Here is a 70,284-nt window from a genome sequence, read left to right as displayed (position 1 = left end):
TAACCCAGGCCTTTAACCCTTAATACACCATGACTGCAGCAGTCATACACACACTAACCCATATCTTTAACCCTTACTGCACCATGACTGCAGCAGTCACACACACACTAACCCAGGCCTTTAACCCTTACTGCACCAAATACCTATAATACAATCTATCTGAAATCCCTCCATTCATCACAGGCCCATTGTCCCAAATGTCTAATTGTCGTATAGAAATCCTGTAGAGTTCTCACTGGGACAGGCACCTATCAATATGTTTTGAAAAATAAACTGCTGGTTTATGATTTTTATAGTGGCTGCAAAAGCTTTGAACACAGTTAATGAAAAGGATACAACGTGACACACAGCCTTAAACTAATACAGAAATTACAAAGTCATTTCAGACTTAAAACTTATACCAAGTGTGTGTAAAATCAGTGCTTAAAGGTGATCAGGGTGTAAATGTTGGGAGAACAAAATACAGCATGATATATTCAATTAATATATGTTGGTAAGCAGTAGGAGTTAAAATAACTAAAGAACTATGAAAACTAACTGGAGGGAATTATTTAAGTTCACATGCCAAAGGTGGTTCGATACTGTTACAGAAAGTGACTGCTTATTTCCAGAAACTGCAAGTTAAAGATTACACTAATTTCAGACACAAGGTTGAAGGTTTGAAACCTCAGTTTTCTTCACAGAACAGGGCCTCAAACCGAAGTATAACAGTTAATTATCAATGGCTGGAGTGTTTTTTTATAAATATTTTTATTCTCCTTTTTTCACATTTTCTCCCAAATTTACACTCACCAACAATAATCAACAATCAGTAACGAATGCAATGTCAATCCCCATATCAATAACAACAATCCCATCCTCCCACTAAGCCCCCAAACATTAGCCTGCATGTTAACATAAACAAATGATAAAAAGGAATCAGGAATCACTCAGTCACCATTATAACATAAAGGCCCCTCCCCCAACACTCCCAGCAGCCCGCCCCCTAATGTTCGATGTAATCCAATTCTCAAAAGTGTACAATGAATAACGCCCATGAATTGCAGAACCCCTCCATCCTTCTCTTCAGTTCAAATTTGACCTTCTCAAGAGTCAAGAATTCCAGCAGGTCCCCCCACCACGCCAGGGCACAGGGTGGGGAGGTTGGTCTCCGCCCTAACAGTATCCGCCTTCGGGCTCTCAACGAGGCGAAGGCTACAACATCTGCCTCCGCACCAGTTTCCAACCCCGGCTGGTCCGATACCCCGAATATGGCCTCCTGAGGGCCTGGGTCCAGTTTCACGTGCACCACTTTAGTGATTACCCTAAAAACCTCCTTCCAGTAATGCTCCATTTTTGGACAGAATCAAAACATATGAACGTGATTTGCGCCCCCCCCCCCCCAACAACGTTCACATACATCTTCTACCCCCTCAAAAAGCCGGCTCATCCTCGCCCATGTGAGGTGCGCTCCACCTTCAGCTCTATCAGCCCCAACCTCGTGCACGAGGTGGAGGAATTCACCCTCCGGAGCACCTCACACCAGAACCCCTCCTTCATACCCTCTCCCAACTCTTCATCCCACTTTACCTTGATCCCATCCAGCGGTGCCTTCTCCTCTTCCAAAATAGCCACGTAAACCGCCGACACTACTCCCTGCTCTAGTCCCCCTGTTGTCAGCACCTCCTCCATCAATGTGGAAGTCGGCTCTATCGGAAAGCTCTGTATCTCCTTTCTGGCAAGGTCTCAAACCTGCATATCTTTCAGTGTCCTAATTCCTTTCTCCTCCCATCTCCGAAAATTTCCATCCCTCTTCCCTGGCTCAAATCTATGGTTCCCCCAAATCGGCCTTTCCCTTGCCCCTGCCCCCAACCAGAAATGCTGGTGAAACTTCCTCCAAATTCGCAAGGAAACTATTACTACCGGACTCCCTGAGTATTTCCCTGGGGCTGTCAGGAGCGGCGCTGTTGCTAACGCCTTCAATCCCGACCCCCTACACAAACTCTCCTCCATTCTGACCCACTGGGAGTCAACCAATGGCTGGGGAGCTAACGGTTCCAGACCGTAGCTCACCCAACCTTTATGGGATTCGCAGCAGTTGTCCTGTAATTAAACCATTAAAGTGTAACTTTGTCCTGGCCTCGGGACATGGGATGTATTTCACTTGTTCACTTTGGCAGGAAGAATAGAAAAAACAATATTCTTGTGATCTTATGAAACAAAGTCCCATCTTCACACTGAGGATACCCTCCATTGTCCTGTGTGACACTATCACTGTGCTAAATGGGGTAGATTCAGAACACATCTCGATAAAAACAGGGTATCCAAGAGGTGCTGTGGGCCATCAGCAGCTTAATATTCAATTACAATCAAACCTCATAGGCCGGTATATCCCTCACTCTGCCATTACCATCAAGCCAAGGGACCAACTCTGGTTCAACATGGAGCGGAGGAGAACATGTCAGGAGCAGCACCAGGTTTCCCTAAAGCACATTCCAATCTGTGACCCTATAACATGGGACAATTAGCAAAATAAGCAGATAAACAGCTTGCTCGAGGCAGGAGTAAGCAATCCCAAAAACAATGGATCAGATCAAAGCTGCAGTCATTGAATCCCTACAGTATAGGAGGCTTTTCAATTCATCAAGTCTCCACTGACCCTCTGAAAGAGCACTCCATCTAAGCCCAAACCCCACCCTATCCCCTAACCCCACCGAAGAGCAATTTACCTAACCTGCACATCTTTGGACTGTGGGAGGAAACCGGAGCACCCGGAGGAAACCCACGCAGACACGGGGAGAATGTGCAAGCTCCACACAGACAGTAACCCAAGGTCAGAATTAGACCCTGGTGCCTGGCGCTGTGAGGCAGCAGTGCTAACCACTGTGCCATTGTGCAGCCCGGCTACATCCAGTCGTAAATGGTGGTGAACAATTAAATAAATCAGAGGAGCAGGACGTTACACAAACAACAACATTGTCAATAATTGGGGAGACAATGTGTTGCCCTCTCCCTAGCGGGCAGGGTCCAGTCGGTCAAAATGACGGTGCTCACGAGGTTTCTGTTCCTCTTCCAGTGTCTACCTATCATGATCCCGAAGGCTTTTTTCAGGAGGGTCAGGAGGAGCATTACGGGGTTTGTGTGGGCGCAGAAGACCCCGAGGGTGAGGAGGGTATTCCTGGAGCGGGGTAGGGAAGTGGGGGGGGGGGGGGGGGGTGTTGGCGCTGCCCAACCTGTGTAGGTACTGCTGGGCTGCGAACATGGGGATGATACGTAGGTGGGTGATGGAGGGGGAGGGGGCGGCATGGAAGAGGTTGGAGGCGGCGTCTGTGTGGGCACGAGCCTAGAGGCGCTGGTGACGGCGCCGCTGCCGCTCCCCCCAGCAAGGTATTCTACGAGTCCGGTGGTGGTGGCTACCCTCAAAAGATGGGGGTAGTGGAGGCGGCATAGGAGGGAGGTGAAGGCTTCACTTTGGTCCCCGCTACGGGGGAACCACTGGTTTGTACCAGGGAGGATGGATGGAGGGTTTTTGAGCTGGCACAGGGCAGGTATCAGGCGGATGGGGGACCTCCTTCTCGGTGGGACGTTTGCAACCTTAGAGGAGTTGGAGGGGAGGTGGGGTCTACCCCCAGGGAATATCTTCAGGTATATGCAGATTAGGGTGTTTGTTAGGCGGCAGGTGGCGGAGTTTCCACTGTTGTCGCCAAGGGGGGTTCAGGACAGGGTGCTCTCGGGGACGTGGGTTGGAGAGGGGAGGATCTCGGCAATCTACCAAGTGATGCAGGAAGGGGAGGAGGCCTCGGTGGAAGAGCTGAAAGATGTGGGAGGAGGAGCTGGGAGAGGAGATTGACGAGGGGATGTGGGTGGATGCTTTGGGGAGGTTGAATTCCTCCTCCTCTTGCGCGTGGCTTAGTTTAATCCAACTAAAGGTGCTGCATAGGGCGCATATGACTGGGACAAGGCTGAGCCAGTTCTTTGGGGGAGAGGACAGGTGTGGCAGGTGTTTGGGGAGCCCAGCAAACCACACCCACATGTTCTCGGCGTGTCCTGCATTGGAGGGGTGTTGCGGGGACGTTGTCAAGGGTGGTTGGCTCCAGGGTGGAGCCGGGCTGGGGGCTTGCAATTTTCAGGGTAGCATTGGAGCCGGGAACACAGGAGGTGAAAGAGGCCGGTATTCTGGCCATTGCGCCCCTGGTAGCCCGGCGCAAGATTCTTTTACAGTGGAAGGATGTGAAGCCCCCAAGCGCGGAATCCTGGATCAACGACATGGCCGGGTTCATCAAACTGGTTACTGTTTTTCTTTGTTTTGTTGGTTAAAATTTGAATAAAAATTACTTTTAAAAACAAAAAATAATTGGGGAGACAAGCACATCAGTGCAAATGACTCTGTTTTATGTTTAGTGATCCCTCCGCCTACTCACTGTCACATCACAATAACGTCCCTGAATCCCAAGACTAAGAGAGACACTCTGGGAGGAATGCAGAGCTGGGACTAGTCCATGGAGTAACTCAAGGTGTCAGAACTGAAATAACCCGGAGTTAGAAAGGAGAAAAGTTCCCAAAATGCAGCAGTCTGTATCAGAACATCAATTAATCTTCTCTTATCCTGAAGAAATGAAGGTCTCGACTGTGTGTATGAAACAATATTAGTTCACTTGACATTTATCCAGAGGATTTTCAACCCCAACCCAGTAATAGGGATTATCAGAAATAAACTCCCAACAATCAGAATGCAGAAGGTTCAGTCCGGGATGTGATTAACAGCAGCAATAACTGCAGAATCCAACCCCTGCGGTCTCCCCTTGCTGCGGCTGCGTTGGTGAGCCAGCAGGTGGAATGAGCGAGTGAATCTCTTCCCACACTCCGAGCAGGTGAACGGCCTCTCCCCAGTGTGAACACGCTGGTGTGTCAGTAAATTAGATCTACAAGTGAATCCATTTCCACAGTCAGAGCAGATAAATGGTTTATCCCCAGTGTGAACTTGCTGGTGTGACAGCAGGTGGGATGACTGAGTGAATCCCTTCCCACACTTGGAGCAGGTAAATGGTTTCTCCCCTGTGTGAACCCGCTGGTGAGCCAGCAGGTGAAATGAGCGAGTGAATCCCTTCCCACAGTCAGAGCAGGAGAATGGTTTCTCCCCTGTGTGAACCCGCTGGTGAGCCAGCAGGTGGAATGAGCGAGTGAATCCCTTCCCACAGTCAGAGCAGGTGAACGGCCTCTCCCCAGTGTGAATCCGCTGGTGACTCAGTAAGTAGGCTATACAAACAAATCCCTTCCCACATTTGGAGCAAATGAAGGGTTTATCCACAGTGTGAGTGCACTGGTGTGTCAGCAGGTTGGATGAGACACTGAATCCCTTCCCACACTTTGAGCAGGTGAACGGTTTCTCCCCAGTGTGAACTCGCTGGTGCATCACCAGGTGGGATGAGCAAGTGAATCCCTTCCCACAGTCAGAGCAGGTGAACGGCCTCTCCCCAGTGTGAATCTGCTGGTGTCTCAGCAGATCATTTGTGAATTTAAAGCTCTTCCCACATTCAGAGCATTGGAAAGGTTTCTTATCCGAGTGAACAAGTTGGTGTGATCTGAGGCTGGTTAAATAAATGAATCCTTTTCCACATAAGGAGCAGGTGAATGGCCTCTCCCCAGTGTGAACTCGCTGGTGTTTCTGGAGGCTGGAAGACTGAGTGAACCCCTTTCCACACACAGATCAGGTGAATGGCCTCTCCCCAGTGTGAGTATGTTCATGTTCAATGAGTGTCTGTGATCGTTTAAACAGCTTCCCACAGTGAGAGCAGCTGAAATGTCTCTCAGTGCGAACAACCTGGTGCTTGACCAGGTCCTCGGAGCTTTTATTGTTATCACAGTCTGACTGGTTAAACAGCCCCTCATCAATGTGAACTTGCTGGTGGGTCCGCAGGTGAGATGACTGAATGAATCCCTTCCCACACACAGAGCAGGCGAACGGCTTCTCTCCAGTGTGACTGTGTCGATGCATTTCCAGCAGGGATGGGTAATTGAATCCCTTCCCACAGTCCCCACATTTCCACGGTTTTTCCATGGTGTTCATGTCCTTGTCTCTCCAGGTTGGATGATCAGTTGAAGCTTCGTCCACACACAGAACACGTGTACGGTTTCTCTCCGCTGTGAATGGCGTGATGTTTTTTCAGGCTGTGTAACTGGTTAAAGCTCTTTCCACAGTCAGTTCACTGGAACACTCTCTCAGGTGTGTAGATCTCTGCTTTTTCAGTCACACTGATAGAACATAGAACAGTACAGCACAGAACAGGCCCTTCGGCCCTCGATGTTGTGCCGAGCAATGATCACCCTACTTAAACCCACGTAACCCGTATACCCGTAACCCAACAATCCCCCCATTAACCTTACACTACGGGCAATTTAGCATGGCCAATCCACCTAACCCGCACATCTTTGGACTGTGGGAGGAAACCGGAGCACCCGGAGGAAACCCACGCACACACGGGGAGGACGTGCAGACTCCACACAGACAGTGACCCAGCCGGAAATCGAACCTGGGACCCTGGAGCTGTGAAGCATTGATGCTAACCACCATGCTACCGTGAGGCTTTCCCACAGACAGAACCAACAAATGCCATGCTGAAGGGCAGCATGGTAGCATAGTGGTTAGCATCAATGCTTCACAGCTCCAGGGTCCCAGGTTCAATTCCCGGCTGGGTCACTGTCTGTGCGGAGTCTGCACGTCCTCCCCGTGTGTGCGTGGGTTTCCTCCGGGTGCTCCGGTTTCCTCCCACAGTCCAAAGATGTGCGGGTTAGGTGGATTGGCCATGCTAAATTGCCCGTAGTGTCCTAAAAAGTAAGGTTAAGGGGGGAGTTGTTGGGTTACGGGTATAGGGTAGATACGTGAGTTTGAGTAGGGTGATCATTGCTCGGCACAACATCGAGGGCTGAAGGGCCTGTTCTGTGCTGTACTGTTCTAAATTCTAAATTCTAAAAACATTTCTCCTTCCACATTCAAAGACCGACGGTATTCAGGTTCTGATAAATTGAGTGACTCTGTCAGATCTTAATGTGATGTTTGGTTTGAGTTTCCCATCTGCAAATCAACGTCCTCTTGAACCTTGTAAAAGACATTGACAGTGTCAGTATTACCATTAGTACAGGATAGAAATTTAGAACTGACAATTCCAGTTTCTATGGTTTTTGTCTCTCTCGTTTCCTAAACTTGTGCTTCTCAACTAAACCAGAAAGTTGGGCAGCATGGTGGCACAGTGGGTTAGCCCTGCTGCCTCACGGCGCCGGGGTTCCAGATTCGATCCCAGCTCTGGGTCACTGTCCGTGTGGAGTTTGCACATTCTCCCCGTGTTTGCATGGGTTTCGTGCAACACAACCCAAAGATGTGCAGGGTAGCTAGATTGGCCACGCTAAATTGCCTCTTAATTGGAAAAAATGAATTGGGTACACTAAATTTATTTTAAAAACTAAACCAGAATGTTGTTTTCAGTGTCTATGAGACATTCTGCAGGTATCCACCAGTGTGGAAGGTCTCAAGTGTTCCAGGACCACACGGGCACAGAAAAGGGGCCGACAGCCAGAGTTACCCCCTGCCACTCTGTAAATTGCTGTTTTAACCAGGCCCAAGAGCAGGTCCAGGAGCAGATTCTCTGACTTACCCAGTCCCCTCCACACAGGGCAGGCAGTGATTCGGAGTGTGGGGTCGAAGTGCAAACAAGGTGGAGAAGTAGTTCCTTCAGGTGACTATACGGAGACTCTAACCTCTCACTGAATATAAATATATGGCCCAAAGACTCCTGGAGGCCCCGGACATCATGCTCAGCCTGAGAGCTGTTTAAAAACTTGTTCCCTCATTGTTAAACCTGCCGGACAATAGGACCCGGTGATAACTGAAACCCTGAAGCTCCGCCTACTTACTGTGACGTCATGCGGCGAATGCGCTCTACGCTGACCCAAAATTATGACCTTTAGCCGGAACCTGGGTCTGGGGGAAAAAGACCCGGAGTTGGAAACGCGGGACCTGCAGAGTCTCATTCGGGGTTTGAGGCCCTCACCAGGTGTTTAGAAACCCTCCCTATCCAGATCCGGCTCCGTCAGAGTTTCCGAATCCTTCCCTGATGCAGAGATGACAAAACAACACCACCCCCTCTTGACCATTACTCACAGTGCGCATGCTCCCATACTGGGCGCTACTGCGCCTGCGCTTGTTGTCCTCTGGTGTCAATAGGGGACATTCACTGCTGGGGGGAATGCTGGGTAAATACACCAACATCGAATACCCTAATTAGAGACTCGTAATCTTTTTCCTGCGATGTGGATATTGGGGGAGAATCGAGAAATTAATAAAACTAGGAACCAGGTTATAATGTGCACAGACCCTTCATGGGCAGCACAAGTGAATAGCACTGTGGCTTCACAGCGCCAGGGTTCCAGGTTCAATTCCCTGCTGGGTCACTGTCTGTGCGGAGTCTGCACGTTCTCCCTGTGTCTGCGTGGGTTTCCTCCGGGTGCTCCAGTTTCCTCCCACAGTCCAAAGACGTGCAAGTTAGATTGATTGGCCATGATAAATTTCCCTTAGTGACCAAAAAGGTTGGGAGGGGTTATTGGGTTATAGTAATAGGGGGGAAGTTGGTCGGTGCAGACTCAATGGGCCGAATGGCCTCCTATGATTATCCATCAGAAAGATGGAGTAGGAATTGGTGGAGAATTTCAAATTCCCAAACGCTTTCCAGACAGCAGCTCCAGTCAAATGTAAACTCAGAGGGTGGGGTGACTGAGTTAAGTATTTGAGTTAAATATTTCAGTGAAGCATTTTGGTGCTGCAGTGGTTAGCATTGTTGCCTCAGCGGTTAGCATTGTTGCCTCACAGTGGTTTGCATTGTTGCCTCACAGTGATTAGCACTGTTGCCTCACAGTGCCAGTGCCTCAAATTCAATTCCGGCCTTGGTTGAGTGTGTGGAGATCGCACTTTCTCCCCATATCTGTGTTTTTCCTCTGGGTGCTCCGGTTTGCTCCCACAGTCCAAAGATGTGCAGGTTAGGTGGATTGGCAATGCTAAATTGCCCCTTAATATCCACAGATGTTGGGTGGCACAGTGCTTAGCACTATTGCCTCACAGCGGCAGAGACTCGAGTTCAATTCTGGCCTTAGGTGACTGTGGAGATCGCACTTTCTCTCTGTGTCTGCGAGGGTTTCCTCTGGGTGCTCCGGTTTTCTCCCACCAATGCAGGTTCGGTGGATTGGCTATGCTAAATTGCCCTTTAGTGTCCTGTCTTCTCCCCATTATCCCTGAACCCTTATTAATCAAGAAATCCACTTTTCGGGTGACATGGTGTCGCAGTGGCATCACAGCGCCAAGGAGTCAGGTTCGATCACAGCCCCAGGTCACTGTCCATGTGGAGTTTGCACAATCTCCCCATGTCTGCGCGGGTTTCACCCCTACAACCCAATGATGTGCAGGGTTGGTCATGCTAAATTTCCCCTTAATTGGAGAACATTAGGAAAAAGAGATATCCTCTTCCAAATAAAGAAAACCAGTTTTGTGCTTGAGGTGCTGTTACCTACAGGGCTACAGTTCTTTCCTAGAACATGAGAACCAGGAGTAGGCAATTTAGCCTCTTGAGCCGGCTCCCTCATTCAATACGATCATGGCTGATCTTATCATGGCCTCATCTCCATCTCCACTGTCCTCCCTTTCACCATAACCCGTCAATCCATCTCCACTGTCCTGCCCTTTCACCGTAACCCGTCAATCCATCTCCACTGTCCTCCCTTTCACCATAACCCGTCAATCCATCTCCACTGTCCTCCCTTTCACCATAACCCGTCAATCCATCTCCACTGTCCTGCCCTTTCACCATAACCCGTCAATCCATCTCCACTGTCCTCCCCTTTCACCATAACCCGTCAATCCATGTCCACTGTCCTGCCCTTTCACCATAACCCGTCAATCCATCTCCACTGTCCTCCCTTTCACCATAACCCGTCAATCCATCTCCACTGTCCTGCCCTTTCACCATAACCCGTCAATCCATCTCCACTGTCCTCCCTTTCACCATAACCCATCAATCCATCTCCACTGTCCTCCCTTTCACCATAGCCCGTCAATCCATCTCCACTGTCCTCCCTTTCACCATAACCCATCAATCCATCTCCACTGTCCTCCCTTTCACCATAACCCGTCAATCCATCTCCACTGTCCTGCCCTTTCACCATAACCCGTCAACCCATCTCCACTGTCCTGCCCTTTCACCATAACCCGTCAATCCATCTCCACTGTCCTGCCTGTTCACCATAACCCATCAATCCATCTCCACTGTCCTGCACTTTCACCATAACCCATCAATCCATCTCCACTGTCCTCCCTTTCACCATAACCCATCAATCCATCTCCACTGTCCTCCCTTTCACCATAACCCGTCAATCCATCTCCACTGTCCTGCCCTTTCACCATAACCCGTCAACCCATCTCCACTGTCCTGCCCTTTCACCATAACCCGTCAATCCATCTCCACTGTCCTGCCTGTTCACCATAACCCATCAATCCATCTCCACTGTCCTGCCCTTTCACCATAACCCGTCAATCCATCTCCACTGTCCTTCCCTTTCACCATAACCCGTCAATCCATCTCCACTGTCCTCTCTTTCACCATAACCCGTCAATCCATCTCCACTGTCCTCTCTTTCACCATAACCCATCAATCCATCTCCACTGTCCTGCCCTTTCACCGTAACCCGTCAATCCATTACTGATTAAAAATCTGGAGGGCGACACGGCGGTGTAGTGGTTATCACTGCTGCTTCACGGCGCTGAGGACCCAGGTTTCGTCCCAGCCTAGGGTCACTATCCATGGGGATTTTGCACATTCTCCCCATGTCTGTGTGGGTTTCACCCCCACAGGGTAGGTGCACTGGTCATGGTAAATTGCCCCTTAATTGGTAATTTAAAAAAAAATCTGTCCACCTCCTCCTTAAATTTATTGACTGTCCCAGCACCCACCACACTCTTCAGTAGCGAAGTCCACAGATTTATGACGACCCTTTGAGAAGTAGTTTCTCCTCATTTGGGCAGTACGGTAGCATTGTGGATAGCGCAATTGCTTCACAGCTCCAGGGTCCCAGGTTCGATTCCGGCTTGGGTCACTGTCTGTGCGGAGTCTGCACATCCTCCCCGTGTGTACGTGGGTTTCTTCCGGGTGCTCTGGTTTCCTCCCACAGTCCAAAGATGTGCAGGTTAGGTGGATTGGCCATGATAAATTGCCCTCAGTGTCCAAAATTGTTCTTAGTTTTGGGTGGGGTTACTGGGTTATGGGGATAGGGTGGAGGTCCTTGGGTAGGGTGCTCTCTCCAGGAGCCGGTGCAGACTCAATGGGCCGAATAGCCTCCTTCTGCACTGTAAATTCTATCTCTATTTGAAATTTGCTATCCCTATCTTGAGACAATGACCTCGCGTTCTACAATGACCCACAAGAGGAAGCATCCGCTCCACGTCTAATTTATCCATACCTTTTATCAGGTACCTGCTGCTATTGTCTCTCTTGATGGTGGAAGTCATGGGTTTGGAAGGTGCTAAGGAGCTTTGGTGAATTACTATAGTGCAACTTGTAGACAGTACATGAAGTTAAAACTCACCACTATTCTTAGAATTCCCCCTATACAAAAAAAAAGGTCGATATTCTAGATGGTGAACAGGGATTCTCACTCCCTGACTCCAATGCAGGCTTCTGTGGGTGCTATTCAGGTCAAACTATCTTTTCAAGTTATCCCCCGGTATAACCCATACCTTCACCGAAGAATTTTACCTACTTACCCCTTAATAGCATTGATGTCCTGGGTCGTGCGTTATTAAGGAAGTGAAGTAAGCTAATAACCACTTTTTCAGGTTAAGTTATTTTTATTATTATATATTTTCTTTTAAAAGCTGCAAACACTTTCTTTACAGAAAGGAAAAAAGATCTTGCTTCTGGCTGCTGCTGGTTGGTTGTACAGACCTTCAGTCCCACCTTGTCAATCGATCTTCTTAAAATCTGGTCTTCTTGAGTTGTATTCGCTGGTGAACTCGGTTGCTGTGTCCGGTCCTTCCCATGCACCGAGCTGTGAGAGTTGGCTCTGGCTCTTGTTTAAATTCTAGTCTTCCTTAGATGTATAACTGTTTAAACTCGGCTGCTTGCCTTGTCTTTCCCATGACCGAGCTCTCTCTCTCTCTCTCTCTCTGAGTTCTCCTCCCCTTCTCTCCTGTTGTTGGTTTCCTCTGTCCTGTCCTCTGCTGCTCCCTGGGTTTATATTCTCTTTCTGAGAGTTATTAAGTTTTAACGACTTTATTGTAAATGAGCTTGTTTCACTTTGATAGTTTAAAAGTATCTTTGATGTAAACATTTTACTACAACTAATTATTCATTTTGGGCATATCGTCTCCTCTCAGATCTGATTAAACAATGCTTTGGTTTCAATAGTTAACTTTTATTTCTGTGATTTCGAATCGTTTAATTTTCCAATTGTCCCCAGCTCATAACTTTGCCTTTGATTTTGACTTAAATGATGTTTCTCGTAGACAGGTCGTCTCCAATTTATTTTAATTGACTTGATGTTCGTAGAATTTTACACTTTAAAATTGACACCAAATTCGACTGGGCATCTTCCATCCTTTCCAGCTGTTTACTAAGAGAGTTTATTTCAATTAAGGTGTGAAACTTTGCTTTTAGCTGTATGCTAAAATTTAACTTGGTTATGACTTGAAAGACTTGCCTGTTTTAAACATTCGTCACTTAATGCAATTGAAACTCTCATCCATGCTTTTTCAGATGCTTCCTGAGATAGTTACATTCCATGAAGGTGTGAGCCATTGTTTTAGCTTACCACATGAAACCTGTGTGTCTGCGAAACCTGCTTGTGAGCAAGAATCTGCATTTTATAACCCTGCTCTTTGCAGCTGCTATTAACCTTTTGTGGGATCTTTCCCTGTACCCTCTCAAACCAGATATTGCCAGACTTCCATGTTTCAAATGACACATTTTTCTGTATTTTCAAGAACATACACATGGCTGTCACTGTTCGCCAATGGTAGAGGGATTGAATATTTGTGGATGGGGTGCCAATCAAATGGGTTTGTTTGTACTGGATGGTATGAGCTTCTTGAATATTGTTGGTGCTACACTCATCCAGCCAAAAGGAGAGTATTCCATCACACTCCTGACTTGTGGCTTTTCGATGGTGGTCTGGCCTTGCGGAGCCAGGAGGTGAATTACTCGCCGCAGGATTCCTCGCCTCTGAGCTGCTCTGGTAGCCACAGTATTTATATATTTGTATTGTTTTATTCATTTACAGGATATGGATGTCGCTCATTGGACCAGCATTTATTGCCCATCCCGAGTTGCCCTTCAGAAGATGGTGGTGAGTTGCCTTCTTCAACCTCTAGTCCAGTTCAGTTTCTGTTGAATGGTAACCCCCAGGATGTTGATAGTATAGGACTCAATGATGGTAATGCCTTTAAATGTTTAGGGATGATCATAAGTTTCTCTCTTGTTGGAGATGGTCATTGCCTGGCAGTTGTGTGGCATGAATGTTACTTGCCATTTGTCAGCCCAAGCCCGGATATTGCCCAGGTTGCTGCATTTGTACATGAACTGCTTCAGTGTCTGAGGAGTCGTGAGTGATGCTGAACATCCCCACGTCTGACCTTATGATGGAAGGAAGGTCATTGATGAAGCAGCTGAAGATGGTTAGACCTTGGACAGGACCCCGAGGAGCTCCTGCAGTGATGTCCTGAAGCTGAGATGATTGACCTCCAACAACCATCTTTCTTTGTGCCAGGTTTGACTCCAACCAGCGGACAGTTTACCCGATTCCCATTGACAGCAATTTTACTGGGACTCCCTGATGCCACACTCGGTCAAATACTGCCGTGGTGTCAATAAGTCACTCTCAGATCACCTCTGGAGTTCAGCTCTTTTGTCTATGTTTGAACCAAGGACATAATGAGGTCAGGAGCTGAGTGACCCTGCCAGAACGCAACCTGGCATCAGTGAGCAGGTTATTGCTGAGCATGTGCCACTTGATAGCACTGTTGATGATCCCTCCATCACTTTACTGATGATTGAGAGAAGACTGATGAGGCAGTAATGGGCTGGGTTTGATTTGTCCTGCTCTTTGTGTACAGGACATTCCTGGATAATTTTCCACACTGCTGGATAATCAGTAATTTACTAAGATTCACGATAGCTTCCTTTCATTTGTACACCATGTCTACATTAATAAACCAAGGACCCTATTAAACAGCTTCATCAACTCCGATTGTCATAATAAATCAATTTTGTACATTTACCCCCTAGTATTGTTGATGCTACACTCTGTTTAAAATTGCACCATTTATATACAGCCTCTCCTCCATCTTCCTTCCAAAATCTACCATTGACTGTGCCTTGATGTCAATAACAGTCACTCTCAGATCTTTCTCTTTTACAGCTGATTTAAAGTTGTAGATTTTGCTCCAAAGATTAAATTGGGATTGATATTCAAATTAAACTATTTTACTGCAGAAACAGCTTCAGCTGGGAGTCTGAATGAAGAGGAAAGATCCCAGACAGCGGGTCTCCCAGGTTCACTGCAGGCCCGACAGCTCAATCAGCTCCATTCTTAGCTCAGGAGAGCTCAGCAGCTCCACACACTGTCCACAGGGGAGATCTCCTGGTCCAGTGGGACCAACATTCATGTTTTAACTGACACCATCAATAAAACTGTTAAAAACTCCATTGCTCTTATAACTGGATGGGAAGATGCCAGAATAGAACCCTGGTTCAAAAGACCGGAACATTTTTTAATCAAATGTGGATGAAGAGTCACTGGAACCCCGCTAATTAGTTTGAAAAATATTGACAAGGTGGATGTAGGTGAACAGAGAGCTGGAGAATCATTAAAGATGGCTTCTTTAATGTGTTTCGGGTGAAAGCTGGAGAAGTGGAGCATCGTGAGATTATCTGTGGGCTTGCGGTAAAGCGAGGTGCTGAGGTGACCGTCCTTGATGGAGACGAGTGTGTCCAAGAATGGAACTGAATTTGGAGAATAGTCCATGGTGAGTTTGATGGTGGGATGGAACTTATTGATGTCATCGTGTAGTCGTTTCAGTGATGTCTCGCCGTGGGTCCAAAGGAAAAAAATGTCATCGAAGTATCTGGTGTATAGCATCGGTTGAAAGTCCTGTGTGGTGAGGAAGTCCTGTTCAAACTTGTGCATGAAGATGTTGGCATATTGAGGTGCAAATTTGGTCCCCATGGCTGTTCCGTGCGTCTGGATGAAGAATTTGTTGTCGAAGGTGAAGACGTTGTGGTCTAGAATGAAACGGATGAGTTGCAGAATTGCGTCTGGAGATTGGCAGTTGTCGGTGTTGAGGACTGAGGCTGTTGCAGCAATGCCGTCGTCATGGGGGATGCTGGTGTAGAGTGCCGAGACATCCATTGTGACGAGGAATGTTCCTGGTTCAACTGGTCCATGGGTGCTGAGTTTCTGTAGGAAGTCCGTCGTGTCGCGACAGAAGCTGGGTGTACCTTGTACGATGGGTTTCAAGATGCCCTCGATGTGGCCAGAGAGGTTCTCACACAGGGTCCCATTGCCTGAAACGATAGGACGGCCTGGTGTGTTGGCCTTGTGTATTTTCGGGAGGCAGTAGAGATCTCCAATGCGGGGATTACGTGGGATGAGAGCACGTAGGGTGTTCTGAAGGTCTGGATCTAAGGTCTTGATCAGTCTGCTGAGTTGGCGGATGTGTTCCTTGGTTGGATCTGCGGGTAACTGCCTGTAGTGTTCCTGGTTGTCGAGTTGTCGGTATACTTCTTTGCAGTAGTCTGTTCTGTTCAGTATGACGGTGGCCCCTCCTTTGTCTGCTGGTTTGATGACGATGTTGCGGTTGGTCTTGAGAGTGCGGATGGCGTTGCGTTGTGCTTGGGTGACGTTTGAGGCTGCCTTGTGATTGCGAGTGATGAATCTGGCATTGACACGACTTCTGACGGCTTGAGCATACATGTCGAGTCTAGGGCAGCGGCCTTCCGGAGGGGTCCAATTTGACTCTTTCCTTTTCGGTTGCTGCACTGCAGATCTCGCGGTCTGCTGTTCCGGTTCATTGGTCGTGTCCCTGGGTTCGCTGTCGGCCTCTTGGGGTCTGTGGAAGAATTCCCGGAGCCTCATTCGCCTGATGAATTCCTCCGTATCTGCCGCGAGACTGATGGGGTCCATTTTGGTGGTGGTGCAGAAATTGAGCCCTCTGCTGAGGACTTCGATTTCGTCTGGTTAAAGGGTGTAGTCTGACAAGTTGACAATGGATTTCCCTGTATTGTTTTCGACTGTTGTACCGGGAGAAGCTTGATTGCTGCTGGTGGTGATGCCAAGTTTCTCAAGCTTCCTGTTCTTGGTGTGCATGTAGGTGGCATAGTATTGCTGTCTCATCTGTTTGGCGGTGTTCCGCAGCTGGTCTGCTGTGTCCTGAGCGCAAGTTGAGAATATGGCCTCTCTCTTGGTTTCCAGGTTGCGTCGACTGCTGTAGAGTTGGTGTACGAGGTGTTTGAGGAGTGTGACAGAGGTGCGGTGGCAGAGTCTTTCAGCGTAGTCTGTGTTGTAAGTCGACTTGAGTGGGTTTTTGATCTGTAGTCCTTTCGGGATCTTGTCTGCTTTTTTGCATCTTTGTAGAAACTGAATGTCAGTGTCTATATGCGCGATCTTCCTGGAGATCCTCTCCACTTTGAGCCGGCAGTTTGCGGTGTCAATGGTAGCCATGATGTGGAGATGCCGGCGTTGGACTGGGGTGAGCACAGTAAGAAGTCTTACAACACCAGGTTAAAGTCCAACAGGTTTGTTTCAAACACGAGCTTTCGGAGCACGGCTCCTTCTTCAGGTGAATGGAAAGGCTTGTTCCAGAAATGTTTATATAGACACAGTCAGAGATGCCCCGGAATGCGAGCACCTGCAGGCAATCAAATCATCAAAGATGCAGAGAGAGAGGTAACTCCAGGTTAAAGAGGTGTGAATTGTCCCAAGCCAGTTCAGTCGGTAGGCCTCTGCAAGTCCAGGCTTGTTGGTGGGGGCCGAATGTAATGCGACATGAATCCCAGATCCCGGTTGAGTCCGCATTCATGCGTGTGGAACTTAGCTATAAGTTTTTGCTCAGCAATTTTGCGTTGTCGCGTCTCCTGAAGGCCTCCTTGTAGAATGCTGACCCGGAGATCAGAGGCTGAATGTCCTTGACTGCTGAAGTGTTCCCCAACTGGAAGGGAACAGTCCTGCCTGTTGATAGTCGCACGATGCCCGTTTATTCGTTGTCGCAGTGTCTGCATGGTCTCGCCAATGTACCACGCTTCGGGACATCCTTTCCTGCAGCGTATGAGGTAGACTACATTGGTCGAGTCGCACGAGTATGCGCCGCGTACCTGGTGGGTGGTGTTTCCACGTGTAATGGTGGTGTCCATGTCGATGATCTGGCATGTCTTGCAGAGATTACCCTGGCAGGGTTTTGTGGTGTTGTGGTTGCTGTTCTGAAGGCTGGGTAATTTGCTGCAAACAATGGTTTGTTTGAGGTTGCGCGGTTGTTTGAAGGCCAGTAGTGGGGGTGTGGGGATGACCTTGGCAAGATGTCCATCCTCGCTGATGATGTGTTGGAGGCTGCGAAGAAGATGTCGTAGTTTCTCCGCCCCAGGAAAGTACTGGACGACGAAGGGTACTCTGTCAGTGGTGTCCCGTGTTCGTCTTCTGAGGAGGTCGGTGTGGTTTTTTGCTGTGGCGCGGTGGAACTGTCGATCAATGAGTCGAGCGCCATATCCCGTTCGTACGAGGGCATCTTTCAGCATCTGTAGGTGTCTGTTGCGCTCCTCCTTGTCTGAGCAGATCCTGTGTATACGGAGGGCTTGTCCATAGGGGATGGCTTCTTTAATGTGTTTCGGGTGAAAGCTGGAGAAGTGGAGCATCGTGAGATTATCTGTGGGCTTGCGGTAAAGCGAGGTGCTGAGGTGACCGTCCTTGATGGAGACGAGTGTGTCCAAGAATGGAACTGAATTTGGAGAATAGTCCATGGTGAGTTTGATGGTGGGATGGAACTTATTGATGTCATCGTGTAGTCGTTTCAGTGATGTCTCGCCGTGGGTCCAAAGGAAAAAAATGTCATCGATGTATCTGGTGTATAGCATCGGTTGAAAGTCCTGTGTGGTGAGGAAGTCCTGTTCAAACTTGTGCATGAAGATGTTGGCATATTGAGGTGCAAATTTGGTCCCCATGGCTGTTCCGTGCGTCTGGATGAAGAATTTGTTGTCGAAGGTGAAGACGTTGTGGTCTAGAATGAAACGGATGAGTTGCAGAATTGCGTCTGGAGATTGGCAGTTGTCGGTGTTGAGGACTGAGGCTGTTGCAGCAATGCCGTCGTCATGGGGGATGCTGGTGTAGAGTGCCGAGACATCCATTGTGACGAGGAATGTTCCTGGTTCAACTGGTCCATGGGTGCTGAGTTTCTGTAGGAAGTCCGTCGTGTCGCGACAGAAGCTGGGTGTACCTTGTACGATGGGTTTCAAGATGCCCTCGATGTGGCCAGAGAGGTTCTCACACAGGGTCCCATTGCCTGAAACGATAGGACGGCCTGGTGTGCTGGCCTTGTGTATTTTCGGGAGGCAGTAGAGATCTCCAATGCGGGGATTACGTGGGATGAGAGCACGTAGGGTGTTCTGAAGGTCTGGATCTAAGGTCTTGATCAGTCTGCTGAGTTGGCGGATGTGTTCCTTGGTTGGATCTGCGGGTAACTGCCTGTAGTGTTCCTGGTTGTCGAGTTGTCGGTATACTTCTTTGCAGTAGTCTGTTCTGTTCAGTATGACGGTGGCCCCTCCTTTGTCTGCTGGTTTGATGACGATGTTGCGGTTGGTCTTGAGAGTGCGGATGGCGTTGCGTTGTGCTTGGGTGACGTTTGAGGCTGCCTTGTGATTGCGAGTGATGAATCTGGCATTGACACGACTTCTGACGGCTTGAGCATACATGTCGAGTCTAGGGCAGCGGCCTTCCGGAGGGGTCCTCATCCCACGTGCTCTCATCCCACGTAATCCCCGCATTGGAGATCTCTACTGCCTCCCGAAAATACACAAGGCCAACACACCAGGCATGAATGCGGACTCAACCGGGATCTGGGATTCATGTCGCATTACATTCGGCCCCCACCAACAAGCCTGGACTTGCAGAGGCCTACCGACTGAACTGGCTTGGGACAATTCACACCTCTTTAACCTGGAGTTACCTCTCTCTCTGCATCTTTGATGATTTGATTGCCTGCAGGTGCTCGCATTCCGGGGCATCTCTGACTGTGTCTATATAAACGTTTCTGGAACAAGCCTTTCCATTCACCTGAAGAAGGAGCCGTGCTCCGAAAGCTCGTGTTTGAAACAAACCTGTTGGACTTTAACCTGGTGTTGTAAGACTTCTTACAGTTTAAAGTCCAACAAGTTTGTTTCAAATCACCAGATTTTGGAGCGCAGCTCCTTCCTCAGGTGAATGACCTATTTATACAGCATTTGTGAACCTGCCTCCACTGATGAAGGAGCAATAAGCGATTTTCATTTAATTTTTCCCCCCACCCCATCCCTGTAACCCGGTAACCGTACCTAACCTTTTTGGACACTAAGGACAATTTATCATAGCCAATCCACCTAACCTGCACATGGGAGGAAACCGAAGCACCCAGAGGAAACCCACGCACACACGGGGAGGACATGCAGACTCCACATTTACAGTGACCCAAGCAGTAATCAAACCTGGGACCTGCTGCTGTGAAGCAACAGTATTAACCACTGTGCTACCGTGCCACCCAGAAATGATTCGTTTCTGAGAATGCTTCACTCCAACTAAAGGAACAACTCAACAACACCTGCAGCGATATACAGATTGCAGTACACATTCCATATTCACAATTCCAGCCTCAACTCGATCTGTATCTAATTTCCGTGTATGAGTCAGTGAGTGTGAAAGAGACGAAGGACTGAGATGTTCAAACATCCGTGGAAACAGTGTGATAGTAAATAACCTTTCCATTTAAAAATCACCAGAAAGCCTGCTGCTGAAATGTATCTTAAATTAAGACAAATCACTGTGAGGGTAAGAAAATATCACAAACATGCTGACAATGGACTGGAAAGGACCACACAAATCCTGTGGGTTACAATGAGTAAATCTCCTGACTCATTCAACCAAAAGTTATATAACCAGTTCAGATAGCGAGACAGGACTGCAGCCTCTCACACTGAATACTGTATATCAATGACTCATAGAGTCCTCCAGGCTGCAAACATCAGCGTAGCCTGGGATTGGGAGGTTTAAAAAAGTTGCGCTTCACTCTCTTTACCTGGCGCTAGGACCCGGCTGGGAATAGAAACCTTGATGTCCCGCCCACTCTGTTGCGTCACTACGATGCCAGCGCATGCGCTGTGCTCCACGCTGAAGCAAGATGGCGGCCGTTAACCAGAGTCTTGTCCCGGGAGAAAGACTGGGAGCAGCAAACACGGGATCTACAGGTTCGTATTCGAAGTTTGAAGCCTTCACCAGACATTTATAAATCCTACCCGCCGACTGTATGGCTCCCTCCACATCCTCACTGGCTGCTGATGATGTGGAGATGCCGGCGTTGGACTGGGGTGAGCACAGTAAGAAGTCTGACACCAGGTTAATGTCCAACAGGTTTGTTTCAAACACGAGCTTTTGGAGCACAGCTCCTTCCTCAGGTGAATGAAGAGGTAGGTTCCAGAAACATATATATACCTCTTCATTCACCTGAGGAAGGAGCAGTGCTCCGAAATCTAGTGATTCGAAACAAACCTGTTGGACTTTAACCTGGTGTCAGACTTCTTACTGAGCCCACCCCAGTCCAACACTGGCATCTCCACATCATCTTTGTTCAGGATGCCGGAGGTGCGGGTGTTGTGAATTTCTCTCCTGGAATGCCGTGATAGATTTTGGAAACTCCTTTACTGGGGGTTGGAAGGGGAGGATTTAGATACAGCAACCTTAAACCAAGAGAAATGTCTGTCTCTTTTGAATTTAGTTTCTGGACTGACAGTGATGGTTTTTGTAAACCTCCATTTAGAGGGTATTAGAAGAGGATTTGCAGACAGGAAACTTGAACCAAGTTTCACATCAAAATCTGGCCACATTATTTGATTAATCAGCACCTGAATTTAATCGCCCTTTTAGCATAATGATCGAGTTCCAGGTCATTGACATTCACTGTGTAAATCTGCCATCCTTGGTTGGGTGATGTTATTGAGGTGGAAATAGTCAATAATGGTGATGATGTTGATATCTGGTTGAAAGCTCAAGTTTAAGGTGAAATATTCAGTCTGGTTCGGTCTCTGGCAGTTCCAAGGAGAAGGGGTGAAGATAGTGGCTGGCGGGAACTGCAGACAATATGAAAATGGAGGAAATTTCTATTCTTCCAGTATTGGATGTTGAACAAGTCAGAATGGTGTGTAAGTTGGAGGAGAACTTGATGGTGATGGTGTTCACAACCACCTGCTACCCTGGTCCTTCTATGTGGAGGAAGATAGGAGTTTTTGGAAGTTCCATCAAATGTCTTGTTGAGTTGTAGATATATAAAATATCTCTACTTCATTCCTTGCCTCTCCTTTCCTGCTCCTCCCCTCCCCTCTATTGCTCTCCCAGCGAGACCAGAGAATTGTATAGGTCCAGGCCAAGTGGCAGGTTCCCTTCCTTGAAAGGCATATGAACCAGTTCATTCATGGTCACGTTTTCCAAGTGCCAGTCCCACAAATGTCGAGATTCATTCAGCTCAATTTCACAACCTACCATTGTGTTTTTGTTGGGTCTCTCTCACTCAATCTTTTCTGTTTTAAATCAATTTCACAGGGTATTAGAAGGGGAGGATTTGCAGTCAGGAAACTTAAATCAGTTTATTGTAACCTGTATACCACCATATTTGAAACATGGAAGGAAAAAGCACCGTTCACAGTGAAAAGAAACCGGACACATGTTCTGTGTATGGACAAGACTTTAGTCCGTCATCTGGTATGACAAACCATAACTGCAGTCACCACAGAGAGAAGCCGTGGAAATGTGGAGACTGTGGGAAGGGCTTTAATTACCCATCTGAGCTGGGGAACCATCAGCATAGTCACAGTGGGGAGAGACCGTTCACCTGCTCAGAGTGTGGGAAGGGATTCACTTGTTCATCCTCCTTGCTGCAACACCGACAAGTTCACACAGACGAGAGACCTTTTAAATGTCCAGACTGTGGGAAGTGCTATAAAAGTTCCCGGGAACTGACTGGTCATCGACGTGTTCACAGTGATGAGAGACCTTTCAAGTGCTCTCACTGCAGGACTGGGTTCAAGACATTATCTGTCCTCACTGTCCACCAGCGAATTCACACTGGGGAGAGGCCGTTCATCTGCTCCACGTGTGGCAAAGGATTTGCTCACTCATCCCACCTGCGGACACACCAGCGAATTCACACCGGGGAGAGACCTTTTAAATGTCAGGACTGTGAGAAGGGCTATACAAGTTCCTGGGAACTGATGTTTCATCAACGTGTTCACACTGGGGAGAGGCCGTTCAGATGTTCTCACTGTGGGACTGGGTTCAGGCGATCATCTGATCTGATAGTACATCAGCGAGTTCATACTGGGGAGAGACCCTTCAACTGCTCTGAGTGTGGGAAGGGATTTACTCGGTTATCCACCCTGCTGGAACATCAGCGCATCCACAGTGGAGAGAGGCCGTTCACCTGCTCCCAGTGTGGGAAGGGATTCACTCGGTCATCCCACCTACTGACACACCAGCGAGTTCACACTGGGGAGAGGCCATTCACCTGCTCTGAGTGTGAGAAAGGATTCAGTCAATCATCCCATCTGGTGACACATCGGCGCATTCACACTGGGGAAAGACCATTCACTTGCCCAGAGTGTGGGAAGGGATTCACACAGTCAGCCAACCTGCTGCTACACCAGCAACTTCACAGGTAACTGTGATTGAATTGTTCTGTTAATTGTATCCGGGGGTGAACCATATTCATTGGGTCAGTTTCTGCTGGTGTTAATAAACTCCAGTTCTGGTGGTTAACATTTCACATAAAAGTCAAATAAACCAGCTTTATGTTCAACAGTGTGGTAATTTTTAAAGTATCTCTAACAGATTAATTCCCTTTGAAAGGTTCCCCAGTCTCTTCCTTCCTCACCTCCAACAAGTGTGAGGAGATTGTGGAGCTTCTTTGTTACGGAGATTGAGTAAATCCGATCAGCTGCCTCTGCTACTTCCCTCCCTCCCACTAACCCACCAGACCAAACCATTTCTAAATTTCCTCAAAGTCTGAGCCCTAAATCTGCATCTTTCTCCAGTTTCACTCCTATCTTCAATCTTCCTCAGAGCTCATCTTGTCAGAGACCTGCCTTCTGCTCCTTGACTCCATTCGCACTAAACATCCTGACCATGTTAGCTTCTCCGTGTTAGCTGATATTGTTAATATTTCTCTCTCTCTTTTGGTACTGTCACTCTCACCTTTAAATCCACCATCATCACCTATCCTTTTAAAAAACAAAACTTTTCCGACTAATGTTGCAAAGTACCGCCTATCTCATATCGCTTTCCTCTCCAAAGTCCGTGTACTTGGTGTTCCCCAAGGATCTACCCTCGGCCCCTCCTATTTCCCATCTACACGCTGCCACTAGGTGACATCATCCCAAAGCACCGTGTTAGTTTTCACATGTACACTGACAACACCCAGCTCTACCTCACCCCCATCCCTCTCCATTCCTCCACTGTTACTAAATTATCAAACTGCTTATCCCACATCCAGCATTGGATGAGCAGAAATTTCTTCCAATTAAAAATTGGGAAGACCAAAGCCATTGTATTCAGTCACCATCAGAAATTCCGTTCTCTAAATCCCGAGTCCATCCCTCTCCCTGGGAACTATCTGAGGCTGAACCACACTCTGCACAATCATAGAATCTCTACAGTGCAGGACCCCATCTAACCTGCTCATCTTTTGGATCTAAGGGGTAATTTAGCATGGCCAATCCACCTAACCTGCACATCTGTGGACTGTGGGAGGAAACCCACGCAGAAAACCCACGGAATGGATGTGTAAACTCCACACAGTCACCCAAGGCCGGAATTGAATCCGGGTTCCTGGTGCTAGGAGGCAGCAGTGCTAACCACCGTGCCACCGCGCTGAGATGAGATTCTGACCACATATTCACACCATCACTCATACCAGATACTTCAAAATCTATAATGTCGCCTGTCTCCACCCCACCCAGCTCGGCTACTGCTGAAACCCACATCCATTCCCCTGTTTAAATTCCTGGTCAACCTCCCATTCAGTCCGCACTTCCCCTGACCAGAATGTGTCAGCATCCACATCTCTACTGCCCATGTGCTCTCGCACGTCAGGTCCTGCTCACTTCCCCGCCCTGTGCTGGCTGTAAGATTCCACAACCAGCATCTGACGAGTGACCGATTACTCAGGTTGTTTTGGTGTTAAAGCAAAATGTTGCTCCCGCCGCACCAGGAGAACTCCGATGTAAACAGTGTCTGCAGTTGCTGAGCTCTCCCGAGATGAGAATGGAGCTGCCAGGGCTGCAGTGAACCTTGAAGAACTGCTGTCTGGGATCATCCCTCTGAATTCACTGACTCCCCGCTGAACCTTAGGAATAGAGTAAACCTGAACAACTTACCAAATACTCAACAAATTACAAATGATTTCCCAGTAGTAGAGTAAGAACCAATTTGTACAGGACGAAAAAGGTAGAAAAGGAACAAACACCTCCTTCACCGAATTCCCCCACTCACCAGACTCTCTGGGTTACACTCAGTTTGCCAAGGCTGCACTAAGGAACCTTGTATTTACAACCAACTCTTTCTGCAGTAAAATAGTTAAACTGTGACTGTCAATCTCATTTAAACGTTCCAGAGCAAAATCTACAACTTAAGTCAGCTGTAAATGTGATAGAAAATACTTGTGTTCATGTTGCATCTTTTACAAGCTCACAACATCCCAAAGCGATTCAAATCGAGGATGTATTTGGAATGAGGAAGCATGGCGGTGCAGTGGTTAGCACAGCTGCCTCACGGCACTGAGGTCCCAGGTTCGAGCCCGGCTCTGGGTCACTGTCCGTGTGGAATTTGCACATTCTCCCCGCGTTTGCGTGGGTTTCACCCCCACAAGCCAAAGATGTGCAGGGTAGGTGGATTCGCCACGCTAAATTTCCCTTAATTGGAAAAATTGAATTAGGTACTCTGAATTTATTTTAAAAAAATATTTCAAAACATTTTTTTAAAAAAGTATGTATTTGGAAGGAAGAATGAGGAGAGGCAAAGTAAACTAAACGGTACAATTTTAAACAGAATGCAGGTAAAGTGACCCGAGAGTGAATATAAACTAATATTTCAATGCAACAGGACAGGACCATAAGACATATGAGCAGAATTAGGCCACTCGGCCTATCGAGTCTGCTGCACCATTCAATCATGGCTGATATTTTGGTATTCCCATTCTCTTGCCTTCTCGCCATAAACCCTGATCCCCTCATTGATCAAGAACCTATCTATCTCTGTCTTAAAGACACTCTGATTTGGCCTCCACAGCATTCTACAGCAAAGAAATTCCTCCTCATCTCTGTTTTAAAGGATCGTCCCTTTAGTCTGAGATTGTGTTCTCTGGTTCTAGTTTTTCCTAAAAGTGGAAACATCCTCTCCACATCCACTCTATCCAGGCCTCGCAGTATCAATAAGATCCCTCCCTCATCCTTCTAAACTCCAATGAGTACAGACACAGAGTCCTCAACCGCTCCTCATACGACAAGCTCTTCATTCCAGGGATCATTCTTGTGAACCTCCTCTGCACCCTTTCCAAGGCCAGCACATCCTTCCTTAGATACAGGGCCCAAAACTGCTCACAATACTCCAAATGGAGTCTGACCAGAGCCTCATACAGCCTCAGATGTACATCACTGCTCTTGTATTCTCACCCTCTCGACATGAATGCTAGCATTGCATTTGCCTTCCTAACTGCCGACTGAACCTGCACGTTCACCTTAAGAAAATCTTGAACAAGGACTCCCAAGACACTTTGTTAACTTATTTAATAGTAGGGCGGCATGTGGCGCAGTGGATAGCACTGGGACTGCGGCGCTCAGGACCCGGATTGGAATTCCGGCCCTGGGTGACTGTTCGTGTGGAGTTTGCACATTCTCCCCATGTCTGCATGGGTTTCACCCCCACAACCCAAAGATGTGCAGGTGAGGTGGATTGACCACGCTAAATTGCCCCTATATTGGAAAATAAAATCTCAAAATTGATTTTTAAAAACGTATTTAATTGTTTCCTATGCAGCACCTTGTCAAAGGCCTTCTGGTCGATCAACTTGGTTAAAACATCCTAATTGGGTCTTTGGTTTATTGGAGGAAAAGAGTGGGAAAAACAAGTTATACTGAATCTTTCTAAATCACTGGTTAATCCACATCGGAAATATTTTGTTCAATTCTGAGCACCGCACCTTAGGAAAGATATCAAGGAATTGGAGAGGGTGCAGGGAAACCTCACTAGAACAGTATCAGTGATGAGAGGTTTCTGTTCTGTGAAGAGACCTGCGAAGCCGGGATTGTTCTCCCAGTATCAGAGAAGGTGAAGGAAAGATTTAATCGAGAGACTGAAATGCTTGAGGGGTTTTCATCAACAGAGAGAAGTTGTTTCCATTGGCAGGGTGGTTGGTAACAACAGAAGGCAACTTTAAAATATTTGTCATAACAGCCAGGATGGGCACGAGTAGAGATGATTTTACTCAGTGAATTCTGGTGATCTGGAACACTAGAATATCTGGTGAAAGCAGCTCCAGTGCTAAATGATTTTTACTGTATTGAAGGTGCAATAAATATCAAGTTCTTGTTGACTGTCGATAGGAATTCAGTGATCAGCCTGAAATTCATGAGTGTCAGCACAACAGGGAGAATGAGAGGGAGGGAGCGAGAGAGAGAGAGGCAGACAGAGAACGTTAAAGACTGAGTGTTGATTCACTCAGTCATTCCATTCACTGAGACAGTAGCATAAAGTCTGGGACAGAGGAGGCAAGGCTGTGGCAGAGTTAAAAACGTAACTTAATAAGGAGCAGGAGAGCTTTGAGCTGGTGGAGTCAGTGAAATCTGAGACTCGTTTTCCTTTACTGTTATTTCACAGAGGCCTAGTTTTGCTGAAATTCTTTATTTTCACAGTTACAGGATCATTGAAAAGACATTGCAGCTTCTTTACAGCAGAGCCAAACTCGCACCGAGTAATATAAGAAATGATAGTAAAAGTTTCTTTCAATACATAAGAAACAAACGTCAGGCCAAAGTAGACATTGGGCCAATTCAAACTGATTCTGGAAGGCTAGTGATGGGAGATGAGGAAATGGCTGGAGAACTTAATAAGTACTTTGCGTCTGTCTTCACAGTGGAAGACGTTAGTAATATCCCAAAAATTATAAAGGGTCAGGGGGCTGAGTTGAGTATGGTTGCCATTACAAAAGAGATGGTGCTAAAAAAGCTAAAAGGTCTTAAAATTGACAAATCTCCTGGCCCCGATGGGCTACATCCTAGAGTTCTGAGGGAGGTGGCTGAAGAAATAGCGGAAGCGTTGGTTGAGATCTTTCAAAAATCACTGGAGTCAGGGAAAGTCCCGGACGATTGGAAGATCGCTGTTGTAACCCCCTTGTTCAAGAAAGGATCAAGACAAAAGATGGAAAATTATAGGCCAATTAGCCTAACCTCGGTTGTTGGTAAAATTCTAGAATCGATCGTTAAGGATGAGATTTCTAATTTCTTGGAAGAGCAGGGTCGGATTAGAACAAGTCAACATGGATTTAGTAAGGGGAGGTCGTGCCTGACGAACCTGTTAGAATTCTTTGAGGAGGTGACAAGTAGGTTAGACCAGGGAAACCCAGTGGATGTGGTCTATCTGGATTTCCAAAAGGCCTTTGATAAGGTGCCACACAGGAGGCTGCTGAGTAAGGTGAGGGCCCATGGTGTTCGAGGTGAGCTACTGGCATGGGTTGAGGATTGGCTGTCTGACAGAAGGCAGAGAGTTGGGATAAAAGGTTCTTTTTCGGAATGGCAGCCGGTGACCAGCGGTGTCCCACAGGGTTCAGTGTTGGGGCCGCAGCTGTTCACCATATATATTAATGATCTGGATGAAGGGACTGGGGGCATTCTAGCGAAGTTTGCTGATGATACGAAGTTAGGTGGTCAGGCAGGTAGTGCTGAGGAAGTGGGGAGGCTGCAGAAGGATCTAGACAGTTTGGGAGAGTGGTGCAGGAAATGGCTGATGCATTTCAACGTGAGAAAATGTGAGGTCTTGCACTTTGGAAAAAAGAATCCAAGCATAGACTACTTTCTAAACGGTGAGAAAATTCATAATGCCAAAGTACAAAGGGATCTGGGAGTGCTAGTCGAGGATTCCCTAAAGGTAAACATGCAGGTTGAATCCGTGATTAAGAAAGCGAATGCTATGTTGTCATTTATCTCAAGAGGGTTGGAATATAAAAGCAGCGATGTGCTACTGAGCCTTTATAAGGCTCTGGTTAGGCCCCATTTGGAGTACTGTGTCCAGTTTTGGGCCCCACATCTCAGGAAGGACATACTGGCACTGGAGCGTGTCCAGCGGAGATTCACACGGATGATCCCTGGAATGGCGGGTCTAGCATATGAGGAACGGCTGGCGTTCCTGGGATTGTATTCATTGGAGTTCAGAAGGTTAAGGGGAGATCTAATAGAAACTTACAAGATAATACATGGCTTAGAAAGGATGGACGCAAAGAAACTGTTTCCGTTAGGCGAGGAGTCGAGGACCCGTGGGCACAGCCTTAGAATTAGAGGGGGTAAATTCAAAACAGAAATGCGGAGACATTTCTTCAGCCAGAGAGTGGTGGGCCTGTGGAATTCATTGCCGCAGAGTGCAGTGGAGGCCGGGACGCTAAATGGCTTCAAGGCAGAAATAGATAAATTCTTGATGTCGCGAGGAATTAAGGGCTATGGGGAGAATGCTGGGAGGTGGAGTTGAAATGCCCATCAGCCATGATTGAATGGCGGAGTGGACTCGATGGGCCGAATGGCCTTACTTCCACTCCTATGTCTTATGGTCTTATGGTCTTATGGACTGAATATTTCTCCACTCACCTGGAGGTTATCGATTCACCTCCAGCGGCCTCGGTTCACTCCTGTATCGGGCACAGTCTCAGAGTTGGGAGGGGTCAGAAGTGCACCCTGACCATTAGGACCCCCCCCCCCGACCACCACCACACCAGCCCCACCAACAGAAGAGGAACAATTCAAACACAATCATTAAATAAAGTGAAAGCAGATTGTCAAGAACTGTCAGAAACTCCTGGAGATGCTGCAGCCACTTCACACACCAGATGAGGTTAATGGGGAAGCTCAGTGACAGTACAGAGTATCAGAGTGGAACACATTCAGGCACAATGTCCAGACTGACTTTGGAGCAAATCTCTTCTGGAACCTGGGAAGGGCAGTTGAAAGACCAGACACACATCCATTGGCACACATGTACTCATCCGTAGGCACACGCACCTAGCCACCCTCGCACACGCAATATGCTGGGTACACTTGCGCATGCACCCACACACACGCATAGGCACACCCACACACATACAGGCGCATGCATACACATACACAGGCACAGAAAAAAACATAGGCACACACATATACAAACGTAGACACACATACACAGACATGCACGTATGTGCGCCCACTCACAGATATGCAAGCACTAAATATTCAATAACATAGAACATACAGTGCAGATGGAGGCCATTCGGCCCATCGAGTCTGCACCGACCCACTTAAGCCCTCACTTCCACCCTATCCCCGTAACCCAATGACCGCTCCTCACCTTATTGGTCACTAAGGGCAATTTATCATGGCCAAACCACCTAACCTGCACGTCTTTGGACTGTGGGAGGAAACCGGAGCACCCGGGGGAAACCCACAGACACGGGGAGAACGTGCAGACTCCGCACAGACAGTGACCCAGCAGGGAATCGATCGTGGGACCCTGGCGCTGTGAAGCCACAGTGCTATCCACTGTGCTACCGTGCTGCCCTACCGTGCCTCCTGTTGTCAGTGGGACATAAACTAGGTTCCCTGTCACATTGTGCCCCCTCAGGTGGATGTACAAGATCCCGAGGCCAATGTGATGGAGAGAAGGACGGCAGCAACTACCCAGCCCAATCCTTTCCCCAGCCTGGTGTCCGAGCAGGAATATTATCCTTCAGACAGCCTGACGTGGTATCTGGTGGTAATCGGAGTGTTTATGGGCTCTTGCTGTGCAGTCCCTGCCGAGATTCGCACGTGAAAACAGTGACTGTGCTTCAAATATAAAAAGCTGCCGTGTTGATTGAAAGCTCTGGGCCAGTCGGAAAAGGCACAGGAGGAAGACAATCTCTTCCTTTCGACGGGTCACTCCCGCAGTGTAGCCCCTGCCATTCTGTGGGAGGAGACGGTGACTGCTATGTGCACAGCAAGATCCCACATAGCATTATGCAACACACAGTCAGGAAGCTAATTTCAGTGAGGATTTGAGGGACACTGGAGATAACTTCCCTCCCCATCCTACTGTTGCTGCTTGTATTTTACATCCACTCGAGGGGGTGGAGGGCCTCGGTTTGACATCTCACTGACACAGCAGCATTCCCTCAGCTCTGCTGGCTGGAATGACAGCCCTGATTACAGCAGCTTGACTCTCAGATTACAAACCTGTGACCTTCCGGCCCAGGTGGGATGGAGAGCAAGAGCCACCGGGATCATCCGGGACTGACTGATTCAGGAGCCTCCCATCCCATCGTCAGCCCCAACACATCCCTCATTCGTGGCTCAGCAAAGGGAGTTGAAGAATCAACGAATGAATAACCAGTGACAAAATTCACAGTCCCTGCTGCCAACATCTCCGGCCATTCCGACAGTGGTCACAGGTACACGGGCCAGCTGTCTGTCTCTTTCTGTCAGTGTGTATGGGGCAACGATGGGAGGGCAGGTTACCTGGAGCCTGCCTGGTCCGACGTTAACCAGGAGGAAGCAGATTCAGTCCAGTGTCGATCATCCTCGGGCGTTGTCTCTCCGAGCGATGGGAGGAGAGTGGGACCATCACAGGACCAGCCCCCCGCCCATGTAATCCACTCTCTGTGAAAGGAGAGGAACATCAGGAATAGGAGTGGGAATAGCTCCTGGCGAGCCTGCTCCACTATTCAACAAGATTACAGCTCATCATCGACCTCAGCTCCACTCTCCCCGCACTCCTCCCCGCCCCACAATTCTCAAAGATATCTCCACCTCAGCCTTGAACACACTCAACGACCGAACATCCAGGATTCCCTGGGATAGAGAATTCCAAAGATTCACAAACCCTCTGGGTGAAGAAATTCTCCCTCGTCACAGTCCAAAATGGCCGCCCCCTTATCGAGACTGTGGCCCCGTGTCCCCGACTCTCCGGGATTTAGCCTCTCCACATCGACCTTACGGAGTCTCCTCAGAATTTCACACCTTTCAATCGGATGATCTAAACTCCAGGGAACGTTGGACCCGTCGCTCAGGCTCCAGAGCGCTGAACGGTCTCCTTCTCTTCCTATTTTCCTAACTCCCCTCACGTTCCGAGTTCAGATCTTACCTGGGGCGGCCGGAGGAATGCCAGCCAGTCGGAGGAGTGTGTGGGCAGCAACCCCATCACCTGGCACTTGTAGACGGCCAGGGCCAACCCCAGCAGGTTGCCGATGAAGTAGAGCAGACACTGCAGCCAGTGCTGAGTCGAATTCCCCAGGACCTTAAAGACTGGGAGTGAGAATGGGAAAAACAGAAAGATCAGGAACAGGAGAGAGATTGAAATGTTCACAGAGGATTGGGGGATCTTTGTACTCGAATCACAAACAGTCAGCATGGAGATACAGCAAGAAATTGGGACGGCAGGTATTCCGTTAGCCTTCACCGAGGGATGGCGCCAGGGACCCGGGTTTGATTACAGCTTCGGCTGACTGCCAGTGCAGAGTCTGCACGTTCACCCAGTGTCTGCGTGGGTTTCCTCCGGGTTCCTCCCACAGTCCAAAAATGTACAGGTTTGGTAGATTGGCCATGCTAAATTGCCCCTCAAGTGTCCAAAGGTCAGGTGGGGTTACAGGGATAGGGGGGGAATTGGGTCTCTGTATGGTGGCCTTTCAAATGGTTGGTGCAGACTCGATGGGCCGAATGGCCTCCTTCTGCACTATAGGGTTTCTATGATTCGCTGGAGTTTGAGTGAGGAAATCTTTCTGCAATTGTACAAATTGCAGCTTTGGTCAAACACAGCAGGAAAAACTTATGCAGTTTGGGTCTCCTTATCTACAGAATTGCCCAGGAGGGAGGGTAACAAAGGTTCACCAGATTGGTTCCTGGGATGACAGGATTGTCCAACGAGGAGAGATTGGGAAGAATGGGCCTTTACTCTCTTGGGTTTCCGAGACTGAGTTGATCCGATTGAAGCAGATATAATTGTAAATAGGGTTTGACAGGGAGATGTGGAGACACTGTTTCCTCTGGCTGCAGAATCCGGAACACAGAGACACAGCCTCAGGATCAGGGGCAGCCAGTTCGGACTGAGCTGAAGTGGAATTTCCTCACCCCATGAGTTGTGGATGTTCAATCACTGATTATATTCCAAACTGATATCAATGGATTGTTGGACACCAAGAGAAATCTCAGGGAGATATCTGTACAGTGACTGGTGTCTCTGTCCCCTCTCTCCCCCAGGGAGATATCTGTACACTCACTGGTGTCTCTCAGGGGGATATCTGTACACTGACTGGTGTCTCTGTCCCCTCTCTCTCAGGTGGATATCTGTACACTGACTGGTGTCTCTGTCCCCTCTCTCCCCCAGGGGGATATCTGTACAGTGACTGGTGTCTCTGTCCCCTCTCTCTCCCAGGGGGATATCTGTACATTGGAGGTATAAACCTACCGTGCCACCCCTAATATGTTTTACTTTTGTTTTTATATATTTTATCAACCTTACAACCAGTTGCTACAGTATTTTGAGCCATAGAAATAGAATAACCCCATGTCACTTGGCAGTTACTCACTAACAAACTAACTTCTTCTCCTGTAGCAGAGTAAGACCACTTCTTGAAGGCCAAGAAATCTGGAAAGTAAAAGAGCTCCTCTTTCCCGTCCTTCCCGAACTCCCTCATTCACTGAGCTCTCAGCACTCTATTCTAAATCCCATTCAAATGATGCCAGTTCAGAGCGGTTTCGCAGCTGCAGAATCAATACAATACTCACTTGCCGACATGGACATCAGTGCCTGTATGGGTCTCCAGGCCATCATGCAAACCATCATGATAGGGAAGATGGAGATGTTGTTGCCAACCGTGTACATAATGAACAGATTCATGGGCAGCTGCTTCAATGGAGCCAAGGCGATGTCCCAGCAGAACTGAAAACAGAAAGCAAGCAGAGCATCAGTAAAGGGAGCCAGGTTGGGGAAGGTCACACCCAGGCCTGGAAATAAGGATGACGGTTAACATCACAAAAGGTCCCTTTAGCACATAGGGTGCAGCGGTTCACCAACCTAGTTAACCACTGTTGACAAACCTAGCCTGGCTAGCTGGACACCGAGGACACATTCAAATCCAACTTACTTTCTCAACCACGATCCGGTTTGTTTCTTGGACGCGGATGTCTGGAAGCTGTTTGTCTGAATATGCGACTGGGCACATGAAGTCAGCCTGACCATTCTGTTTATCACAGCTCCTGCGAGAAACAGAGAACACAAATTGGTCACCTCAGCAACCCTTTCAGGACTCTCTTTAAAGAGGGAGTCTCTCCATCAGGGACCCCACCGTGGTGGCAATACTGCCAGCATGAACTAAACCATGAGCAAGCCAAGAGCACACAGTACCACTGCATCCACAAAACTGCCATGGTAATGGACGGCCACAAAAGTGGTTGGAGTCAACTGACAATCAGGGTGCCAATCCCCTTGTCCAGTCCTCCATCAAATGGCGATCACACCGAATCACCGGAGGAACTAAATTTTAGCTTGAAAGTGAACGATGTTGAATGTCGAGAGAGCCAGTGCAGCACCCGGCCCTAGAAATGAGCAATCGTTCCTCCAGCCAACACAGCAGTTGGCACCCGATCAGGTGGGGGGGCTGAAACCAAGATGGTGTCTCAGGGTCGTGACCCCAGGAAAATAAGTCAAGTGGGGTCGGAGTGGTTTCTAGGAGATTTGAAAAGCTGCTTTCTGCCAAGGGGCCAAGTGAGGGGTGAAAGGACCCTGGAAAACCGTGGGGTGTAAAGTTTTAGGTTGGTGCCCACATCCCTGGGTCAGTGTGCAGTGCCCTCCCCGCGGGTGAGGCAGGCTGGCCCGACCTACTCGAGCCCCAGGCTCCCCGCGCGGCCTCTGCACCTGCTGCTGCCGCTCGGGTTGAGCTCGAGGGTCCACTTATGCCAGCGCGCGCGGTTGGCGAGCGCCGCCCCCGCAGCCATGGCAACGCCGGCGACCGTTAACCGTCCCCCCTCACATCTGATCCGGGGAATAGTCCGCGCGCTTCCGTCAACAAACCACACCCGCTGCAATGCGCATGCGCTGCTGTCCGGAAGTCCTCGGCGAAATGCAGACATCGCTCGCGTCTTCCCCATCTTTGTTAGGGGCACGTCGATCCCGATTCCATTAACACTCTGACCTAATGGAGCTCTGCCCCGCACAAAGATGGACACCACGCGCTGTCAGAGACATTGAGATATTGCTTCCTTTTTCCCTCACTCCGTCTTCCAACGTACAAATGAAGTCCAAAGGACCAGATCACCGTTAACATTCTGCAACCAGAAACATAGCAACCAAATGTTAACGGTTTCTTAACAAATGATGCGAGACTTGCTGAATTTATCCAGCATTTTGTTTTTATTTCAGATTTCTAGCAACCGCAATATTTTACTTCTATTCCCGTCCCATTTCTACCTCACATGTAACTGGGTATCATGAGTGAAGCTACCACCAGGCTCAGGGCTAACCCTTAAAGCCAAGTTGCAACGGGCAATGGAATATTGTGCCTTCCTGGAGGTGCTGGAACTGATGGGAGGACAATTTGTACACATTAGTCAATAGCAATGTTGCTGTAAATGTTGATTAGAATCACAATATCACTGTTATAACCAAGTAATTGGAATGAAATAATGACAGCGATCTCATTGATCCGAATAAGTTTGATCTTTAATTGATTTGAAATAAATCATCTCAAAGAACAGGTGTTGAAAATTGAAATTGAAAATTGCTTATTGTCACAAGTAGGCTTCAAATGAAGTTACTGTGAAACGCCCCTAGTCGCCGCATTCCGGCACCTGTTCGGGGAGGCTGTTGCGGGAATTGAACCGTGCTGCTGGCCTGCCTTGGTCTGCTTTCAAAGCCAGCGATTTAGCCCTATGCTAAACAACCTGTGTTGAATGTAGATGGAGATGTCCTGTTTAATAATAATCTTTATTAGTGTTACAAGTAGGCTTATATTAACACTGCGATGAATTTACTGTGAAAAGCACCTAGTTGCCACACTCTGATGCCAGTTCAGGTAGACTGAGGGAGAATTCAGAATGTTTAAATCACCGAGTAAGGAAGTATTTCGGAACTTGTGGGAGGAAACCGGAGCACCCGGAGGAAACCCACAACGACACGGGGAGAACGTGCAGACTCCGCACAGACAGTGACCAAGCCTGGAATCGAACCCGGGTCCCTGGCGCTGTGAAGCAACAGTGCTTACCACTGTGCTACCGTGCTGCCCATATTTCACTCACTGTCATGAATTAGACTGAGCTTGGTGACGGGGTGGGTTCTGATTAATCTTCCACTGGGGACATAAAAAGGGTAAGATTTGTTCTGGTTATCCTCTATCAGTGGCATATCAAATAGAGCAGAAAAATATAAGGGCATGAAATCTGACTTCTCTCTTCAGAGCTGATGAGAGCTGTCTGTGGACACATTGTCGGGACGTTATTGTCTGTTAAATGCTAGAACTCCACATAACTTCCGCCACAGCCCACTGCTCCATTCATCATGTCCCACTGCAACAGTGTTTTTGTATGAGGTTCCCTCTGGTTCCTGTCACTGAGTCTCTGAGCCTGCAGTAATACATCGAGCTGTCAGACAGCCGGAGCTCACTGATCATTCCTCACTTATCCCCACACATTTCAAACTGTCGAATGATGCAGAAAATCGAGTCCCCCACCCACTGCAACTTTCTACTGAACTTTGGGGAAGTGTACAGGTGACTTCCCCCCCCCCCCCCCCTTGATGCCCCACAATGTCAGCAGCTCAGACTCCAGCTCAATAACCCTGAGCCCAGATTCTGCAAGTTACAGACACTCCCGCAGATATGATTGTCCAGGATGGCAATGTTCTCCAAAAACTCCCACATACTGCAATCCCGGCACATCACCTGTCCTGTGGACAACATCAAACTCCAGCCCACTTATAGGGGTTATTAACTTGAACAGAAATAAACAAAGGATGTGATTATCAAAGATATAATTTACAGTGCAGAAGAAGGCCATTCAGCCCATCGAGTCTGCACCGGCTCTTGGAAAGAGCACCCTACCCAAGGTCAACACCTCCACCTTATCCCCATAACCCAGTAACCCCACCCAACACTAAGGGCAATTTTGGACACTAAGGACAATTTATCATGGCCAATCCACCTAACCTGCACATCTTTGGACTGTGGGAAGAAACCGGAGCACCCGGAGAAAACTCACACACACACGGGGAGGACGTGCAGACTCCACACAGACAGTGACCCAAGCCGGAATCGAACCTGGGACCCTGGAGCTGTGAAGCAATTGTGCTATCCACAAGGCTACCGTGTTACCCAACACCCAACTCCTGCAGTCACACATGAACCCGCTGGTGTCTCAGCAGGTTGGATGATCGATTGAATCCCTTCCCACACTCGGGGCAGGTGAACAGCTTCTCCCCACTGTGAATGTGTTGGTGTTTCTGGAGATTGGATGATTGAGTGAATTGTTTTCTGCACACGGAGCAGGTGAATATCCTTTCCCCAGTGTGAATTTGCTGGTGTTGAATAAGGTGAGACGATTGTCTGAATCTCTTCTCACAATGAGAGCAACTGAATGGTCTCTTGTCAGTGTGAACAAGCTGGTGTTTAATTAGATCTGGAGAGGTTTTAAAGGAATCCCCACAGTAAAAGCATTTAAAAGGTCTCTCATCACTGTGAACTCTCTGATCCGACCCCAGGCTGGATGACTTTGTGAATCCCTTCCCACACATGGAGCAGGTGAACGGTCTCTCCCCAGTATGACTGCGCCGATGGCTCTCCAGCTGGGATGGGTAACTGAATCCCTTCCCACAGTCCCCACATTTCCAAGGTTTCTTCATGGTGCCAGTGTCCTTGTGTCTCTCCAGGATGGATGATCAGTTGCAATCTTGATCAGACATAGAACATGTGCACTGTCTCTCCTCACTGTGAATGGTGTAATGTTTCTTCAGGCTGTGTAACTGGTAAAAGCTCTTTCCACAGTCAGTTCATTGGAACACTCTCACTCGGGTGTGTGTTGTGTGGGTCTCGGTGCTTTTCCAGTCACACTGATATTTGAAATCTTTTCCCACAGACAGAACAGACAAACATTTCTCCTTCCACATTCAAAGGCTGATGATATTCAGGTCCTGATGAATCAAGTGACTGTGTCAGATCTTGACATGATGTTCAGTTTGCGTTACTCATCTTGAATCCTCCTTGTACTCTCCTCACAATGCATATTCTCACCTAGTTTTGAGTCATCAGCAAACATGGAAATATTGCATTTAGTCCCCACATCCAAATCATTGATGTAGATTGTGAATAGCTGGAGCCCAAGTACTGATCCTTCCCGTACCTCACTATTCAGTCTGCCAACCTGAAAATGACCTGATTATTCCTACTCTCTGTTTTCTGTGAATCCTCAATCCGTGCCATTATACTCCCCCGCCCCCCCCCCCCCCCCCCCCCCCCCAATCTTGTTTATTAACCTTCTCTGTGGGAGTTTATCAAAAGTCTTCTGAAGATCCAAATGCACCACATCCATTGGTTCCCCTTATCTATTCTGGAGTAATATTATTAAACAAAATCTCCGAGCATTGTTAGAAGGACAGTAGGGGGAGTTCTCACTGCTCTCTGACTAATAGCTTACTCGCAATCAAACTCACTAAAAACAAAATCACTGGTCATTATCACATTGCTGTTTTGGAGGCGAACAGAGACATCTGAAGTTGTGAAAGGCACTATATACTGCAAAGGCCCAGGTTCGATTCCCTGCTTTGGGCACTGTCAGTGCAGAGTTCTCCCTGTGCCTGTGTTGTTTTCCTCTGGGTGCTCTGGTTTCCTCCCACAATCCAGAAAGACATGCTGTTAGGTAATTTAGACATTCTGAATTCTCCCGCCGTGTACCCAAGCAGGCGCTGGAATGTGGCGACGAGGGGATTTTCATAGTAACTTCATTGCAGTGTTAATGTAAGCCTACGTGTGACAATAAAGATTATTATTATTATAAATGCAAAGTCTTCCAACTGCAACCTGGTTACTGTGGCTATCAGCAACAGCATAGACACTCCCCTGTTTCATAATGAACACGTTTTACTCCTAAATCTGATTAACAGCAGGAATAACTGCAGAATTGGAACATTGCAGTCACTTGTGAACTCGCTGGTGTCTCACAAGGTTGGATGATTGAGTGAATCCCTTCCCACACACAGAGCAGGGGAATGGCCTCTCCCCAGTGTGAACTCGCTGGTGTCTCAGCAGGGCCGATGACTCCGTGAATCTCTTTTCACACACTGAGCAGGTGAATGGCCTCTCTCCAGTGTGAACCTGCTGGTGTCTCAGCAGGATTGATGACTCAGTAAATTCCTTCCCACACACAGAGCAGGTGAAAGGCCTCTCCCCAGTGTGAACTCGCTGGTGTCTCACAAGGTTGGATGATTGAGTGAATCCCCTCCCACACACAGAGCAGGTGAATGGCCTCTCCCCAGTGTGAACCTGCTGGTGTCTCAGCAGGATTGATGACTCAGTAAATTCCTTCCCACACACAGAGCAGGTGAAAGGCCTCTCCCCAGTGTGAACTCGCTGGTGTCTCAGCAGGGTGGATGACTCCGTGAATCTCTTTTCACACACTGAGCAGGTGAATGGTCTCTCTCCAGTGTGGACCCGTTGATGTGTCAGCAAGTGGGATGACTGAGTGAATCGCTTTCCGCACTGGGAACAATTGAAGGGTTTCTCCCCAGTGTGAACCTGCTGGTGTCGCAACATATTTGAAAATCGAGTGAATCCCTTGTCACACTGCGGGCAGGTGAATGGCCTTGTCCCGGTGTGACTGTATCGATACATCTCCTGATCAGAGGGATGACAACTGAATCCCTTCCCAACACCCCCACATTGTCCAGACAGACCTTCCCTTTTCAGGTCACACGTGTGTCTTCCCATATTGGTCGAATAGTTAAATCCAGGTCCACACGCTGAAGACGTGTACAGATTGCCTGCGCTGTGAATGCCGCTCTCTCCTTCCATATGGCCAATGTTACTGAGTCCTGATTAATTAAGTGACTCGGTTAGATTGATGTGGTGCCTGGGAGTCAGAGCATCCTGTCTGTGAATCCACTCCTTGTTTAATCATTTATATCAGTAATTCCTGCAAAGAAAAAAATGCAGAAATTGAGGGTGGATAGTTTTCTAACTTTACATTATTTTTGAAGCCACAAAACCTATTCTCCCTTATCTGCGTTCAAATCAGGCTCGCAACATCTGACCCTTTAAATTGCAACAGCAAAGGGACACTGACCCTTTAAATATGCCGAGTACATGTCAGAGCCACGCATGCTCAGTCGGTCCAAGTCAAACGGGCCGGCAAAGCGCCTGCGCGTTGGCCAAATTCCCAATGGAAAGTGTAGGGATTCTATAGATTCTAGTACCATCATGTTGATGAGAAATAGGAGGGGCCAAGGAGAGATCCTTGTTGGAGAGGAAAGGGAGGTTGGAGATGGGATGGCCGTTTGCAAGGAGGTTGGGCATCAAGGGTTGGTTTCTCAGGAAAGGTGAGGATAGTGTAGTGGCAAAACCAGAAGAAAGCGAGAACTGTGAACAATATCAGTTAATGTGGGGAAGTTGGATGGTCAGCGGTTTAGTGAGAATCGGGTCAAGGGAGCAGAAGTCAGGTCTCATAAACAAGATGAGATTGAACAGGACATGACAGGAAATAGGAGAGAACCTAGAGATAGATCTGAATTCACACTCAGACGAGGGGGAGTTTTAGTGACAGTTTGGCCTGGTGGAGCTCATGGAAGGGAGGGAAGCAGCAGAGGCAGCTGATCAGATTGTCCACTCACTGTAATTACTTGTGAATTCGCTGGTGTGTCAGCAGGCTGGATGACTGAGTGAATCTCTTCCCACAATTGGGGCAGGTGAACGGCCTCTCCCCAGTGTGAGTTCGCTGGTGTACAGTGAGGTCAGATGATGTCTTGAACCCAGTTCCGCAGCAGGAGCACCTGAACGGTTTCTCATCAGTGTGAATATGTTGATGATGCATCAGTTCCCCGGAACTTTTAAAGCACTTCTCAAAGTCTGGGCATTGAAAAGGTCTCTCATCAGTGTGAACACGCTGATGGTGGAGCAGTTCCCGGGAACTTTTATAGCACTTACTGCAGTCTGTACATTTAAATGGTCTCCTCTCATTGTGAATACTCTGGTGATTCAGCAGAGTGGATAACTGAGTGAATCCCTTCCCACACTCAGAGCAAGTGTAAGGTCTCTCCCCAGAGTGAACCCATTGGTGTGTCCGCAGGTTTGATGACCTACTGAACCCACTGCCACACACAGAGCAGGTGAACGGCCTCTCCCCAGTGTGAGTGCGCTGGTGAGAGAAACTGAACGGTCGCTCGTTGGTGTGAACACGTTGATGGAGTATTAGTGCCCGGGAACATTTACAGCACTTCCCACAGTCTGGACATTTAAATGGTCTCTCATCCCTGTGAACTCGCATGTGCGTCTTCAAGTCAAATGACCGAGCGAATCCTTTCCCACATGCAGCAGTTGAATGGTTTCTCCCCAGTGTGCACTCACTGGTGTTGCAGCCTGCTGGATGATCAAAATAATTTCTTCCCACGACCAGAGTGTCTGGGATGATGAATTTCCAGTTGAGATGTGGATCTGAATCCCTCCTCACATTCCCACGGTTTCTCCTCACTGTGAACGCTGCTTTTTCCTTCCATGGTCAAAAATCACCAATATTCAGGTTACGGTGAATTCGGTGACGTTGTCTGATCCTGATGTAATGTTTGATCTGAGTTTCCTGACTGCAAATCCTCCCCTTCTAACTCTGAAATTGATTTAAAACAGAAAAAAGGGAATGAGAGAGAACCCACAAAAACAGGTTGTGAAATTGAGCTGAATGAATCTAGTAACTTGTGGGGCCGGCAACGGGAATAAGTGACCATGAAAACTGTTGAATATTTTGTGGAAAGTGAACTAGTTTGTTAATGTCCTTCAGGGAAGGGAACCGGCCACCCGGCCTGAGCCCACACAAGAATCAGGCCTCTGCAAGAACACAAGAATAGGAGAAGTAGACCATTCGGCCCGTCGACCCTGCTCTGCCATTGAACACGATTGTGGCTGATCTCAGTCTTCAATTCCACTTTCCCGTTAGCTCTCTATGTCCTTTGACTTCCTGAGAGACCAAAAATCTCACCATCTCAGCCTTCAATATATTCATTGATGGATCACCCACAACCCTCTGGGCGAGAGAATTCTCAGCAAAAGACCGAGAGAGAAAGTAAAAAAGAATGAGGGAAAGGGAGAGAAAGCGAGAAAGGGGGTGGGGGTGATAGGTGGCATTGGAGAGGCATTTTCTCGACTGACAACTGAATCACAATTTGACAGAATCTCCTAAATATTTGACCTCCACCACCTGGATGGACCAGGACAGCAGATGTATGTGAACATCACCACCTGCAAGTTCCCTTCCAAGACACACACTGTCCGATCTTGTCAGACATCCAATGCTGGAGGAGCAGAACTTTCCTCTATTTAAATATTGACAAGACTGAACCCATTCCCGTCCACCAGGCCCACATGATGGTGGCCCAGATGAGTAATTTTTTTGGGGTGGAGGACAAATGCGCTAGGTGTGCGGGAGGGGCAGCAAATCACGTCCACATCTTCTGGGCATGCCCAAAACTTAGGAGATACTGGGAGGGATTTGCAAACGTCATGTCCCAGATACTGAAAACCAGGGTGGTGATGAGTCCAGTGGTGGCAATTTTTGGGGTCTTGGAAGACCCGGGTGTCCAGGAGGAGAGGGAGACTGACGTCTTGGCCTTTGCTTCCCTGGTAGCCTGGCGATGTAAACTGCTGGCATGGAGGGACTCAAAGACCGAAGCATGGCTCTCAGACATGTTGAGCTATTTAGGGCTGGATAAAATAAGTTTGCCTTAAGAAGATCTGTATTAGGGTTCGCCCGAAGGTGGCAACCATTCATCGACTTCTTCGCTGGGAATTAAATGTCAGCGGGGGGGGGGGGGGGGGGGGGGGGAGAGATTAGAGTAGAATAGGGGGGATAAATAGGTGGGTACTGTTTATGAGAGGAGTGGTCTTTTGAACTATGTTTCTGCTTTGTGTTGATATTTGCACATTACTGTAACTGTTTACAATGCCAAAAATACCTCAATAAAATTGTTTATTTAAAAAAAAGACTGAACCCAGCACAATTCAATTCCTGTACCAGTCTCCCTGAACAGGCGCCGGAATGTGGTGACTAGGGACTTTTCACAGTAACTTCATTTGAAGCCTACTCGTGACAATAAGCAATTTTCATTTCAAGACAGTAAACAAGATTGTTTTGAACATTTATCTTCAGCAGATAGAAAAATATTGAAAATGGGATAAGGGTTGTTTGGCTGACAGTCAATCACTGTCCTGTAAGGTAATGAGTCCTTTTGCTTCCCAATTGGCCGAGGAAGGCAGTGTGTCACAAGGATGGATTTGTTGACCGATTAATGGCTGAAGGATGGGGGCAGGTCATGTGATCAAACCTCCAGGAATACATTTGATCAAAGTTGGCGAGGAGAGAATGTTGTGAATTTCTATCCTAAACTGACAGTGAGGTTTCTGTAAATTTACAGGATACTGGAAGTGGAGGTTTAACAGACGGGAAACACAAACCAAACGTCACATCGCGATCTGACAGAGTCACTCGATTCATCAGAACCTATCGTTGCTGAATATCATGAGATTTTGAACATGGAAGGAAAAAATGTCATTCACAGTGGGGAGAAACTGTACACGTGTTTGTGTGGACGAGGATTCAGTCGACCATCAGGCCTCACAAGACACAAATGCAGTCACACTGAGGAGAAACCGTGGAAATGTGCGGACTGTGGGAAAGGATTCACTTATCCATCCAAGCTGGAAACTCATCGACGCAGTCACACTGGGGAGAAACCATTCACCTGCTCCGAGTGTGGGAAGGGATTCACTCAGCCATCTGGTCTGTCCACACACCAGCGATTTCACTCCAGGGAGAGACCATTCACCTGCTCAGAGTGTGGGAAGGGATTTACTCTTTCAGCCCACCTGCTGAGCCACCAGCGAGTGCACACAGATGAGAAACCGTTTCAATGTCCAGACTGCGGGAAGTGCTATAAAAGATCTGGAGAACTGACGTGCCATCAACGTGTTCACACTGACGAGAGACCATTCAGGTGCTCTCACTGTGGGACTGGGTTCAAACGATCATCTCACCTCACTGTACATCAGCGAATTCACACAGTTGAGAGGCCATTCGTCTGTGCCATGTGTGGGAAGGGATTCACTCAGGCATCTGACCTGCAGAAGCACCAGCGAATTCACACTGATGAGAGACCCTTTCAATGTCCAGACTGCGAGAAGTGCTATAAACGTTTTGGGGAACTGTTGCAACATCAACGTGTTCACACTGATGAGAGACCGTTCAGGTGCTCTCATTGCAGGACTGGGTTCAGACGATCATCTCACCTCACTGTACATCAGCGAATTCACACTGGGGAGAGACCATTCATCTGCTCAGAGTGTGGGAAGGGATTCATTCAGTCATCCGAACTTCTGAATCACCAGCGAATTCACAGTGATGAGAGGCCGTTTCAATGTCCAGACTGTGGGAACTCCTATAAACGTTCTGGGAAACTGATGCGTCATCAACGTGTTCACACTGACAAGAGACTGTTTACGTGCTCTCACTGTGGGACTGGGTTCAGACAATCGTCTCACCTCACTGCACATCAGCGAATTCACACTGGGGAGAGGCCATTCACCTGCTCCAAGTGTGGAAAAGGATTCACTCAGGCATCCACCCTACAGAAGCACCAGCGAATTCACACTGGGGAGAGGCCATTCACTTGCTCCGAGTGTGGGAAGGGATTCACCACTTCATCCTACCTGCTGAGACACCAACGAGGCCACAAGTAACCACAGTGATTGGGTTTTGCTGTTCCTCACATTCAGGACTGAACCATGTTCATTTGGGTCTCTTTCTACTGATAACAAACTCCAGCCCATTTACAGGGGCTAATATTCTGGCTAAAAGTCAAATAAATTAGATTTGTGTGAAATACGCAGTGTGTTGAAACTTTTTGATATCTCTGACACAAGTTAGTTCCTTTTGAAGTACTCTCGCTCTCCCCTGTCTCTTCCATCCTCGTCTCCAATAAGAAGTGTGAGGAGCTTGTGGAGCTTCTTTGTGACTGAGATTGAGTAAATCCGATCAGCTGCCTCTGCTGCTTCCCTTCCACGAGCCCATCGGACCAAACTGTCTCTAAATTTCATCCTTTCCCGAGCCCTGAACCCACATCTTTCTCTAGTTTCTCTCCCATCTTCCCATATGCCCTCTCAGAGCTCATCTTGTCCATGAGACCCAGCTCCTGCTCCATCGACCCTATTCCCACTGAGCTACTGATCAGCCAACTATCCTGTGTCCATGGATATTGTCAACATTTCTCTCTCTTCAGGTACTGTCCCTCTGTCCTTCAAATCTGCCATCATCTCCCCCTCCTCAATAAAACAAACCCTTGACCCTGCCATCCTTACAAATTACTGCCCCATCTTCAACCTCCCTCTCCTCGCCAAACTCCTTGAACATGTTGTCACCTCCCAAATCCTTGACTCTTTCCCAGAATTCCCATGTTTGAATCCTTCAATCAGGTCTCTGCTCTGTAGTGAAATACGAACAGAATCTTACCCGGAGAGAAAGACAGACAATCCGGGAGCTTGGATCCAACACGGATATGTTCATAAGACCAGAAGACAAGGTTTGCAGCACAGTCATTATTGAGGGACAACAATACCTGCTGGAGACACACAGACAATAGAACAACACGAATCACAACACCAAGCTGCCTGGACACATATACCCGAGACAGGAAGGAGAATTGGAGACAGACTGGAAGAACTCAAAAACTCTAGACACATTAACCAAAGACAACAGGTAGAGCCAAGGAAGTTCTACCTGCTCCCTAAAGTACCCAAACGTTCAAATACATGGACAGTACCAGGGAAATACCACCAGACAGACCCACCAGGTCAGACTGTGGGAAAGAAATTCCAACAGAATCGTAGAATGTACAGTGCAGAAGGAGGCCATTAGGCCCATCAAGCCTGCATCGGCCCTCACAAAGAGTACCCTACTTAAGCCCATCCCTGTAACCCAGTAACCGCACCTAACCTTTGTTTGGACACAAAGGGGCAATTTACCATGGCCAATCGAGCACCCCACCCAGGTGCATTTCCCCCATAACCCCACTTCATCTTTGAACACTAAGGGGCAATTTAGCATAGCCAACCACCAAGCCTGCATATTCTCGTGAGAGAAAACTGGAGCACCCGTAGGGACCCACGCAGACACGAGAAGAACGTGCAAACTCAATACAGTCATCCAAGGCCAGAATTGAACCCTGGTCGCTGGCGCTGTGAGGCAGCAGTGCTAACTACTGTGCCATCTGTGGCGAGAGAAACAGAGTAAACATTTGTTATTCCTTGTAACAGTTCTGTAGAAGGGTCAATGGATTCTAAAAAAAAGTCCATTGAAGTGGAAAGAAAATGTTTTAATCAGATGTCTGACACAGGAAGATGTTTAATTCAGACGGGCAGCATGGTCAGTGCAGGCTTGGAGGGCCGAAGGGCCTGTTCCTGTGCTGTAATTTACTTTGTTCTTATAAGACTGGAGGAGCCGGGGATGTTCCTCATGTTTAAATCCCTCAGCAAAAGACAGTGAAGCCCACACATGAACTGAGTCCACAGTTTTGACATCTTAAAGGAATGTTTTTTTTGGAAAATATTTTAATTAAATTTTTCATTATATAAAACACAAAAAGAAATCCATACAAACAAAATACCTTCCCTTGAAGAGAAAAAAAACTCGAGATCCCCGCACTCACTGACTGTGACCGATTCCTAAAGGTAAAAGACAATGTTCGCCAGCTCTGGCCGACCCGTGGCCAGGACCCACTCAACAGCCCCCAGCACTTCCCCAAGGACGTGGCACTGACAAGCCCTTAGTCCCAGCCACATCCCTCCCTCCAGCCCCCTCACCATAACCCTGAAAAAAAATCTTTCCAGAAAACCAAATCCTTCCTCTTTCCCCCCCCCCCCCTCCCCCACCAAACAAATAAGCTTGGCTCACTGAACTTTGCTCAAGCAGTTCCAACAAGTCGCAGCCCCTCTCCCCACCTCACTCCATTCACTAGCTGAAACTTTACAGTTAACAAAGGTAACCCCCACCCATGGTGTATGCTCAAAGAATAAAAACAAACTACTCCTCCCAGCCCATACCAGCTACAGATGAGCAACCAAAACCCAACCCCCTGACAACACTTAAACACCCCCAGGGGACCATATATTCCGCATTCCGTTGCCCTGACCATCGCACGCACCCCCCCCCATCCCCAACAACCATAGCCACCTCAATCCCAAACATACAACAGATACAAACTTCAGCCCCTCTCAAACTAACCCCTCCTAACCATCCCCATTAAAGGCCCAATCAATTCAATTTAATCAAGTCCCAGTCCAGGGACCCGTGGACAAAAATCACATCCAATATTCCTCGTCCCAGCACTGAGGGAGTGCTGCACTGTCAGAGTTTGTTTCAAGTAAGATATTCAACTGAAGACCGATCTGCCCCTCTAAGTTCATGTAAAAGTTCCCTTGGCCATTATTGTGACGAGTTGGGCTAGTTCTTCTCTCATCCCCTTGTAATCCCGTGGGGCAGCACGGTAGCATTGTGGATAGCACAATCGCTTCACAGCTCCAGGGTCCCAGGTTCGATTCCGGCTTGGGTCACTCTTTGCGGAGTCTGCACATCCTCCCCGTGTGTGCGTGGGTTTTCTCCGGGTACTCTGGTTTCCTCCCACAGTCCAAAGATGTGCAGGTTAGGTGGATTGGCCATGCTAAATTGCCCTTAGTGTCCAAAATTGCCCTTAGTGTTGGGTGGGGTTACTGGGTTATGGGGATAGGGTGGAGGTGTTGACCTTGGGTAGGATGTTCTTTCCAAGAGCCGGTGCAGACTCGATGGGCCGAATGGCCTCCTTCTGCACTGTAAATTCTATGTCTATGTAATCTCCTTTGTTTAAACACAAAACACTAGTATTTGATTTTACTTTCTCACCCTCCATCTGTATTTTAAATTCCATCATATTGTGATCGTTCCTTGCGAGAGGATCCCTAACTATGAGATCATGAATCAACCCTGTCTGGTACAACCGGACAAAGGCGGTGCTACACGCGAAAAAGATCAAATTTGGAATGCTGCAGCCGGCGCGCTTGTGGGTCACCTACAAGGACCAACATCATTATTTCGAGTCCCCAGAGGAGGCCTGGACCTTTGTACAAGAGGAAAAGTTGGACACGAACTAAAACCTGGGAGCACCGGCGGTCGTAGCCGCCGGGGGACTCTTGATTGAGCAAGTGGACCTTTTCTTTTTCAGGCCAGGTCGGAACTGGGTAACAGTTTCGTGGATTGTTTGGGGTGTTTTTTCTCGAACGGTTGACTTTTCTGAATATTTTGAAGGTTTCGAGTTGTTGGGTGTTTCTGTATATTTGTACTGTTGAAATCTCTATTGTGGGTCGGTGGCTTCTTATGGGGTGTTTTTTCCCGTTTCCAATTTCCCTTAGTTATTTACCCCTCTTACCCTTTTTCTTTGGGTGCTTGGGGGGGTTTTTTGTTCTTTTTTTTTCTTTTCGGGTTATGGTTATCTGCGGTTATTTATACTGTTTGATGGAGGGTGATGGTTGGGCACACTGTTAGTTGATAGTTAGTTAATTATTTTGTTATTTAAGTATGTAGTTAAGTATTTATGTATTTAGTTGCCATTGGGTATTTATATCGTTAAGTTGGGGAGACGGGACGGGGGGGAGCGGGTTGATTATGCGGGTCTTTCTCGGGGGTTTTAAGGGGATCTTTCACGGGCGCAGATGGGGTGAACCGGGAGGAGTCGGAATGTGGCAGGAGCAGCCGGGTCAGCGGAGACCAGCTGACTCTCGGGAGTACGATGTGGGGTACATCGCGGCTAGGAGGGGTCCTAGCCAGGGGGGGGGGGGGGGGGGACACCGGGTTGCTGCTGGAAAGACCAGGGACGAGAAGGGGAGAGCCAGGGGGGGGGTGGGGGGGGGGGGGGGCCATCGCTATGGGAAGCGGGTCAGAAAAGAAGGGATGACCCGGGGCGAGCAAGGGACAAGACATGGCTAATCGACAGGGAGTAGGGACGGGTCGCTCTGCGACCCGATTGATCACGTGGAACGTAAGGGGGCTGAATGGGCCGGTCAAAAGATCAAGGGTCTTCTCAAACCTGAAGGGACTGAAGGCTGATGTAGCAATGCTGCAGGAGACTCATTTGAGGGTAGCAGATCAGGTCCGCCTGAGAAGGGGGTGGGTGGGACAGGTGTTCCACTCAGGCTTGGATATCAAGAACCGGGGGGTGGCGATTTTGGTGGGAAAGAGGGTGTCGTTTGTGGCGGCAGAGGTGGTGGCAGACAAGGAGGGCAGGTACGTGATGGTGAGGGGTAGGCTGCAGGGAGAGAATGTGGTACTGGTAAATGTGTATGCCCCGAACTGGGACGACGCGGGTTTTATGAGGCGCCTGCTGGGCCTCATCCCGGGACTGGAGGCAGGGGGCCTGATCATGGGAGGGGACTTTAATACGGTGTTAGACCCTGGGCTGGATAGATCGAGTTCCAGGACGAATAGGAGGCCGGCAGCGGCAGAGGTGTTAAGGGGGTTCATGGAGCAGATGGGAGGGGTAGACCCATGGAGATTTGGTAGGCCTAGGGCGAGGGAGTATTCTTTTTTCTCCCACGTCCACAGAGTGTACTCTAGGATCGATTTTTTCGTATTGAACAGGGGGCTGATACCGAGAGTGCAGGACACGGAGTACTCGGCCATTGCGATATCGGACCATGCACCACATTGGGTGGACATGGAAATGGGGGAGGCGCGGGACCAACGCCCGTTGTGGCGCCTGGATGTAGGGCTGTTGGCGGACGAAGAGGTGTGCAGAAGGGTGAGAACGGGCATTGAGAACTATCTGGGTACGAATGACACAGGTGAGGTGCAGGTGGGGACGGTCTGGGAGGCCTTGAAAGCAGTGATCAGAGGAGAGCTGATCTCCATAAGGGCACACAGAGAGAGGAAGGAGAGGCAGGAAAGGGAGAGGCTGGTGGGGGAGCTCCTAGAAGTAGATAGGAAATATGCGGCGGCACCAGAGGAGGGGCTATTAAGGGAGCGGCGTAGCTTGCAGGCCAGGTTCGACCTACTGACCACTAGGAAGGCGGAAATGCAGTGGAGAAGGGCGCAGGGTGCGGCGTATGAGTACGGGGAAAAGGCGAGCAGGATGCTGGCACACCAGTTTCGTAAGCGAGATGCAGCCAGAGAGATTGGGGGAGTGAGAGAGAGGGGTGGGGATGTAGTGCAGAAGGGGCAAGAGGTGAATAGGGTCTTTAGGGACTTCTATAGGGAATTGTATAGGTCTGAACCGCCGAAGAGGAGAGGGGGAATGAAGAACTTTCTCGACAAATTGGGGTTCCCAAAGGTACAGGAGGAGCTGGTGGAAGGGTTGGGGGCGCCGATAGAGCTGCAGGAGCTAATTAAAGGGATAGGCCAGATGCAGGCGGGGAAGGCGCCGGGGCCGGATGGGTTCCCGGTGGAGTTTTACAGGAAATTTGTGGACTTGGTGGGTCCAGTGCTGGTGCGAGCCTTTAATGAGGCGCGCGAGGGGGGGGTTCTGCCCCCAACAATGTCGCAGGCCCTGATCTCCTTGATTTTGAAGCGGGACAAGGACCCGGTCCAGTGCGGGTCCTACAGGCCCATCTCCCTCCTGAATGTTGACGCCAAGCTGTTAGCAAAGGTCCTGGCAACCAGGATAGAGGACTGTGTGCCAGGGGTAGTCCATGAAGACCAGACGGGGTTCGTGAAGGGACGCCAACTTAACACAAATGTCCGGAGATTGTTAAATGTGATTATGATGCCAGCAGTGGAAGGGGAGGCGGAGATAGTGGTAGCGCTGGACGCGGAGAAGGCATTTGACAGGGTGGAGTGGGAATACTTGTGGGAGACGTTGGAAAGGTTTGGGTTTGGGGAGGGATTTATCAAGTGGGTAAAACTGCTCTATTCAGCTCCGATGGCAAGTGTGGTAACAAACGGGAGGAGGTCGGAATATTTTGGGCTCCATCGAGGTACTAGGCAGGGATGTCCCCTATCTCCCTTACTCTTTGCATTAGCGATTGAGCCGTTGGCGATGGCACTGAGGGGTTCAGGGGGGTGGAGAGGACTGACAAGGGGAGGGGAGGAACATCGGGTCTCGCTCTATGCGGATGATTTGTTGTTGTATGTGGCAGACCCGGAGGGGGTAATGCCGGAGGTAATGGGGATACTAGCGGAGTTCGGGGACTTTTCGGGATATAAATTAAATCTGGGGAAAAGTGAGGTCTTTGTAATACACCCGGGAGACCAAGGGGAGGGAATTGGGAGGCTCCCCTTCAAAAGAGCAGTTAAAAGTTTTAGGTATTTGGGGGTGCAGGTGGCAAAGAACTGGGGGACCCTCCACAAGTTGAACTTTTCCAGACTGGTGGAGCAGATGGAGGAGGAGTTTAAGAGGTGGGACATGGTGCCGCTGTCGCTGGCAGGGAGGGTGCAGTCAGTTAAAATGACGGTCCTCCCGAGGTTCTTGTTTTTGTTCCAGTGTCTGCCCATCTTCCTCCCCAGGGCCTTTTTCAAGAAGGTAACGAGTAGTATCATGGGGTATGTGTGGGCACATGGCACCCCGAGAGTTAGAAGGGTCTTTTTGGAGCGGAGTAGGGATAGTGGAGGGCTGGCGTTACCCAACCTTTCAGGATATTACTGGGCGGCAAATACATCGATGGTACGAAAGTGGATGATGGAAGGGGAGGGGGCAGCCTGGAAGCGCATGGAGAGGGCGTCCTGCGGCAACATAAGCTTAGGGGCACTGGTAACGGCACCATGGCCGCTCCCTCCCACGAGGTATACCACGAGCCCGGTGGTGGCGGCCACCCTCAAGATCTGGGGGCAGTGGAGGCGACACAGGGGGGAAGTGGGAGGTCTGATAGGGGCACCACTAAGAGGGAACCACAGATTTGCGCCGGGAAACACAGGAGGGGGATTCCAGAGCTGGCAGAGGGCGGGTATTAGACAACTGAGGGACTTGTTTATAGAGGGGAGGTTTGCGAGCCTGGGAGAGCTGGAGGAGAAATTTGGGCTCCCCCCGGGGAACATGTTCAGGTACCTCCAAGTGAAGGCATTTGCCAGACGACAGGTAGAGGGGTTCCCCGCGCTTCCCGACAGGGGGGTGAGTGACAGGGTGCTATCAGGGGTCTGGGTCGGGGAGGGGAAGATCTCGGACATCTATAAGATTATGCAGGAGGTGGAGGAGGTACCAGTAGTGGAGCTAAAAGATAAGTGGGAGTTAGAGCTGGGGGAACAGATAGAGGACGGGACATGGGCAGACGCCCTGGAGAGGGTCAACTCGTCGTCGTCATGTGCGAGACTAAGTCTCATTCAATTTAAGGTACTGCATAGAGCCCACATGACGGGGACAAGGATGAGTCGGTTTTTCGGGGGTGAAGACAGGTGTATTAGATGTTCGGGAAGCCCTGCGAATCATGCACATATGTTTTGGGCATGTCCGGCACTGGAGGAGTTCTGGAAGGGGGTGGCAGGGACGGTGTCGAGAGTGGTGGGGTCCAGGGTCAAGCCAGGATGGGGACTTGCGATCTTCGGGGTTGGGGTGGAACCGGGGGTACAGGAGGCGAGGGAGGCTGGAATATTAGCCTTTGCGTCCTTGGTGGCTCGGAGGAGGATCTTGATTCAGTGGAGGGACGAAAGGCCTCCGAGTGTTAACACCTGGTTAAACGACATGGCAAACTTCATCCAATTGGAAAGGATCAAATTCGCCCTGAGAGGGTCGGTGCAGGGGTTTTTCAGGCGATGGCAACCCTTCCTAGACCTCTTGGATCAGAGATAGAAACTGAGGCCGTGACAGCAGCAACCCGGGAGGGGAGGGGAGAGGAGGGGGGGGGGGGAGGGGGGGGGGGGACAAAGACGAAGGAAGTACGGTAGCGGTGGTGGCACGGGCAAGGCCTGCCCGAGGACGCTGCTAGAAATGATAAGTTGGTCTGACTGTCGGTTCGCCGGCGGGGGGGGGGGGGGGGGGGGGGACGCGCGAGTGGGGGGGGGGGGGACTTTTTTTTTCTTTTTCTTGTTAAGTAGGGGGGTTTGACTTTGTTTTGTTATAATTTAAATGTAAATTTAGGGGGGGTCAAAATGTTTGTATTTTGAAAAATTTCTTCAATAAAAATTATTTAAAAAAAAAAAATGAATCAACCCTGTCTCATTACACAGGACATGATCTAGGACCGCTTGTTCCCTCGTAGGTTCCATTACATACTGTTCTAGGAAACTATCGCGGATACATTCTATAAACTCCTCCTCAAGGTTGCCTTGACCGACCTGGTTAAACCAATCAACATGTAGATTAAAATCCTCCATGATAACTGCTGTACCATTTCTACATGCATCAGTTATTTCTTTGTTTATTGCCTGCCCCACCATAACGTAACTATTTGGTGGCCGATAGACTACTCCTATCAGTGACATTTTTGCCTTACTATTTCTGATTTCCACCCAAATGGATTCGACCTTATCCTCCATAGCACCGATGTCATCCCTTACTATTGCCCGGATGTCATCCTTAAATAATAGAGCAACACCACCTCCCTTACCATCCACTCTGTCCTTCCGAATAGTTTGATACCCTTGGATATTTAACTCCCAGTCGTGACCATCCTTTAACCATGTTTCAGTAATGGCCACTAAATCATAGTCATTCACGATGATTTGCGCCATCAACTCATTTACTTTATTCCGAATACTACGAGCATTCAGGTAAAGTACATTTATGTTGGTTTTTTACCTCTGTTTTGAATCTTAACATCTCCAGTTTTATTCCTTTTGTTATTACTGGGCCTATTCACTGAGCTCCCCTCAGTCACTGTACCTTGTACTGTCGCCCTTTTAGATTTTTGACTATGTCTTCTCTGCATTGCACTTTTCCCCTTATTTCCTTTTGCTTCTGTCCCTGTTTTACTACCTTCCAACTTCCTGCATCGGTTCCCATCCCCCTGCCACATTAGTTTAAACCTTCCCCAACAGCTCTGGAAAACACCCCCCCGTGGGACATCGGTTCCAGTCCTGCCCAGGTGCAGACCGTCCGATTTGTACTGGTCCCACCTCCCCAGAACCGGTCCCAATGCCCCAGGAATTTGAATCCCTCCCTCTTGCACCATCTCTCGAGCCACGCATTCATCCTATCTATCCTGACATTCCTACTCTGACTAGGTCGTGGCACTGGTAGCAATCCTGAGATTACTACCTTTGAGGTCCTACTTTTTAGTTTAACTCCTAACTCCCTGAATTCCGCTTGTTGGACCTCATCCCGTTTTTTACCTATATCGTTGGTGCCTATGTGCAGCACGACAGCTGGCTGTTCACCCCCCCAGAATGTCCTGCAGCCGCTCCGAGACATCCTTGACCCTTGCACCAGGGAGGCAACATACCGTCCTGGAGTCTCGATTGCGTCCACAGAACCGCCTGTCTATTCCCCTAACGATCGAGTCCCCTATCACTATAGCCCTGCCATTTTTCTTCCTGCCCTGCTGTGCAGCAGAGCCAGCCATGGTGCCATGAACCTGGCCTCTGCTGCCTTCCCCTGGTGAGCCATCTCCCTCAACAGTATCCAAAGCGGTATACCTGTTTTGCAGGGAGATGACCGCAGGGGACACCTGCACTGCCTTCCTACTCTTGCTCTTTCTTTTGGTCACCCATTTGCTATCTCCCTCAGTAACTTTCACCTGCGGTGTGACCAACTCGCTAAACATGCTATCCACGACCTCCTCAGCATCGCGGATGCTCCAAAGTGAGTCCATCCGGAGCTCCAGAGCCGTCAAGCGGTCTAACAGGAGCTGCAACTGAACACACTTCTTGCACGTGAAAGAGCCAGGGACAGTGGACGTATCCCTGAGCTCCCACATCGCACACGAGGAGCATGACACGGGTCTGGGATCTCCTGCCATGTCTTAAACCTTAGGTAAACTTATACAACAACAATTTCAAAATAAAAATAAATAAATTAGACAATGAAAAGAAAAACTACTTACCAGTCACTTACCAGGGTTAAAAAGCACCTTCTCTCACTCTGCACCGAATTACCTCACTGCACCAAATTACCAAGTTGCAATCCCACTCTCGATGTGTTTCACTCAGGATGTGTCTCCTTGAAAAGCGCGGGGAGAATGTGCAAACACAACATGGACAGTGACCCAGAGCCGGGATCGAACCTGGGATCGTGGCGCCGTGAGGCAGCAGTGCTAACCATTGCGCCACCGTTCTGCCCAGTTCCAACTCTGCCTTAAAGACACTTAGTGATTTAGCCTCCATAGCGACAGCGATTATGGAGATATGGCTGCCAGATGGTCAGGACTGGGAATTAAATATACCGGTTATAAAGTTTACAGGAGGAACAGGGAAGATGGCCAAGGGAGTGGAGTAGCCTTACTGCTTGGAAATCCTATCACCGCAGCATGGTGGCGCAGTGGTTAGCACTGCTGCCTCACGGCACTGACGACCCTGGTTTAATCCCGGCTGTGGGTTACTGTCCATGTGGAGTTTGTGAATTCTCCCCGTGTTTGCATGAGTTTCGTCCCCACAACCCAAAAGATGTGCTGGGTGTGTGGATTGGCCATGCTAAATTGCCCCTTAATTGAAAAAAATTAATTGGGTATTTAAAAAAATTTTATTAAAAAAAAAATACTACCACCTCAATGATGAGGGAGGATAGAATGAGGGGAAAATATCAAGTGGAGACCATATGGGTGGAACTGAGGAACAGAAAAAGTTCTAAACTGTAATGGGTGTTGTGTATCGACACCCAGATAGCAGTTCTAAGGTGCTGGATTATATAAATGCAGAAATTAGGCAAAGTCGTATTAACGGGGGATTTTAACTGAGGCAGATTGGGAGAGGCAGACAAGCAGCTGTCAGAAAGATAGGGAATTTCTGGAATGTGTCCGGGATAGTTTCCTGCGGCAATATGTTCCAGATGTAACAAGGGGGCAGGAAATATTAGATTTAGTTCTGAGTAATGAACCAAATTTAAGTCGGAGCCTAACTGTGCGCGAGCATTTATCAAATAGTGATCATAACATGATTGAATTCAATGTTACATTTGAAAGTGAAAAGCATGATTCAGATACTAGAATTTTAGATTTGGGTAAGGCTGACTTTAACGGGATGAGACAGAGACCGTCCACGGTAAACTGGGAACATCTGTTTAACAACTGAAGATCAATGAATATTTAAAGAAACATTTAATGAGATATAGAGTGAGTATATATCCCTCAGAGGAAAAGGCTCCACTTCACACAAAAAAAATAGTCCTGGACAACTAACGATGTTAGGGGCAGCATAAAACTAAATGTGAGGGAGTACAAAAATGCACAACATGATGCAAAACATGCACAGATCCGGACAAATGGGATAGATACAAAGGCCAGTAAAGCAGCTTGTAAGAGCTTCTAAACGGGATTATGAAAGGAAACTTGAAAGGGACATCAAAATCAATAAGAAGAAATGTTACAGTTATATAAAGGGAAAGCGGGTGGACAAGAGTAATGTAGGCGCAATAAAAGCTGAAAATGGGGATATTGTCAGTGATAATGGGGAAATGGCAGACATGTTGAACAATTACTTTGCCTCAGTGTTTACAGTTGAAAAGAACGATAACTTGCCGGAAGTCCCGAAAAAATTAGTAGTCGATAGAGGACAGGGACTGAATACAATTAACGTGCGTATAGCATCAGTAATTAGGAAATTAATGGCACTAAAGAATGACAAATCACCAGGATTGGATTGGATTTGTTTATTGTCACGTGTACTGAGGTACAGTGAAAAGTATTTTTATGCAAGCAGCTCAACAGATCATTCAGTACATGGGAAGAAAAGGGAATTAAACAAAATTCAAGAAAATACAAAATAGGGCAACACAAGATATACAATGTAACTACATAAGCAATGTTAGAAGTCTTACAACATAAGGTTAAAGTCCAACAGGTTTGTTTCAAACCCGAGCTTTCAGAGCGCAGCTCCTTCCTCGGGTGAATGGCATTCACCTGAGGAAGGAGCAGTGCTCCGAAAGCTCTTGTTTGAAAGAAACCTGTTGGACTTTAACCTGATGCTGTAAGACTTCTTACTGTGCTCACTCCAGTCCAACGGCAGCATCTCCACATCATACATAAGCATTGGCATCGGATGAAGCATACAGGGTGTAGTGTTAATGAGGTCAGTCAATAAGAGGGTCATTTAGGAGTCTGGTGACACTGGGGAAGAAGCTGTTTTTGAGTCTGTTCGGGTGTGTTCTCAGACTTCTGTATCTCCTGCCCGATGGACCAGACAAGGGTGTTAAAGGAAGTCGGGAGGCACATTGTAGATGCCCGAACTATAAACTTTCAGAGTTCCCTAGATTCAGGAGTAGTCTCCCTGGATTGAAAAATTGCCCACGTCACTCCACTTTTTAAAAAGAGTCAAAGGGGGAAACCAGGAAATTACAGACCACTTTGCCGAACATCTGTCGTGGGGAAATTTCCAGATTCTATACTCAGGGAGAGGGGTAACTAAACAGCTTGAAGGATTTTGATCAATCAGGGAGAGCCAGCATGGATTAGTGAAGGGAAGGTTATACCTGACAAATCTCAGTGAATATTTTGAAGTGGTGAATGAGCTAGTGGACACGAGAATGTCTATTGATGTTATTAACTTGGATGGCCAGAGGCATTTGACCAAGTCCCACATAAGAGTCTGTTAACTGAAGTGAAAGCCCATGGAGTTGTGGGAAAATCAGTGACATGGTTAGGAATTGGTTGAGTGGCAGGTGACAGAGTGGGGATAATGGGAAGTACTCTAATTGGCAGGATGTGACTAATGGTGTATCACAGGGATCTGTGACAGGACCTCAATTAGTCACATTATTCATGAACGACTTGGATGGCATAGAAAGCCATATATACAAATCTGCAGACGATACAAAGTTAGGTGGCATTGTAGACAGTCTAGATGATAGCATAAAATTGCAGGAAGATTTTGACAGACGAGGAGAATGGGCAAAATTGTGGCAGATGGAATTCAATGTCAGCAAGAGTGCGGTTATTCATTTTGAACCAAAAAAGGATAGAATCATAGGATCCTGACAGTGCAGAAGGAAGCCATTCAGTCCATCGAGTCTGCACCATCCCCACCCCCCTGCCCTGTCCCAATAACTCCTTAACATAACCTACACATCTTGGAACTCTCTCCCACAAACAGCTAGAAGCTGTTGTTCATTCTAAATCGGAGATAGATAGATTTCTGTTGAGCAAAGATATTCAGGGACATGGGCCAAGTTAGGGCCCTGTGGAGTTAGGCCACAGATCAGCAATGATCTCATTGAAAGGCTCGAGGGGCTGAATGGCTCGAGGGGCTGAATGGCCTACTTCGGTTCCAATGTCCCTACAATACAATATATTTAATATAATAAACATTCATCACAACTGTGCAAGATAAAATTAATACATTACATCTGCTTCTGTGAATCATTTCAGTGGAAATGTGCCCTCACTCAGAGATTCAGTCACTGGAATGAAAATTCCGACACCAGCCAGTGCAACAGAAACAAACCCTCCGACTCTAACAGCACTAACTGTCAGAATGAACATGGGTCAGTCCTGGATGTGATTAACAGCAGCAACAACAGCAGAGTCCAACCCCTGTAATGACTTGTGAACTCGCTGGTGTATCTGAAGGTGGGCTGAACGTTTAAATCCTTTCCCACACACGGAGCAGATAAACGGCTTCTCATCAGTGTGAAGTCGCTGGTGTGTTAGCAAGTTGGAGGAATTGGTAAATCCCTTCCCACACACAGAGCAGATGAATGGTCTTTCCCCAGTGTGAACTCGCTGGTGTTTTTGCAGATTGGATAACTGAATGAATCCCTTCCCACACAAGGAGCAGGTGAATGGCTTCTCCCCAGTGTGGACTCGCCAGTGTCTGACTAGGCAGGATGGATCTCCAAATCCCTTCCCACACACAGTGCAGGTGAATGGTCTCTCCCCAGAGTGAACTTGCTGGTGTCTCTGCAGGCTGGATAACTGAGTGAATCCCTTCCCACAGTCAGAACAGGTGAATGGCCTCTCCCCAGTGTGAACACGCAAGTGTGCAAGCAGGCTGGATGAGTCAACGAATCGCTTCCCACACACGGAGCAAGTGAATGGTCTCTCCCCAGTGTGAACCTGCTGGTGTCTCTGCAGGTTGTATTGACATCCGAATGCCTTCAAACACATGGAGCAGGTAAACGGTTTCTCCCCAGTGTGAACTTGCTGGTGTTTGCGTAGGCCGGGTGAAGTAGTAAATCCTTTCCCACACTCGGAGCAGATGAACGGTGTCACCTCGCTGTGAACTCGCTGGTGTGTCCGCAGGTTGGATGAAGTTCTAAATCCCTTCTCGCACTGAGAACAGATGAACGGTCTCTCCCCGGTGTGAGTGCGTCGATGAGTTTCCAGCCGAGATGGGAAAGTGAATCCCTTCCCACAATCCTCACATTTCCACGGATTCCCCATGGTGCGGGTGTCCGTGACTTGATGCTTTTCCAGTCACACTGATGGTAAAATGGCCGATGGTTTTCCCCGTCCTAACAAATCTGTCAGATCTTGACGTGAAGTTTGGTTTGAGATTTCTCGCAGCAAATCGTCTCCTTTTAATATCCTGTTGAAGGAGTTTATAAATGTCATCACTCAGTGCAGCTCAGAAATTCAGAAGATAATTTTAGTTGCTGTGGAACTTGCTTTCTCATTCCCCCAGACCTGAATTTCCATCCCTGCTTCCTCCCTGCACCCCCCCCTCCCACACACACTCGTTCCCCCAATACATACCCCCTCCCCAATACACACTCCCTCCCCCATATACACTCCCTCCCCCCCACATACACTCACTCCCTCCCCCCCCCCCCCACACATACTCACTCCCTCCATTCTCACTCTGCTGCATCGAAGATACACCCTCCCTATTCTCCTGAAGGTGCTAACTCATGCTGATGGACAGATCTGCCCAGTATTTCCTTTTCTCAACGGAGAGATCTTAAGATCCTCAGGAGCAGTAGGCCATTCGGCCCATCAATCCTGCTCTTCTATTTAATAAGCCATGATGTGGAGATGCCGGCGTTGGACTGGGGTGAGCACAGTAAGAAGTCTTACAACACCAGGTTAAAGTCCAACAGGTTTGTTTCAAACACGAGCTTTCGGAGCACGGCTCCTTCTTCAGGTGAATGGAAAGGCTTGTTCCAGAAATGTTTATATAGACACAGTCAGAGATGCCCCGGAATGCGAGCACCTGCAGGCAATCAAATCATCAAAGATGCAGAGAGAGAGGTAACTCCAGGTTAAAGAGGTGTGAATTGTCCCAAGCCAGTTCAGTCGGTAGGCCTCTGCAAGTCCAGGCTTGTTGGTGGGGGCCGAATGTAATGCGACATGAATCCCAGATCCCGGTTGAGTCCGCATTCATGCGTGCGGAACTTAGCTATAAGTTTTTGCTCAGCAATTTTGCGTTGTCGCGTCTCCTGAAGGCCTCCTTGTAGAATGCTGACCCGGAGATCAGAGGCTGAATGTCCTTGACTGCTGAAGTGTTCCCCAACTGGAAGGGAACAGTCCTGCCTGTTGATAGTCGCACGATGCCCGTTTATTCGTTGTCGCAGTGTCTGCATGGTCTCGCCAATGTACCACGCTTCGGGACATCCTTTCCTGCAGCGTATGAGGTAGACTACATTGGTCGAGTCGCACGAGTATGCGCCGCGTACCTGGTGGGTGGTGTTTCCACGTGTAATGGTGGTGTCCATGTCGATGATCTGGCATGTCTTGCAGAGATTACCCTGGCAGGGTTTTGTGGTGTTGTGGTTGCTGTTCTGAAGGCTGGGTAATTTGCTGCAAACAATGGTTTGTTTGAGGTTGCGCGGTTGTTTGAAGGCCAGTAGTGGGGGTGTGGGGATGACCTTGGCAAGATGTCCATCCTCGCTGATGATGTGTTGGAGGCTGCGAAGAAGATGTCGTAGTTTCTCCGCCCCAGGAAAGTACTGGACGACGAAGGGTACTCTGTCAGTGGTGTCCCGTGTTCGTCTTCTGAGGAGGTCGGTGTGGTTTTTTGCTGTGGCGCGGTGGAACTGTCGATCAATGAGTCGAGCGCCATATCCCGTTCGTACGAGGGCATCTTTCAGCATCTGTAGGTGTCTGTTGCGCTCCTCCTTGTCTGAGCAGATCCTGTGTATACGGAGGGCTTGTCCATAGGGGATGGCTTCTTTAATGTGTTTCGGGTGAAAGCTGGAGAAGTGGAGCATCGTGAGATTATCTGTGGGCTTGCGGTAAAGCGAGGTGCTGAGGTGACCGTCCTTGATGGAGACGAGTGTGTCCAAGAATGGAACTGAATTTGGAGAATAGTCCATGGTGAGTTTGATGGTGGGATGGAACTTATTGATGTCATCGTGTAGTCGTTTCAGTGATGTCTCGCCGTGGGTCCAAAGGAAAAAAATGTCATCGATGTATCTGGTGTATAGCATCGGTTGAAAGTCCTGTGTGGTGAGGAAGTCCTGTTCAAACTTGTGCATGAAGATGTTGGCATATTGAGGTGCAAATTTGGTCCCCATGGCTGTTCCGTGCGTCTGGATGAAGAATTTGTTGTCGAAGGTGAAGACGTTGTGGTCTAGAATGAAACGGATGAGTTGCAGAATTGCGTCTGGAGATTGGCAGTTGTCGGTGTTGAGGACTGAGGCTGTTGCAGCAATGCCGTCGTCATGGGGGATGCTGGTGTAGAGTGCCGAGACATCCATTGTGACGAGGAATGTTCCTGGTTCAACTGGTCCATGGGTGCTGAGTTTCTGTAGGAAGTCCGTCGTGTCGCGACAGAAGCTGGGTGTACCTTGTACGATGGGTTTCAAGATGCCCTCCCGTTCGTACGAGGGCTATGCCCTCGTACGAACGGGATATGGCGCTCGACTCATTGATCGACAGTTCCACCGCGCCACAGCAAAAAACCGCACCGACCTCCTCAGAAGACAAACACGGGACACCACTGACAGAGTACCCTTCGTCGTCCAGTACTTTCCTGGGGCGGAGAAACTACGACATCTTCTTCGCAGCCTCCAACACATCATCAGCGAGGATGGACATCTTGCCAAGGTCATCCCCACACCCCCACTACTGGCCTTCAAACAACCGCGCAACCTCAAACAAACCATTGTTTGCAGCAAATTACCCAGCCTTCAGAACAGCAACCACAACACCACAAAACCCTGCCAGGGTAATCTCTGCAAGACATGCCAGATCATCGACATGGACACCACCATTACACGTGGAAACACCACCCACCAGGTACGCGGCGCATACTCGTGCGACTCGACCAATGTAGTCTACCTCATACGCTGCAGGAAAGGATGTCCCGAAGCGTGGTACATTGGCGAGACCATGCAGACACTGCGACAACGAATAAACGGGCATCGTGCGACTATCAACAGGCAGGACTGTTCCCTTCCAGTTGGGGAACACTTCAGCAGTCAAGGACATTCAGCCTCTGATCTCCGGGTCAGCATTCTACAAGGAGGCCTTCAGGAGACGCGACAACGCAAAATTGCTGAGCAAAAACTTATAGCTAAGTTCCGCACGCATGAATGCGGACTCAACCGGGATCTGGGATTCATGTCGCATTACATTCGGCCCCCACCAACAAGCCTGGACTTGCAGAGGCCTACCGACTGAACTGGCTTGGGACAATTCACACCTCTTTAACCTGGAGTTACCTCTCTCTCTGCATCTTTGATGATTTGATTGCCTGCAGGTGCTCGCATTCCGGGGCATCTCTGACTGTGTCTATATAAACATTTCTGGAACAAGCCTTTCCATTCACCTGAAGAAGGAGCCGTGCTCCGAAAGCTCGTGTTTGAAACAAACCTGTTGGACTTTAACCTGGTGTTGTAAGACTTCTTACTATTTAATAAGATCATGGCTGATCGGATTGTGACCATAAACTTCATTTTCTTCCTGTCACCCATAACCTTTGACTGCCTTTCGGATCTAACTGAGCCTTGAATATATTTAATGAAGCAGCTTCCACTGCTGTCTGGGAATTTCCTTCCTTGCCAGAGATCAGAGTCCTCATTGATCTGAGCTCCGCAGCTGCAACCCAGGGAGCTGACAATGATGGTGAAGGGTTTGCGGATCCACAAAGTGTTTCCAAATCCTCCCACCCACCGCCTGACGCTGACTCCGCTTCTCCGGCTCCTTCCGCCAAAGGCCTCGACTCCGCGCATGCGCAATAATGTTCAGCCCTGGCAGCTGCACCACGCATGCTCCAGCTCCCTGGGCATGATTGACGGCGGTTCGCGACCAATAGAAAGTGGGGGCGGGACTGCAGGACCGAATCGGAGAGGCTGGTCCTCCAAGCAATCGGAGTGAATGAGAGGCGGGGCTGGAGAACCGTGTGGGAGAGGCTGGTCCTCCAGCCAATCGGAGACAATGAGGGGCGGGGCTGAGCTGTCTCGGGGCCGCGGTCGGTTCTGGGGGAGTTGGCGGTGCTCCGGGAGGACAGATCTGCCAGGTTGGTGGAGAGGCATCAAAACATCCTTTTCAAGCTGAAACTATGAGAAATAACTTCCCAGTCCCCATATTTACGCTGATCAAAGCCACAACTTCTCGTGGTGGGCCTTGTTTGACGCCACCTTTCTGGTGGGGCAGGGGTGGAGATGCCGCCTCTGAGCTGGGTTTAAGCCCAGGGAGAAGTCTCACAAAACCAGGGTAAAGCCCAACAGGTTTATTGGAAATCACAAGCTTTCGGAGCGGTGATCCTGCCTCAGGTGAAGTGGAGGCAGGTTCACAAACATAGTATATATAGGCAGAGACACAATTGCCAGATAATCAAACAGGGCTGGTTTAGCACACTGGGCTAAATCGCTGGCTTTTAAAGCAGACCAAGGCAGGCCAGCACCACGGGTTCAATTCCCGTACCAGCCTCCCTGAATAGGCTCCGGAATGTGGCGACTAGGGGCTTTTCACAGTAACTTCATTGAAGCCTGCTTGTGACAATAAGTGATTTTAATTCATTCATTACAGACTGGAATGACAGTCTCTATAGGAACAAACAGAGTGAGAGGAGTGAGGGATAATCACAGGTAATCGAGGTGTGAATTGTCTCAAACCAGGACAGTGAGTAGGATTCTGTAAACCCGGGCAGTATGGTCGGAGTTACATGTAATGTGATATGAACCCGAGATCCCGGTTCAGGCCGGCCTCATGTGAGCAGAGTCTGATGACCAGTTTCTGCTCGGCAATTTTGGGTTGTCTCTGTGTCTTTTAAAAAATAAATTTAGAGTATCCAATTATTTTTTTTCCCAATTAAGGGGCAATTTAGCCTGGCCAATCCACCTAACCTGCACATCTTTGGGTTGTGGGCTGAAACCCATGTAGACACGGGGAGAATGTGCAAACTCCACAAGGACAGTGACCCAGGGCCATGATTTGAACCTGGGTCCTCAGCGCTGCAGTCCCAGTGCTAACTGCTTGTCATGCTGCCCTTGTTGTCCTGTGTCTTGAAGGCCACCTTGGAGAATGTTTAGCCGACGACTGGAGCCTCAATCTTTCTGGTGGGCAAGATGCAGCAAGGTGCATGTCCGGCCGCCATCTGTGTAAGGGCAACATTTTGAATGACTGGGAGGAGGTTGTTCCCCATTGTTCAGAATGGAGACAACCTGTCCATAAAACTGGATTAGTCTTTGATCTAGGGAATTTGACCGTCCATTTCCCTGATTTGCAGGGACCCAGATGATAAGTAGAGAAGTCAAGGAAAAGAAGTGAATTCTGCTCTCTGGATCTCTCTCTCCCTCCTGGGACATCGTGCCCCACGCCTCCAAAGATTTGTGGGTCTGTTATTTACTCTGGGCCTGAATCCATCTCCATCTGCTTTACCCCTGCTCTCCCGAATCACCTTCCACCATTGTTCTCTGTCTCCAGTAATGAATGAGTTTTAACATATTTTAAATATATTTAGCATGGTTCCATTGATCAGAAACTGAACTGGACTAGCCACATTCATAATGTGGCTGCCAGGTCAAAGGCCAGGAATCCTGCGGCGAGTAATTCACCACCTGACTCCCCTCAAAGCCTGTCCATCATCTGTAAGGCACAAGTCAGGACTGTAATGGAATACTCTCCACTTTCCTGCATGAACGCAGTTCTAACAACACTAAAGAAGCTCGACACCATCCAGGACAAAGCAGCCCGCTTGATTGCCCCCCTTCCACAAACATTAAAACCCTCCACCACCAACTAACAGTGGCAGCCGTGTGTACCATCTACAAGATGCACTGCAGTAACTCACCAAGGTTCCTTAGACAACACATTCCAAACCCACGACCACTACCATCTAGAAGGACAAGAGCAGCAGATACCTGGGAACCCCACCACCTGGAGGCTTCCCTCCAAGTCACTCACCGCCCTGAGCTGGGAATATATCGCCGCTCCTCCTGTCGCTGGGGCAACATCCTGGAACTCCCTCCCTAACAGCACAGTGCATGTACCTACACGCCCAGGACTGCAGCAGTTCAAGATGGCAACTCAGCACCACTTTCTGAAGGGCATCTAAGGATGGACAATAAATGCTGGCCTAACCAGCATCCTGTACATTAATTTTTTTTAAATGTTATTGTTACTTCCATCGACCATGTCTAAATGTCTAAACCAGGGGCTGGTTTAGCTAGGGGCTGGTTTAGCTCACTCAGCTAAATCGCTGGCTTTTAAAGCAGACCAAACAGGCCAACAGCACGGTTCGATTCCCGTACCAGCCTCCCCGGACAGGCGCCGGAATGTGGCGACTAGGGGCTTTTCACAGTAACTTCATTGAAGCCTACTCGTGACAATAAGCGATTTTCATTTTCATTTTTCATGAGGTTTCCATCACTGCTCATCCCCCGACCATCTCACTGCACCTTTCAGAGTCAGGAATTGCTTTTCCTGTGGCATAATGCATTTCTCTTCCACTTCTGAGCTTATATTGACCATTTTTGTTCCCTGCAGTTCATTCTGCACAAAGTGAAAATGTGAAATCTGTTTCCCTCCCCACAGATCCTGCTGAGTGTTTCCAGCATTTCCACTTTTTATTTCAGCTTTCCAGCAACTGCAGTATTTTGATTTTTTTATTGCAAGCGTCGCTCATGGAAACACAGACAGACCAATTAAGAGGCAGTTTGTAGCAGGGTGGGTCCGGAGGAAGAATCTGGTCCATCGCCTCCAGTGTAAGTCTTTTTTCATTGAATCATTGAGTGATTACAATACAGACAGGGGTCGGGGCCATTCAGCCTGTCTTGCCTGTGCTAGCTCTCTGAAAGAGCAAATTAGCTTCTTCCACTTCCCTGCCCTTTCACTAACAAGAGAAAGACGAGCAGGGGGGAGATAAGAGAGAGAGAGAGTGAGTCAAGGGCAGAGAGGAAATTACACAGCGAGAGAGAGACGAGCACTGAGGTGGAAATAAACGGTCTTGGTTATGATGTGGTTGGAAACCCATATTTAGGTGACACTGAGGTTGTGAACCGTCTGATTCAGACAGTTCCCAGGGAGAGGGATGGAGCCACTGGTGAGGGAGTGGAGTTTATAGCTGGGACTGAAGACAAGGCTTCAGTCTTGTCAATAATTAAATTGAGAGAGGAAATTTCTGCTTATCCAGTACTGGATATCTGATTAGTCAGGACGGTATGTTACCTGGAGGGGAAACACAAGATGACGATGTTCAATATGGAAGATTATTATTATTAATATATACCTGCTATCCCAGTCCTTTTGGGTGGTTCATGTTGATGGTTGGCAGACTTTTGTCGAGTTGTAGCTGTATAAACTTCATCCCCTTCAACCCTGCTGCTCCACGTCGCTCTCTCTCTTTGTGTTTATGTGCGTTCTCTTTCACTCCCTTTTTTCTGTTTTAAATCAGTTTGACAGGACATTGGAAAAGTCGCCAATTTATCATCACCTGAATATCATCAGATTTTGAACATGGAAGAGAAAAGCACCGTTCACAGTGAGGAGAAACCGTTCACGTGTTCTGTGTGTGGACGAGGATTCAGACAATCATCTGACCTGTTAAAACATCAGCGCAGTCACACTGGGGAGAGACCGTTCACCTGCTCTCAGTGTGGGAAAGGATTCATTCAGTCATCCAACCTGCTGAGACACCAGCGGATTCACACTGATGAGAGACCTTTTAAATGCTCAGGCTGTGGGAAGTGCTATAAAAGTTCTGGGGATCTGAAGTCCCATCAACGTGTTCACACTGCGAGAAACCGTTCAGATGCTCTCACTGCGGGACTGGGTTCAGGCGATCATTTAACCTCACTCAACACCAGCGAGTTCACACCGGGGAGAGACCATTCACCTGCTCTAACTGTATGAAAGGATTTATTACCCCATCCCAACTGAGGACACACCAACGCATTCACACTGGGGAGAAGCCATTCACTTGCTCCAATTGTGGGAAGGGGTTCACTTGTGCATCAGCTATGCTGGTTCACCAGCGAATTCACACTGGAGAGAAGCCATTCACCTGCCCTCATTGTGGGAAAGGATTCACTCAGTCATCCAACCTGCTGAGACACCAGCGGATTCACACTGGGGAGACACCGTTAAATGCCTGGACTGTGAGAAGTGCTGTCGAATCTCCTGGGAACTGAAGTCCCGTCAACGTATTCACACTGATGAAGGATCATTCAGCTGCTCTCCCATTGGGGCTGGGTTCAAACGATCATCTGACCTCACTGTACATCAGGGCACTCACACTGAGAGAGGCCGTTCACCTGCTCTGAGTGTGGGAAGGGATTCACTTGTTCATCACACTTACTGACACACCAGAAGGTTCACACTGATGAGACCTTTTAAATGTCCAGATTGTGGGAATTTTTAAATAATCCTTATTGTCACAAGTGGGCTTACATTAACACTGCAATGAAGTTACTGTGAAAAGCCCCTAGTCGCTACATTCCAGCGCCTGTTTGGGTGTAATGAGGGAGAATTCAGACTGTCTAAAGTACGTAATTGGACTGTGGGAGGAAACTGGGCAGAGGCCATTCACCTGCTCTGAATGTGGGAAAGGATTCAGTATCGCATCCTGCCTTCAGACACCAGAGAATTCAGACTGGGCAGAGGCCATTCACCTGCTCTGAATGTGGGAACAGATTTATTCAGTCATCCTAATTGCGGATACATCGGTGCATTCACACTGGGGAGAAACCAGTCAGTTGTTCTGTGTGAGGAAAACAATTCACTCGTTCATCCTACCTGCTGATCCACCAGCGACTTCACACTGGGGAAAGGCCATTCACCTGTTCCAAGTGTAGGATGGGATTTACTCACTTGTCCAACCTGGTGAGACATCAGGCAGTTCACACTGATGAGTGACCTATTAAATGCCCAGACTGCGGGAAGTGCTGTAAACTTTCCGAGGAAATTATCTCCCATTGACGTGTTCACCGATGTGAGGGAGTTCAGGTGCTCTCACTGTGGGACTGGATTCAGGCAAACATCTCCCCTCACAGTTCACCATTGCACTCACACTGGGAAGAGGCCATCTCATGCTCAGAGTGTGGGAGGAGAGTCAATTAGACATGCACCCTTCTGAGACACCAGTGTATTCATACTGGGGAGAGGCCAACCGTCTGCTCTATGTGTGTGTTGGGATTCACTCAGTCACACAGTCTGCTGTTGGACAGTCATTCACTTTCTCCATGTGTGGAAATGTTTCAACTGACCTGATGAAAGTTCACACTGAGCTGAGACTGTTCACTGCTCTGAGTGGGAAGGGATTCACTCAGTCGTTTAAACCTTTGACTCCTCAGTAAGTTCACACTGTACAGAGGGTGTCTGTGTGTGCTGTCCGGAAACACAGCTTCTGATAATGGAATTCATAATGATCAGAGATCCTGGATTTCATTTCAAATTGTTACAGTGTTGCTCCCTAAAATCTAAATATACCACGTGTTTTTACCGAATTATCCATAACACTTAATACGAGCTCGGAAAATAAGAAACAATGAGATATTTGTTCAATGTTTTTATTTCTATCACCTAACCCATTCCAGACAGAGACCATGAGATTACTGGATACTGACGGGAGGTCTCATCAGAAAGATCAGTGAGCACGTTATTCTAATCTGATCAATCTGCTCAAAGGTAGACCTGCTCAGGAACACCGAGATTTTATATTGATCCTTTTCGACTTTAGTAACGTGTTCTTTAATAAACAATTTTATTGAGGTAGTTTTTGGCTTTATAAACAGTTACAGACATCATCGAAAGAAAGCAAAATAGGCAAAAATGTGCAAACATCCACGTACTTTCAATACTTCAATCGTAACATATTGCACAAGCCCGCTCCTCTCCCACCGGTACTACCCGCCATATTTTCCCTCCTACTGTACTCTACCCCCCACCCCCTGCTGACGCTCACTCTCCCGCAAAGAAGTCAATAAATGGTTGCCATCTCCGGGCGAACCCCTGCACAGATCCCCTCAAGGCGAACTTAATTTTCTCCATACCCAGGAAACTCGACATGTCCGCAAGCCACCACTCAGTCTTCGGGGGCTTTGAGTCCCTCCACGCCAATAATATTCGTCGCCGGGCTATCAGGGAAGCAAAGGCCAAAACAGCGGCCTCTTTCTCCCCCTGGACCCCGGGTCCTCCGAAACCCAAAAATTGCCACCCCTGGACTCATCACCACCCTTGTTTTTAGCACCCGAGACCTGACCCCCGCAAATCCCTCCCAGTACCCCCTCAGCTGAGGGCATGCCCAAAACATGTGCACGTGGCTCGCTGGTCCTCCTAGCGCATTTGTCCTCTATCCCGAAGAATTTGCTCAACGTGTTCTTAACTTGTCAACACACTCTGGTTATTTATTTATCAAAGTGGAACACATGAACCCATTAATTAACCTGGTAAATGATGTCAGTCTTTAGTCAGTCTGTGTGATATGGTCACCGCGTTTCTCATGGTTTATAACTGAATATCTCCTCTCTTCCTTAAAAACTTAAGAATGTCTTTGTATTTAGTCCATCTCCTGACCCTCTGGCTCAGTGTCGAGAATATACATTGTCTGTCCTTTCGGATTATTTATCTCTTCATGTCCAATCTTATCCTCAGTCTGACCTCTGAGAATCTGTTTCTATTGGAGGTCCTTTGTTTTAATGTGTGTAAGTGACATTACTGTTGAATAAAGTTTATTAAAGTTATTCATATCTTCTCTGCGTTGCCTCCCTCTGTCTACATTCCCCATCATGACAATCAATAAGGTTCTTCCTTTTGTAGCTTTATAGTTTTCTCTTGCTCGGTGCAAACATTTCTATTATACTCTTTCTCCTTGCAACCTGTTTACTTGAATTTCTGTAACATTGTGGCCTTTACACACACTTCCCCGAGGGGAACTCCGGGATTTTTCTGTATGTAAACTGTGGTCGCCGAAACCCCCCCACCCCTGATTAGTTGGAGATTCATTTCCCAGTCAGTCCTCCAGCACCTTCCCCTCTCTATTCGTGCACAGGCTCCTTTACTCTCAGCTAAATTCAGCCCTCAGCTCCATCACCTGGCTGTCAGTGACACGAACAATAGAGACAGAA

At 48.4% G+C, this 70,284-nt stretch overlaps 5 protein-coding genes across 10 annotated transcripts; 1 reads left to right on the top strand and 4 right to left on the bottom strand.

Moving 5' to 3' along the window:
• Positions 1–4,324: 4,324 nt before the first annotated feature.
• Positions 4,325–5,677, bottom strand: LOC119960325 (gastrula zinc finger protein XlCGF8.2DB-like; the record flags this gene model as incomplete). The annotated part of the gene is made up of 1 exon (XM_038788060.1): positions 4,325–5,677. A coding segment is annotated over one exon (957 nt), but the record flags the coding sequence as incomplete, so codon positions are not given.
• Positions 5,678–20,816: 15,139 nt separating this feature from the next.
• On the top strand, positions 20,817–43,386 carry LOC119960332 (zinc finger protein 239-like). 2 transcript variants are annotated; one of them, XM_038788066.1, is made up of 2 exons: positions 20,817–22,951; positions 37,623–37,972. In XM_038788066.1, the coding sequence occupies exons 1-2, from the start codon at positions 21,918–21,920 to the stop codon at positions 37,738–37,740; spliced, it is 1,152 nt and encodes a 383-aa protein (XP_038643994.1). In that variant the 5' UTR covers positions 20,817–21,917; the 3' UTR covers positions 37,741–37,972. The 2 variants fall into 2 exon arrangements, with proteins under 2 accessions (XP_038643994.1, XP_038643995.1); XM_038788067.1 differs by lacking the exon at positions 37,623–37,972 and adding an exon at positions 43,159–43,386 and having other exon boundaries at positions 20,819–22,951.
• Positions 27,584–34,573, bottom strand: LOC119960337 (ER membrane protein complex subunit 4-like). Of its 5 annotated transcripts, XR_005459378.1 has the most exons (6): positions 34,414–34,573; positions 33,644–33,755; positions 33,285–33,438; positions 31,645–31,805; positions 31,020–31,160; positions 27,608–27,677 (listed from the first exon to the last, which is right to left on the bottom strand). XR_005459378.1 is itself a non-coding variant. In XM_038788076.1 (5 exons), the coding sequence occupies exons 1-5, from the start codon at positions 34,491–34,493 to the stop codon at positions 27,618–27,620; spliced, it is 567 nt and encodes a 188-aa protein (XP_038644004.1). In that variant the 5' UTR covers positions 34,494–34,573; the 3' UTR covers positions 27,584–27,617. The 5 variants fall into 5 exon arrangements, 4 of the variants coding, with proteins under 4 accessions (XP_038644004.1, XP_038644008.1, XP_038644006.1 ...); XM_038788076.1 differs by lacking the exon at positions 31,020–31,160 and having other exon boundaries at positions 27,584–27,677; XM_038788080.1 differs by lacking the exon at positions 31,645–31,805 and having other exon boundaries at positions 27,612–27,677.
• LOC119960336 (gastrula zinc finger protein XlCGF8.2DB-like) lies at positions 38,470–39,615 on the bottom strand. The gene has a single exon (XM_038788075.1). The coding sequence runs from the start codon at positions 39,551–39,553 to the stop codon at positions 38,678–38,680; it is 876 nt and encodes a 291-aa protein (XP_038644003.1). The 5' UTR covers positions 39,554–39,615; the 3' UTR covers positions 38,470–38,677.
• Positions 43,387–55,469: 12,083 nt separating the features above from the next.
• LOC119960324 (gastrula zinc finger protein XlCGF49.1-like) lies at positions 55,470–62,970 on the bottom strand. The gene is made up of 3 exons (XM_038788059.1): positions 62,891–62,970; positions 58,476–59,363; positions 55,470–55,521 (listed from the first exon to the last, which is right to left on the bottom strand). The coding sequence occupies exons 2-3, from the start codon at positions 59,216–59,218 to the stop codon at positions 55,470–55,472; spliced, it is 795 nt and encodes a 264-aa protein (XP_038643987.1). The 5' UTR covers positions 59,219–59,363; positions 62,891–62,970.
• Between the last annotated feature and the right edge of the window lie 7,314 nt (positions 62,971–70,284).

The sequence above is a fragment of the Scyliorhinus canicula genome, unplaced genomic scaffold (assembly GCF_902713615.1).
Source record: "Scyliorhinus canicula unplaced genomic scaffold, sScyCan1.1, whole genome shotgun sequence".
In the NCBI taxonomy this organism is placed as follows: domain Eukaryota; kingdom Metazoa; phylum Chordata; class Chondrichthyes; order Carcharhiniformes; family Scyliorhinidae; genus Scyliorhinus; species Scyliorhinus canicula.
Note: the sequence above shows the minus strand (reverse complement) of the source record. Positions and strands in the feature narration are given on the sequence as shown.

Excerpts from the sequence above, each read along its gene's own strand:
- LOC119960332 (XM_038788066.1), top strand. The coding sequence starts at position 21,918 with ATGGAAGGAAAAAGCACCGTTCACAGTGAAAAGAAACCGGACACATGT. Across the intron at positions 22,952-37,622 it reads CTACACCAGCAACTTCACAG|ACAGAACAGACAAACATTTC; the intron begins GTAACTGTGATT and ends CTTTTCCCACAG.
- LOC119960337 (XM_038788076.1), bottom strand. The coding sequence starts at position 34,493 with ATGGCTGCGGGGGCGGCGCTCGCCAACCGCGCGCGCTGGCATAAGTGG. Across the intron at positions 33,439-33,643 it reads ACCGGATCGTGGTTGAGAAA|TTCTGCTGGGACATCGCCTT; the intron begins GTAAGTTGGATT and ends TTCTGTTTTCAG. Across the intron at positions 27,678-31,644 it reads CATTCCTCCGGCCGCCCCAG|GGGGTTACAACAGCGATCTT; the intron begins GTAAGATCTGAA and ends TTCTTGAACAAG.
- LOC119960336 (XM_038788075.1), bottom strand. The coding sequence starts at position 39,553 with ATGGAAGGAGAGAGCGGCATTCACAGCGCAGGCAATCTGTACACGTCT.
- LOC119960324 (XM_038788059.1), bottom strand. The coding sequence starts at position 59,218 with ATGGGGAATCCGTGGAAATGTGAGGATTGTGGGAAGGGATTCACTTTC. Across the intron at positions 55,522-58,475 it reads TCCAACTTGCTAACACACCA|CACCTTAGAACTGCTATCTG; the intron begins GCGACTTCACAC and ends TATATAATCCAG.